At 40.9% G+C, this 60,402-nt stretch overlaps 2 protein-coding genes across 2 annotated transcripts; one reads left to right on the forward strand and one right to left on the reverse strand.

The window, feature by feature from the left end:
* The first annotated feature begins 14,319 nt into the window (after window positions 1–14,319).
* Window positions 14,320–20,020, forward strand: LOC131239426 (glucose-6-phosphate/phosphate translocator 2, chloroplastic-like). The gene is made up of 5 exons (XM_058237121.1): window positions 14,320–14,829; window positions 14,901–15,126; window positions 16,148–16,370; window positions 17,505–17,718; window positions 19,701–20,020. The coding sequence occupies exons 1-5, from the start codon at window positions 14,320–14,322 to the stop codon at window positions 19,710–19,712; spliced, it is 1,185 nt and encodes a 394-aa protein (XP_058093104.1). The 3' UTR covers window positions 19,713–20,020.
* A 7,594-nt stretch (window positions 20,021–27,614) lies between these two features.
* LOC131239436 (tryptophan synthase beta chain 1) lies at window positions 27,615–35,184 on the reverse strand. The gene is made up of 5 exons (XM_058237132.1): window positions 34,828–35,184; window positions 32,057–32,413; window positions 30,115–30,557; window positions 29,908–30,002; window positions 27,615–28,021 (listed from the first exon to the last, which is right to left on the reverse strand). The coding sequence occupies exons 1-5, from the start codon at window positions 35,140–35,142 to the stop codon at window positions 27,846–27,848; spliced, it is 1,386 nt and encodes a 461-aa protein (XP_058093115.1). The 5' UTR covers window positions 35,143–35,184; the 3' UTR covers window positions 27,615–27,845.
* Window positions 35,185–60,402: the final 25,218 nt, after the last annotated feature.

Below are 60,402 nucleotides of genomic sequence, written 5' to 3' on the forward strand. Positions count from 1 at the left end.
CAGGTACGTGAGAAGAAATACTTTAATACCTTGTAATATAATGATTATAATAAAAATAGTCACGCTATTTGTTCCAATTTCTGAATAAGTAATGATATTTGAAATTGTTCATCTCATTTTTAGTATATTCCATTCAGATATTGTCACATTATTTGATAATGTGTAGATGGCTAAAAAGGTATACGTTGTATTCAACGGTCGCCGCCCTGGATTATATTATGACTGGGAGGAGTGTCAGGTGCAGGTGGAGGAATTTTCAAGGGCACGTTTCCGTGGTTATATATCAGCTGTCGAGACATTTCTTGAATGGTCTGAATGGTCCGAAAAAATGGGGCTTCCGGCTGTCCCACGGAACGAGATTGTAGATGACCATGAGAGTGTTAGGTCGCAGCATAGAGAGCGCTACAGTGCCATCTGCAGGAGTCATCCTATTGGATGGACCTCGGCAATGACCTCTTGTGCCCCATATGACCTTGGCACAAACAAACATGGAGAAGGTGTCGCAGACGGGGAAGACGGTGTTGCGGTGTTGGTTAGATTCATCTTTAGAATCTTGGTATTGGTTATTGTGATTCAGCTCATATAAAAGCTGAAGTAGTGATATGTAGTTGTGTTTGTATGTACTTTATTGGGGTTGTTTTGGACAATGATCTGTTTACCTTTGTTGATGGACTGTGGATAGTATTTTGATATTCGTCTTGGAAAATGATTTTTTTGTTTCTGTAGATAAGGTTTGCAGTGTGTCTTTTCACCCCCAATGACTGTTTTGTTCCAATAGATAAACGGTGTGGATAATACAACTACATATAGTTGGGCCCACATATGAACGATGTGGATAAAACACCTTCAGAAAGTGGGGCCCACAGATGAACGGCGTAGATGAAAAAGGTACAGAAAGTGTGGTCCATAGATGAACGGCGTGGATGAAACACATGCAGAAAGTGGGGCCCATATATCAAGGCGTGGATGTAACATGTACAGAAGGCGGGGCTCACAACACATTAACCATGACTGCCGGTCTACTGTAAGGGAGAGAGCGACAAACCACTTCTCTATATGGGAATGCAATGGAAACCAAAAGAAATCAAATAACCTTTGCAGTGAAAATAGATATGAGGTGGTGGACACCATAACATACCAACTGGTGTGATAGTTGTAATACACTTTCACACCAAACACACGGCTTGTGATTTGGTGTATAGTCCACTCAAAAGTTTCTAGAAAACAAACGTGTGACAGTACTCAACCGAAGTACCAACAATCATTATAAATACAAGTAAAACAACAATCATTACTTCTTTACAACTAAATACCATGGTATTTGGAAAACCAAACACGCCCTAAATGAAGATTAGAGTCTATAAGACACCTTGTCCCTTGCACATATCTTCCTTACGTTCTATAATTAACCTCTTTATTTTGAAATTTTGTGGGAGATTGTTGGGTTTTTTCAAAATTAGAAGAAGAAAAATGTTCGGTTTTTCAATTTTATAAAGAAAATCTAAAATAAGGATTATGGCTTTTAGTATGATACCTTGTAGGTGACAAATCATTTGTAAATGATGATACCTTTTGGTGAATAAAGTATCATTTAATTTCAAATTAAAGGTGAATAGATGCCATTATTTGTAGAAGAAAGTTATTGATGAAAAGGCATGACCTTGAAAAGTCATGTATGCATGAAAGGGCATGTGCCTTCTCATTAGAGAGCCTCTTTAATGTCATTCGAGAGTCTATATAAACTCATCTTTAGGTAATTCTGAAACACAACAACAATTCCAACAATTTAATTTTCCTCTTCTTCTCTATTTGTCATTTTAGGTGTTTTTTGAAAAGTTGCAGTTTTTTAAGCGGTAAGCTGCAAACAATCTTTTCAACCAATAAACTATAAATAGTTTTTTCAGCAGGTAGACTATAATATCATAAAAGTTAGGGTATACACTGTAAATGTGTGTTCAGGGTGCAATTTATTGATTTTGCGAGCCAAAGCCCACATTTCTCCAGTTTTGAATAAGAGATTTACTGTATCTTGGAGGCGAATTTGTTGTAACCATCTTCAATGTAGAGCGGGTTGCGGACACTTTTATAGCCAAAATGGACTAGAGAAGAATCGACTAGAGGCGAAAGTGATTAGGACCATTAGAACCTCAAAACATTTATATCTCGCAAAACGTAATGAATTTTTCAACATATCATATATGTTACACCCCAAACTCGGAAACCAGACTCACAGAATTTCCGACCGCCGAATCTGGCGCCGACAGCCTCTGTAGTACTCCGTTCTCGGCTCCTGACACCCATATGCCAGATTCTGATCCTGGGATCCTACGAGGAGGATTTTCAGTCTGATTTTTTTTGGTAAAGGAGCATAACCAACTCATAAAATAACGTCACCACATATCCACTATAATAAATCATTGAGTACATGCGCAGAAAGGGAAATACAAGTATAACCAAAATCTCTAAGAAGATCTGCCACACGCTCCTACCTTAGCGTTGCTGCGACCTAACGTCACCTGCACACAATGGTTGTGCATAAGCTTACAATGAAGCTTAGAGGGTATGTGCGTATGTGCGCAATGCATGTGCCAAGTATGTAATATCAGAGTAAGCGGAAATACTGGCAAGTCTATGAATACTATCAGTCATACCAAGGCTATGCGATGCAATAAGTCCTACGTAGCTAAATGTCATATGTAAGATGCAAGGCATGCATGTCAATCCTCATCAAGTTCACATATCAATACAGTTCATCTTTGGAATATCATCGGGGTCTAATACACTCTTCACCAGATCACCAACCAAATTGGACGTACAACCATGCAAGTGGAAAAGACCTCACTACCCGCTTGGCTAGTAGTCTGCCAATATCTACCCGGCTCGTCAATAGTGGACCCATTTACGAGATGGTCAAACTCAGTCTAACCTTGCCCCCTACCCTCGGGTGGATAAAGCCACACCCCCTTCCAACCGACCATGACATAGTGCGAGACGCGGCCTACTGGTATTCGGCACCTGGGCGCTCATGTATCTACTTGGTCTAGACATTGGAGCAACATCTTGGTACCATAAGGTTTTAGGGGCTTTCACCCACGGACATCCAAAGTGTCCATATGCTAGAACCAAATATTTCTGATATCCAATCTGATCATCCACGATGTGCATGTGGAGGCCACAGCCCTGATATCACTAGGGCTCCAAGAGATCATGTCACATAAAATGCGAGATGCATGAGTCATACCACCCAGTCATGCATCAAACATGCATGTACCGTGTAATCATGTGAGGCAACTTCGTCTCACAGGGAGTCCCATAAACATCTCAACCCAATAGCATATGCTATATTCAATCACTCCTCATAACATTCATACAAATGATGTATATGGGCATGTTCATGATGTTATACTAAGCATGTTCTCAGTGTGTTCTACTAGACTAAGTACACTATCATGATTATCAGATATAGCAGGCGATGATCGACCTTAACTGGTATATCACTTACAAGAATAGGGGCTGAACGATATGCCCCATTAGACATATAGTAGTCTATATGGAATGGTCCATGTTAGACTATCATAACCTATTCAAAGTTTTAGCATATCACAAATCCTAAGGCGAGGTCCCCTGCAAGGACGGTGGATCTAACCCACGATTCGAGTTAAACTTCAACAATGGATATACCAAATCTGATACCATATTCTTCCATCTATGGCAAGAGGTGATGATGTACTAAACGGTGGAAAGCCTAAGCGTCATGCTTATATCAAGAATGGGCCTCTGGGAGAGTTTAATGGTTATACAGTAAGGTGAGTTGAGAGGGTGAAACTATGTACAATAAGTGGGCTTCTTCACCCTATATCATGCAACAAATTGGGTCTTCCTATGGGGCCCGATATGCATACAAGATGGGCTCCAAGGTTTGGATAGTTCATACAGGGTATGGTGGAAAGCACCATCATCAAAGGGGGCCCAACGGTTTGGGTTAGCCCAATGAGTATCGCTATCATCAGTGGCGGCCTAACAGTTTGGGTTAGCCCAATAAGGTAAGGGTGGAAGTGGGCTTGACAATGGGCCCTAGGGAAGTTTACAACAGTGGACATTTAACCACTATTGTCCTATGGTATGGTCCATTTGGGATTGGAATCAGAATCATAACGGGGCCCTCGACCCTCCAAATATCTAGAAAACGGATGGTCAAAGTGTGCACCTCACTCATACGTGGTGGGCCTGCTTAAGGCGGTGGGGCCGACGGCCTAAAAATGGATAAACGGTGTGTATATAACACATACATCATGGTGGGCCTCACACATCACAATGGGCCTCACTTATCAAATGGACTCATCACATGGGCTTCATACAACAAGTGGGCCTCATACCATCACAATGGGCCTCATACAATTACAATGAGCCTCATACAATCACAATGGGCCTCGTCACATCACAGTAAGTGGGCCCTGCACATACAGTAGGTGGGTCTTGCACATACAGTAGGTAAGCCTTGCACATGCAATAGGTGGGACCTACATACAACAGATGGGTCTCACTAGACGGGCAGTGTAGATGTAATACATACGTCACGGTTGGACCAGCTAGGCGTCCAACTAATGGACGATATCAAACACGGACACCCGATGGGTCCCACCATCCCAACTAGATAGTAAGGATAAAACATATACATCAGGTAGATCCCGTCATCCACGTGCTAGACGGTGAGGATATAACACATTAAGTGGGTCCCACCGTCCCAGCTTGCTGAACGGTGTGGACAAAACTCATACGTCAGGTGGACCCTACTGTCCCACGGGCTGGACGATAGGTACATCACATACATCAGGGTGTGGTCCACGTATGTGGCCCACTAGCTTGGATTAAGCTGATCTTTGTGTTTCCCTTCATGCAAGTCTGTCCGTAAGCGGGCGGACAGGGAGGCTGCTGGACAGTGAGTCCAGCAGTAGGGTGGGCTCGACTCGCTAGACGGACGACGTGGATGCATATACCTTATGGTGGGGGTCTACAGAAGGGTGGGCCACCACATTCCAATTAAGCTGGTATTTGAGTTTTTCCTTCGTCCAAGCCGGCCCGAAAACAGGCAGCAAGGTGGGTCCATTTGTGGACAGTAGGTTAGCCCGCTAAATGGACAGCGTAGATAAAATACTTACATCATCAAGGTGTGCCATCACTAGGGAGAGAGAGAGAGAGAGAGAGAGAGAGAGAGAGAGAGAGAGAGAGAGAGAGAGAGAGAATGTGTGTGTGAGGGAGGAGCTCCGCCACTATGAGCTCCCCTCCAAGCATTACAACACATACATCAAATGGGTCCCATCACATGTGGGCCTACAAATATAAAATCAAGGTGGGGATACCATCCACCACAAGATCAAGGGTCTAGATGACCACTACATGTTGATTATCAAATAAACATCATGGTGGGGTCCATGGAGAATGGCCCCATCATGGATTAAACATATGTATCTTGGCGAGCCATTGGTCACACCTTGGGTCCAAAATGAGATCCATACCATCAATTGGTAGGCCCCACTTGGTCCATCATCAAAATCATAATCTAGTCCTATAAACATTCACCTATGGTCTTCTTCTTTAGCTCCTTGGACTCCTTAGCTCCTAGGTTTTCTCTTTAATAGAGGATGATGAAGATTGAAGGGTTGGATGGTAAGATTTGGGGTAGAAAAGTGGGTCTTGATCTTGGGCTTTTTTTTTTCTCTCCTTAGGATTTTCTCTCTTAGTTGTTTGGGATTTGGGTAGAGAAATGAGATGGGATCGAGTGGAATGAGAGATGAGTGGTGTTGTATAAGAGGGATGAGATGAGAGGAATGAGCGTGTAAGAGGAGTGACATGAGATGTATGGGTTGTGTTGACTTTTGGGAGCATGAGGTGGCATGGGGTATGAGTTGCCTTACATTATTGGTAAGAGAGGGATGGGTTAAGTATGGGTTACTTGTCTTAGTGGGAAGAGAGGTATGGGTTGAAATGATGGTTGTACTTGATTGATTGAGGTGATAGGTTGGGTAGAGATTCCTCTCTTGAGATTATTAAAAATATACGCAGGCTCACTACTCCTAGCCTGAGTATCGCATTGTTGCGCAAGACGTAGCGTTGGAACTGCAGCGACGGTGCGGTCGCTAGGGTATAGGTTTCGAGTTGAATCGACTCAGATCTTCGGGATGCGACATATGGTCGCGCGCAATCGCTAACTATATGTTGCGGGTTGCCAAAATTCAACGGGAAAGATCGCGGGAGTTGGCGGAATGGTACAGTACTAGGATATGGGCCTTACAATATATGATTTTGGGGTAGGAGAAGCTACTTTAGCCAACCAACCTTGCTATGCCGGGTTACCCATGCTGTATATGTGAGATTCCATCAGATTGATAGTTAAAAGTCCTTTCTATTTTCATTTTTATTATTACTAGTAATTTTTAATTTGACCATAACTTTGGATTGTTTGAGTTTTAGGAGTTGTACCCAACATGAAAAGGGCTCGAGTCTAAAACTTCGTCTTAGGTTTTGAGTTCACTATTTTAAGGAATGTAATTTTGTTTTTGTTTTTTCATTTTTTTTTATCATCTATCAATTTATTGAATTATTAGATATTATTTCTGTTTTCATCCCTTGTAGATTCAAGGAATCTATGTGAGGAGTCTAGAGAAGCTCCGTGAATTCGAAATAATTACCCTTGAAGAAGACAGTGATTAGTGATTGACCTCATCACGTCCTTCGCCGCGTCACTCTTGCAAACTGGTTTAATTACCAATATAGTGTGAATATCACCTTAATGACAACAACATTAGAGCATGCTCTAAATTTATCTTTAAGTGAATGCTTTTCAATTTTCCACCTCAATTCTTATACGTCGAACATGAGAATTTTTCTATCCTGATTATTCCTTGATAGCAATGAACACGAGGAGCAACTCATTCATATTTTGTATTCCAAGTACATGAGCCAAGCCGGCACAACTCAAAACATGATATACTTGCGTATGGCTCTTTTCCAATTAAAAAGGAAAGGAAGAGTGCTTCAAGAGTTGCATGGCTTACACAGCTTGACATGACCACTTGAATGCCGTTTGTTTTTCCTTAAAGCCATTCTCATGTGGCTCAAATCGTATGAGTTTAAAAATCCAAGTAGCCAAATTAGCCATTTGTTAGCGTCGTCATCATCATCTTTGCATACTATGCAATGCCTACAGCGACATATGTGTTTTATCCATATCATTCATCTATTTTAACGAATCATTTTATGGCATGAGCAAAAAAGGAAATAGTTTCAAGGGTCAAGCAGGCCGCACTACTATTAAAACTTCCTAAGGCCCACCTAATGTTTATTTTGCCATCTATCCATTTCATAAGGACATACAAACTTGGAGGTTAAAAAAATCCTGAAGTCCGAGAAGTTTTGGAGAGTAAGCTAGTGTTCAATTCCCATTGTTTATTGTGGTGTGGTCCACTTTAACTTTATATTTATCTCATTTTTAGGTTCATATTCTTGAATAATCTGATTTTTTTTGAATGAACCGCGAAGATATAAACATATACACATATATAAACACATACAAGATGGTGGGCGCCTCAGAGCTCATGCCATTACCCTTACCATGCGGGGCCACGTTGATGAATATGCTGTATATCCAGGCTGTTAATCTGTTTTTTCAGCTCATTTTAGGGCGTGATGGAAAAATCTATGCATGCCCAAAACTCAGGTGGACCACACCATTGGAAACAGTGAGACTTGACCATTGAAAACTTTTTGTGATCCACGAAAGTTTTGGATCAAACGGATCCTTGTATTTTACCTTAATCCAAGTCTGGTTGACCTTATCAACGGGTTGGATGCCAAATAAACATGCCCATAGGCCTAAAAAGTTTTTAATGGCAGGCATTCAATCACCACTGCATGGTACACCTGAAATTCGGATCTTCTTAAGGGTAGTTTGGCACCAAGGATTCGGGGAGATTTAAGGGGATTTCAAATCCCCGAGTTATTTGGCAGCATAAAGTAACCAAGGGTTTCAAATCCCCTCAAAGAAAGGGTTTTAAATTGACAGAGAGCGTAGATTACACTTAAAATCATTTAAATAGTTGCATGTGTGTCACCATACTATTATGGGGCACTGGCCCCCTAATGATATCCAAAAACAATTAGATTATCAATTGCATCACTATAATTACTTTAATATGATGATTAGCACCGTCCAAACATTGTCCATGTAAATCAACGGCTAAAAATTATTGGTTAATCACTCGGACATGATCTTGTGCTTGTGGCTCATCCAAGAGTTGAAATTTCATCATTTTCGAGCAAAGCATAATTTTCGGAGGGCTTATTACAACCATTGTATCAAACATTACATACGTTACTAATTAATGATATAAAAGTTAATTTAGTAATTAAATTCAAACCCCAATAAATATACCATGCATGGCTACTTTTAGATTAAAGTTCATTCCCAATCATGAGTGCCAAGCACAATAGAGAGGATTTCAAATCCAAGGGGTTTCAAATCCAGGTACCATGCCCGGGGGTTCCAAATCGAGGCTCCCAAACATGCCCTTAATTTTTGAGAGGATGCCGTAAAATGGGTCAGAAAAGCGGATGAACGTTGTGGATATACAACACATCATGAAGGTGGGCCGCACGGTAAGGGTAACACCTAATCCGTTCCTCTCATCATCAAGGGCCATAACTTCTGCTAGAGCCCTTATGACTAGTTTTTATTTTTTTTATTTGGTTACCATTCAGAAGCACACTGTCCAAGATTCAAACGATTCCCAGAGCATTCCCTCACCCAGATACTAGGTCCGTCCGATCAACAAGTGGGCCAGGTCCATAAAAAGAATGCACAGTTGAATAAATCAACCAACGGCTCACACTCAACATACACACGAGTCCCCTCCAACGAGCAGACTTGATTGATTTTGGACCAGGATCTATATCTCCATATCAGGGCTAGGCTGTCAAACCTACGTCGATCCTGCATACGAAGCCAAGAAACCCTGGTGCATGAAAAGGACCTGTGGGGAATGGGACTCTGGGACCCACTGGATCGACGGTCTGAATCGTTCTGCTTGTTCATCATGGCTCTATGACGTTGCTTGTCCTCAAGACTCCTCTCATGTCTGCCTTACCGTCTTGGAACAGGGCACAAAATATAAAAAAACAAACGTTGGGTCCCAGATGGGTAGAGGAGAAAGCAACCGTGCCCATCAAGAAGTCAGCACGTGCCCTCCTTTCCACCTTCCTCGATCCCAGCTACATTGCCAACCCCAACTTGCATTTTTGCTGTTCCTTGGAATTATATGAAAATGCGGACCAACGTTGTACATTGTTCGGTGATAAAGTCATTGATTTGATGGGCCCACTTCAACGAATCGTGATATTTCATTTTTTAAGCCTGAGATTTAGACATCCAAGATGGACCCACAACTTGGACGGTCTACGTTAACACACGTGTTCGGTGGAGGGTGCACCGAGTTTTGTCACATCATGACATCAGTGAATGATACCGACCTTAAAACCCCTTTGATCTGTGAACTTTGGCGATGAATACTGACCGTCCAATTAGTGGGCCATCTCTTGTGGCAGCCATACATCTTTGGTGGGATTTTTTATGCCGAGTGCATTATGATGGGCCATAGTCAATATCCAGACCGTTGATTGTTATAAGAGTGATGTTTGTGTTATGATCATCTGCAGTGGATATTGGATGGTTTAGATTTAAGTTCATGAAGGCCACTTACGGATGAGCGTGCATGCACGCTCATGGATGACCGTGCTCTGTCAATGCACAAAGTAATTCTTCTGTACGAAGGGCAAGTGTACACGTGTTAAATACGATACATCTATCACGCGTGCTATTCAATTCCTTTTCGCAGCTGATGAAACGGTCCAAATCCTGAAAACATGGGACGCGTGGCACAACGCCCTGCGGCGCATCACACGTGCCAACATGGAAAGTGTATGGAAAATCTGATCCGTTGATAAGGTGGCCTCAACCTGGAGGCAATATAATTAAGAAAAATAAAAATAAAAAAATCAGACCTGTGTTTTCATCCAGAGGGCAAAACGTATAATCATTTTCAAGTTTTTATAAACCGTCAATTCTCTTGACATTGCCTCAGATGATGAGTTTAACGGATGATTTTCGCATATGGTCATCTTCACAGGATCATGTTATGCAATGGTTCAGATATTCTACACACTTAATAGAATAGACACGTGCTGCATGCAGAGGTGCGTGTGTACATTATCGATTCCTCTTGTGTCACTAAGGTTTGCTCCCCGACATTTTAGAGAAAATTACCACTGTACTTCCACCTTTTATCCCGTGTCTCTTATGAGTAATCCAAAACTTACCTTCCCAACTTAGACCTCGGGTACTTGGATATCTCTGTGACCGGGGCAGTATGGGGCCCATAGAGATGTATGTGATAAATCCACTCCGTCCATCTATTTTGAAATACCACAATAAGATACGATTTTAAAAATCAGGAAGATCAAAATCAAAAGTGGGCCACACCAGACGAAACAGTGAGGATTGAAACCGTTGGCGGCGACATAAGTTTTGTAAGGATGATATTTGTTCCCACGACTGTTAATAATTCTACCAACGGTTTGAATGGTCGGCTCCATAAAGGTTTCAACGGTGGACGTTGCTGTTCCCACCGTTTTGTTAGTGTATCCCACCTTGATGAATATGTTATATATCTGCGCTGTCCATTCTTTTTTTCAGGATCATTTTTGGACGTGTTACCAATAATTAAGAAGATCCCATCTTAGGTGGACCATACCACAGGAAACAGTGGAGATTGAATTCCCACCATGAAAAAAACACCTAGAGACCACCGTAAATTTTATTTTCCATCCAACCTGTCGATAAGGTCAAACCGACCTGGATGAACATAAAATACAAAAATCATCTTGATCCAAAACATTTATGTCCCACGGTAAACTTTCAACACAGTTTCCAGTGGCGTGGTCCACCTGAGATTTGAACCTGCTTAAGGTTTAGGATCAAATCTTAAAATGAGATGAAAAAACGGATGGACCGTGTGGATATTCAAAAAATATCAAGTGGGTCCCATACGGTCAGTGTAACACGTACTAAGGTGTTACCCGGGTAACACCTAATCCGCTCCCCAGGACAGTAGCCGTTAGACCTGGGCCATGCTTCAATGATCCAAACCGTATATACGATGGACTTCACCGTAGATAGGGATAGCCCAGAAGTAATTTTCATATTTGGAACGTCAGCATCGGGCCCATCATATGAAAGGTTTGGATCATTGAAACATGGCCCATATCCAATGGCTACGTCCACGGCAGTCAGTGGTGATCGAACACCTTGGATTAAGCTGATATTTGGATTTTCCCTCCATCCAGGTCCCTGTGACATAATCAAAAGGTTAGAGGCAAATAAAAATGACAGTGGCCTGATTAGGCTTTTAATGGTGGCCGTTCAATCACCCCGTTTCATGTGCTGTGGTCCACCTTAAATTTAAATCTGTCTTATTTTTGGATTATGCTCTAACATAATCTAAATTTTAAGTGGACAACACGGATATAACATAGACATCATGGTGGTCACTACGGAATCCGAGTCGTACAGTCATACTTTGAACGGTTCGGATCATCCATGCACATGATTCAACTCGTGGAATCGGGATTCACTTTTAGCCGTCGCGCGGACTACGAGACCGAGGAAGTAGGTGTGTCTTTCGGAATATTCGGATCCTTAGAACTTCTTTCTTTTGCGATGACCAAATTACCCCGGGGTAGTTGTCTTTGTAACAGATCAAACTGTGTCCAACGGTTTTGTGATCCAGACCGTTCATACGATGGATTCATCATGAATAAATCATGTAACAATCCCCAGATTGATAGATCTTAGCTTTTGTGATTGAATGTGAACCATCGGTGTTGATTCTTTCTTAACCATCGTGTTTGGCTAGCGATTGAAGGATCAGGATTTCCAATCTGAGGTATTTTTGGTACATTGGCCCGTACTATCATTCAGCTGTTTCGTTGAGCCATTCACCATTGGGAATACGAAGATGAAAGTTTCTATACGAGTATGGCCCACCTGATGAGTGCCAGACGTGATTTATCTATGAATGGTGCAGATTCAGCACGCGTGACATGTCGGCACCCGTGAGAGCAAGTACGTTAGTTGTTTTGTCTTTTTCTCAAATGACTCTTGATTCATTCACGCGTGGCACCTGATAGAAGCGTAGATTGATATGATATTTGCCCTGTCGTAGCCCTCGGTATTTCTTTTATGGAATTTGATGGCAGGGTGGACGGCTATGATCCAAACTTGCCTGGTCACGTGGGGCTCTCTTTTGTGAGCCCTTGTTTCCTTGAATTCAAAAGGAGGAAAAGAGATACACGTGATTCCGCGCGTGGCTTGAACACGTGCACTTATTCGATGTTCGGCGAATCTCAGTGCAATATTCTCTTGCAGCGTACATGACATCTCTTTTATTGATCAGAACCGTCCATCTGGTGCCCTTGAATTATGAACGGTTGATCAATGGGCATAGGTTCAAATTATGTGGACCCAACAGTGGTTTAAAAATGATCGTAGGTCTCAAGTACGATTGGGACCCACTCTCTCTAACCCTAGGCGCATCAGGAGCCGTCCAATTGCTATTATGGACCCTACTCTGGATGACCCATGCACAAAAACATACCAGATGAAAACAAAAAGGTGAAAATAGAGACGGCTAACATAAAAATAAAGCAACGGTTCACATTCAAAGAAAATAAAAAAGGCTAATGGGTGCATGGGACACGCAGTGGAGCCCGTAGTACCAAGCATCAAATGGGTACCATCCCCGCCAGGGGCTCAGAGGGCCACCATGATGTATGGGTTTATCCACACCGTCTATCCGTTTTTCCATGTCATTTTACGATAATAAGTAAAAAACAACGCAGATACAAGGCTCCAGTGGACCACACCACAGGAAGCAGCGATGATAATGATGCACACGGTTGAAAGATTTTTAGGGCCCATTGTGATGTTTACATGCCATCCAACCTGTTCATAAGGTCCCAAAGATCTAGATAACGGGAAAACAAAAACATAAGTTTGATCCAAAACTTCTTCGGCTCCCAATAAGGTTTTAACGGTGGCCGTTCAATTCCCACTGTGTGGTCCACTTAAACCTTGTATATAACTCATTTTTCGTTTTATAACATAAAATGATATGGAAAAATGGATGGACGGTGTAGATGAACGCATACATCACGATGGACCCTCAGAGCCCTATCATGTGCCGAGCTCTGGACAGGCGGGGGTAGCACCCAATCCGTGTCCGTGCCTTGATCAAGCTGATGATACGATGATCCTTCCCACATCCAACGGGTCATGCCTTGAAATTTTGGCATCAGTTGAAACTGGACCGTTGTTGTATTTTACTAACTTTCTCCACTGATCGCAGTGTCAGACATTCTCAACGGAATAAATTTCATGTGATTTATATATGTCCACGTGGTCCCACCAGATCCACGGTGTGGATCACCGAAACCTTGGCCCCACCTATACAAACTCACGGCTCCAGGAAACTAGTGTTCTCGCCCCTCCCCAGGATCATCTACTTCTTCTCATCCCACGTAATTCAACGAAATTATCAGGGGCATGATCGACATTTACCAATAACATATGCCACCCCTCGTTCCCTATATAAAACTCCGTCACCTAACCTGCAGTTTGCAGTGCAAAAGGAGATCGTCTCTCCTTCTCTCACGGCCTCTGGAAAGAAAACGGGATCGAATCTCTAGGTTTTTCCGCGGTTCTGAAAATCTCCTGCTTTCCGATCCGTTCCAATCGCGTCTCCTCTTCCGAAACTTTCCAGCTTGCTTGGTTTCTCGACGTTTCCGTCGAAAATCCCGTACAAAACAGCCGATTCTGAGGCTTTCTCGGGGTTTCAGTCCAATAGGCGGAGCTAAACGCAGTTTCTTTCCTTTCTTCGATCTGTTCGTCGAATAATCAGCGGATTCTGAGGCTTCTCGAGGTTTTTGTTGAAGAGACGAAGCGGATCGGAGAAAACAGCAGATTCTGAGGTCAGATCCTCTGTTTTCCACGTTCCTTTTATCAGATCGTCGAAAACTCATCGCAGTGTTTTTCTGCGTTTCCGAGCTGTTTAGTGATATTTTTAGATCGGTTGATAACAAATCCCGTGATTTGATCTGAGAGACCAGTCCGATTTCGTAAAATTTTCTCTCGAAAACCTCGAAAGATTTCTAAGTTTTCCTTTTCCTTTGCCCCAATCACCTTATAGAAAGTCTGTAGGTTGAATCTTCATGGAGACCATGATCTGCTCAGTAAAGCAATCAGCCATGGCTCCTGTCATGTCTGATCTCCTACGGCACAAATCACCTACTCCGAAGCTGCAACTCCCGTCCCTCCCTTCCATTTCTGCCAAGAAATGCCCATCCTTTCTGCACATGAGAAAGCCCCTGTATCTCTCATCTGTTGAATTCACTTCGTTCAAATGGGGGAGGCCTCAAAAGCTGAAATTTGAATGTGAGGCATACGAAGCGGACCGGTCAGAGAGCATCCCAATCCCTGACGAAGAGGCACGATCTGCTGCAGCGCAGAAGCTGAAAATCGGCATCTACTTTGCGACGTGGTGGGCGTTGAATGTTGTATTCAACATCTACAACAAGAAGGTGCTTAATGCCTTTCCGTACCCATGGCTCACGTCTACGCTGTCGCTTGCAACGGGATCCTTGATGATGTTGATCTCGTGGGCGACAAGGATTGCCGAAGCACCAAAGACTGATCTCGAGTTCTGGAAAGCCCTTGCACCGGTAAGAGGATTCAGGGTGCAATTCTAGGGTTCTGGCTTTCATTGTCCTGTATTTATTCTTCTTTTCTGTAGGTGGCGGTGGCCCATACGATAGGCCATGTGGCAGCGACGGTGAGCATGTCGAAGGTGGCGGTGTCATTCACGCATATAATCAAGAGTGGTGAACCGGCTTTTAGCGTTCTGGTGTCAAGGTTTCTGATGGGTGAGACGTTTCCAGTACCAGTTTATCTATCGCTTCTGCCGATTATCGGAGGTTGTGCGCTGGCTGCTGTTACGGAGCTAAATTTCAACATGACTGGTAAGAGAAGGAAAAGTTTATTCAGAGAACAGTATTTCTTTCGTAGGCAAAGTTTATTCAGAGAACAGTATTTTTTTTTCCTTTCTTTTTTACTTAGAGAATTGTTAAAAATTGTTGGGTCTTTTGATTTGTTCAGAAGATTATTAATGACGTGGCCCTTGACCTTTGGGAGTTATGAGGGGTCAAGTGAAATTGGGAATTTGGGGGGTAGGATGCCAAAGGGTTGTGGGGATTGACCTGCAAGGTTTAAAAAGAGAAGGGAAAGGGAAAGTGATGAAGTAAATTTTGATTCTGTGTTGGGGGTAGATGCCAAAGGGTTTTAGGGATTGACCTGCAAGGTTTAAAAAGAGAAGGGAAAGGGCTAGCGATGAAGTAAAATTTGATTCTATGTTACTGCTGTTTGAAAATCAACAATTTATTTGTTGAATGGGTAAAACAACCCTTGAATGGGCACCTTTTGTTTTTTATGGGCTTTTCTTCCCCCTAAATTCCGACTGCGCTGCTACATCATGGGAGCGATATGGGTGTTATGAGTGGGGACCAGTTTGGTACCCTGCTCACTACAATTAATCCCCTGCCCAACGTATGTACATGTGATTCATGTACGCTGTTTGGGATTGCTTGTCCAGTGTGCCTGAACGTGGGACCATGGTGTAAATTTTGCACTATATGGGTAACCCCACTGTCCATAATAGATGGTTGAAACAAAATTCCATTGATCGAGTATAGCTAGATTCTTTCAAATTTTGTTGATTTCTGTGGCACATCAATGGTGGACCCAACCAGATGAGAGGTTCTGATATGAAGATTGTGATGGCCAACCTGTTCATGTAGTGGGCAAGGTTACATCTTTCTTCCCATCTGTTGATTTGGGTTGGTGCAGGCACATTTGTAATTCCCCAGATGTTTAGGGCGTTCCTCTCATTCTTCTTGTTTTTATGCTTTTGGGGCTTTACCTTTGTTTTTGGAAATAATTAGGAGAACTTTCTGACGAGAAGTATGGTTTTTGTCACATTGCTAGGGTTTATGGGGGCGATGATATCAAATCTTGCGTTTGTATTCCGGAACATATTCTCAAAGAGAGGGATGAAAGGGAAGGCAGTTGGTGGAATGAACTACTACGCTTGTCTGTCCATGCTGTCTCTTGTGATTCTCACCCCTTTCGCCCTGGCAGTAGAGGGCCCCCAGATGTGGGCAGCTGGCTGGGAAAAAGCTCTCTCTCAGATTGGACCCAACTTCATCTGGTATTTACACAATTGTCCATCCTTTTCATTTATTTCCCTTTTACTTAATGTTTGTTTCTTATTTTCTGGATCATGCTTTTTATTTTTTGGTACGGTAAATGGGTAATGGAGAAAGTGATCTAATGTGAAAACATGCTGAAATACACCGTGAATATTTCCAATGCTGTTCAAGCAAAAGGTGAGGAACCATTGTGCCTGCACCTGATAGTCATCTGGTGCAATATGAAATGGTTGTGAAAATCTTGCATGCTGTAATCCAGTTCGGGCTTTTTCACTGGGTCATTTATCCCATGTCAAACTTTGTTTTTGCATTTATCATCTACGTATGGTCAATATTATGTATGCTAGACAAGTAAGCTAATTCGGCAAGATTGAGATAAATGGCTTCTCTTTCTTGAATAAGGATTCAAAAGTTTTTTTTTTTATTTTTTTAAATCTTGATGTTTTGATTGTTATACTTGGGGTATCTTTCAAAATTTTGGTATTATGAGAATACTTGATTGATTGATGACATGAAAACCACCTAATAGTCTTCTCTTGATTATCCAATGGACATGTCTAGCAATCTGGATTGTCTATCTACTGAGCCTAATCATAGATTGGCCACATTCCAAATTGGACAATCTCAACCATCCACTCATTAGAATGGTTATGTGTTGAATGTAGACCACTCATCCACCATCCTCTGCTCAAAGACAATCTATTAGACGGGAAAGGGCCTTTTTCTTTATGGAATGATAGGGGATCGAAATGTTTATTGGTTGAGTTCTCATCATTGGATCCATCATCCATAAGCAATCGCAGATCTACCATCAATTAGCCAGTAGATGGGAAGGTTCAGCTCTCTACCCATTTAGAGACATTACCAGAGGAGACCAACAATAGAGCAATTGAAGAGATTGCTCCGTTTCTTTCCTCTTCCCGTGCTTTTTTTTTTTCCTTACCTGACTATTAAACCACGTTTTTTTTTTTTTTTGGCCTCTTAGTTGACCGAATATGATTGGCTAAAGAAGCCAATTCCAATCAGGCATTTGAATTGTAGCAGTGGACTCGTTTTTTTTGTTGTGTCATTTATTTTGTTCTTTTCTCTGGCTTATTAAGATACTTATTGTGTGGCTTGGGATCACTGTGTAGGTGGGTAGCAGCCCAGAGCGTGTTCTATCATCTATACAATCAGGTCTCGTACATGTCCTTGAATGAAATTTCTCCCTTGACATTTAGCATTGGAAACACAATGAAGCGGATATCTGTGATCGTCTCTTCCATCATCATCTTCCACACACCTGTCCAACCCGTCAATGCCCTTGGAGCTGCCATCGCCATCCTTGGAACCTTCCTCTATTCCCAGGTAATCTTCTTTCCATTTCTTTTCTAATCTTTTAGTTGAATATGACTGCAATTTTTGTATTTCTGTTATCTGGGAATAACTAAAGTGCCCTTAAGTTTGCACAAGGACCGAAAGGAAACATATAAATTTAGTGCAGTGCATCAATTCCATTATCATGGGCGCTGCACTGATATTGGACAGTTTTTACAATGGTCCATCTAGACTGTTCATTGGGTGGGTCCCACCGTTGGACCACTGTCCCCAAATTCCATGATTTGAAGAATCCTCCACACCATAATCTGGACCACTTCCCATCCAATGCTGACAGTGCCCAATAAAATCTTTGTGACTAGTATTTGTAGGTCACTGGTCCAAGGATCTGGCAACTCATCAGGTGTACCACATATCTATGAGCAACATGGACGGCTAGAACAATGATCACTGCTCCATGGTCAAGTGGCATGTCGGCCAGCCTGATTTTTGGCCTATGGGATTTTTGTGGTGCAGCCCGCCTGATGAATGGCTTGGATCTCACACAAATGTGCCACACTGGGGCAATTTACCAGAAACGCACAATTAACAAAAGGTTAAATAATCCAAATAAGATCGTATCTTTTACTTTTGGAACACTCGATAGTTAAACTCGACCAACAGTCCTAAGGTAGAAAACAAAACACAATCTGAAAACATCATCGATTAATCAACCAAACTCCCTCTCTCTCCCTCTCTCTCTCTTCTATATATACATAACCAGAGAAATAATAGGATGCTAGACCCAAGGTTTTGCTCGCTGTACTTGCATTCTCAATTCTGACAAGTGTCAACCATTAGTCGATTAATCCTCACCAGTGGATGGATTATGCTGTCTCCTTGATTGCACAATTCTTGTCATTCGATTTGTGGTATCCAAATGACGGTTCAGAAGATAAATACAGCAATGGTCCACAGTCAACTGTAAAGGTGGAGGATTAGTGACTAGGATCATCAATCTGGGGGAGTCTTCCACATGATCCATAAACTGTGGGAGACAACGGACAGTGGTCTAGATCCTATAATTCCTCTTTATGCTATGCAGCACTTACAATCAAGCTACCTCCACCTGTCTTTGGCTCGTTATTTGAGCTGGTAGAGACAGTATAATATATATGAGTGATCCAGGGTTCAATCCCTGGTTGTCTTTCCTCATAAGCCTCACTAAGTGTACCCAAAAATAAATAAATAAAAACTACTTCTACCCAGTGCCTCACACAGTACATGTTCCAACCCAGCATGTAGGAAGTGAGTTTCCACTAAGGCGGTTCTAAAAAATCTGACCAGTCAATTCCTCAAGTGAACAACCACTTGGAGGAAAAGAGTAGATGGTTTACTAAAGCTTGCCAATTGTCCACATGCAGTACACATGTTTGCCGTGCTGGATGAGCGACCTGGTATAACCTTTGTATATGTTCATCTTCAGATTGGCCCATCTGATGCCCTGCTCAGATTTCCGACAAACTACCCTGTTCCCTGTTCGGCATATTTTTAGCATGAGGTGAGGACCATATATGGGTCCAAGCAAATCTTTGCCCTAGATTTTCTTTATTCTAGTTATACATCCCATCCTTTAAAAGCAACCCATTACATACCCATCATTGCAACATTATTCCCAACCTCAAATGCCGTCCCTTCGTGTCATTGCAAATCTTACATGATGAGTGGTCCATTACATGTCGTCTGGAGTAACCACATGGGTGTCGGGAGCAGGGACCACCACCTGCATGGCTCTGTTGGATAACTTCAAGATTTCTTATATTGTGATTTGTTCTGAGTGCTTCCCGGACCCACTATTTACACTGAAATGTACATTTCAGTACCAAAACTAGCAAGTTTGCAGCCTACACACTTCAATTTCCTATTTAGGAATGACAAAATCCAGTTATTAGACTTTAGTCAATACCATTTCATTTGATTGGAATAGTGCATATTTGGTGAAGGCTGATTTTTATTTTTGAATTGCTATACAGGCGAAGCAGTAGAAGCTCTTAAAGACGTGGTTCATTCTCGTGGAGTGATTGAAGTAGGGCATTACTAGCTTCTGCATGGGTGCATGTTCGATGAGCATCAGGCTTTATGAGTTTCAAGAATATTTCTAGCTGTAAATGTAGTTGGAATATCACGGGAGGAGAATAAATTTTTTTACCAGCTTAGCTTAGATGATGATAATGAGAACTCTTTTTGGGCGGGAAGAAAGAATAATGTAATGTATTGAAATAATAAAGTGGTGATGGTTTTGGGACCCGCCTGATGGTAGGCCAAGAGATAATTAAAATCTTTGATTTTTGCATTTTTTTGCTTGAGAAGGCTGAAAGTTGTATTGTGTGTGTTAAGATAGATTGAAGGGGTGATTTGCATCTGGGTTGTCGGTATGAGAGATACAGGCCAGTAGCCTGCATCTTGTGCCTTTTCAGTCTATCCTAGCACGGATGGTGTTCCATCATTTTTATGGGGTGGAGGGAAGCGTAATTCAACCATTGCTTTTGCTTTTGTTCTTGTGGACCACTGGAAATCGCACCGACTGAATGATACTTGTTTGGACAGTGGTATTAAGTTGTATTAAATGGGATTGTGTTAGTAATCCCATTTTGAAATTTGGAATGGCATGTTTCGAAGGAGTGTGAGATGGGATTAAAATTAACTTTGTAGGCTTTGGAAAATGAGCCTTGTTTTGGAAAGTGTGAGATGAGATTACTAACCTGATGGATTTTTGTTTCATCCAAGGTTCAATCCAAATGCAATTTGAAAGTAAATCCTGAGATTTATTGTTTAATGCATACATTCTAAACATAGTAGGATAAACTCAATCCAGGGACAATACTTTACACATGCATTTATTGTAACTTTTACAATTCCATCCACCTTAATCCCACCTAATGCAACTGACCAAACAAGCCCTAAATGTCTTTAGTTCTATTTTTCTATTTAACCATCCATTTGATCATTGCCAATGGGGGCTAAAATATTGACAGTCCGGAATGGTGTAACAAGGAAGTGTCTGGTCCAATTGGCTGCAACATTAGAAACGTCTGTTTGGTCTGTGAAAGGACGGATAGGAAAGATGTGGTTCTTCCGAGGGCAGGTGCTGTAATATTGTAAGGGTAGTTAGATGATAGTATGGAAATTAACGAGGACCTATACGCATGCCTACAGCCACCGTACACGTGGCATGATCTATCTCATTCCAACCTGTGAATTTTACGCCATTACGCTGGACGGATGATTAGAGACGTCCAATTGGTGTCCGTGAAATGATAAGTCGGAGTTTGGGAACCGTGTCATATTCAAGGTAGGACCTATAATTTGGACGGTTTGGATTGATGTCACATCTATGCTTTGAGTATGGTATGCGTGCGCATGGCGGGCGGGCACCCTACAATGCGAGAGGTATCTCTTTGATTTGTGAAAGGACGGACCAATTTAACAAGAGGCAAAAATGAAGCATGTCCCATGCCATACGCACAGCTATCTGCATACGTCAGGGCGTCATAAGAACGGGACGCCGTTTTGGCTAGTGACCCCCCAACACATCCATCAATTGTGCCAGAGTAGTTTAGGGAACAAGTTAAAAAATGAGACAGATCCCAATCTCAGGTGGACCACACCACAAAAAAACAGTGTTGACAAACAAACCTGGATGGATGCGGGGAAAACACAAACAGCTGGTTGGGATCACCGGCCAAACCGCTTCCAGAAGAAACGTCCGTTTGGTTCGTGAATGGACGGGTACCGTCGCCCGTCGACTCGGATTGCGTAGTGAAGAACACACCACCAGAGTCGGTATTGTGTATACGTGGCAAAACTGTGGGCCCCATCATCATGATGTATTTATTTTATCCACGCCATCCATTCGCTTTCCCAAATCATTTTAAGGGCATGAGCCCAAAAACGAGTTGGGTCCCGACTCATTCATGGCTGAGTGGTAGACTCTGTGAGTTTCGACACCCATATAATGGGTTCATGCATCATGAGGCGTGCTCAAGTGAATCCCATCTTAGGAATAAGTGGGAATAGCAGCGCCCACCGTTGAAACATTAATTGAGCCACCGTTATGTTAACGTGCTATCTAACCTGTGTCCGTGTAAGCTCACACGGACATGTAAGAAGGTAGGGCGTGTTTGGACGGAGGGATTAGGTTGGAGTTGACGGGAGTAGGGTGGATTGCACCGCTTTGAATGTCACCAATACATTTGTCAGTGGATTAGAAGCAATCCCACTGGATTGGTAGTATTGCCGCGTTTGGACAGGCACACAGGATAGAGAGAGATAATGAACTGTGCGTGGGATGGCAAAGAAGCCAGATATGACACGACGGGATTTCGCAATCCAGCGGATTCGCTCCCGAATCCAAAGATCAGCTCAATCCGTCGTCTAAACCGCGCCACCCAAACAGGACAACAGGAGGACGGGATGGGATTTCAAAACCCTATCCAGTCTACTCCAGACTACTCCAACCTAATCCCTCTGTCCAAACACGCCCTAAAACACATATATCAGCTTTATCCAAAACTCTTAATGTGCTTCTCTGCTGAGAAAAGCTAAGATTCGATCCCTAGGGAAGTGGACCACCACCCTCAATGGTGATGCGTCAATGTGTTGGGCACTGTGGGGCCCAACATGATATATATGTTTGTTTTATATCCATGCCGTTCATCCATTTTACCCTCTCATTTTAGGACATTAATAAAAAAACGAAGCATATCTGAAGCAAGCTCAAGTGGACTATACCACAGGAAAAACTGGTGATTGAATGCCCACCATTAAAAATTGAGTGGAGATACCTCCTTTCGACACTTGAGGGCTTGGTATCATCCCTAGCGGGGGTGGCTAACATTGAGTGTGTGTTCTCACATGGGTGTGTACTAACAAGCTAACCAAAAAAAAGAAAGAAAGAAAAAAAGCTCAAGTGGACTGTACCACGGGAAAAACTGGTGATTGAATGCCCACCAGTAAAAACTTTTTGGAAGCTACAAATGTTTTGGATCAGGCTGATATAAGTGTTTTCCCTTCATCCAGGTCTGAGTTACTTTATCAACTGGTTGGATGACAAATAAACGTTACGGTGGGCTTGAGAAAGGTTTCAACTGTACGTCACTATCCCCACTAAACCTGTGGTGTGGCCCATTTGAGCTTCAGATCTACTTTACTTTTGGGTTCAGCCCATAAAATGAGCTGGAAAAACGGCTGGACAGTGTGGATATAAAATATATACATTACATTGGGCCCCACAACGCCCAACACCTTCACACACCACTGTTGGGGGTGGCGCTGGCAACACCACCTAATCCACGTCCGCTGGCAAGAGGCTAGGAATGAGAGGTCCCACTCCCATCCCAAGGGGCTTGTTTGGATTTGAGGATAGCGGGAAAGGAAACATTATATCTCAGAAGCCTTATTTCAGTAAATTGGTTATCTATATTTGTCTTTAAAGAAGACAATTTTTTAGAAAACTTAGAATGTTGTCCAATTTATTATGTGGTCAAATAAAAAGGAAAAATCCTGATGGTTACTGGGTTGTGCCAGATTAGCATGTGACACATGAAATGCTTGAAAATAGATGATGGCACACGTGTGGGTGATTGAGTTTAATGAAATCATGCATGGCACATGATCGGATGTTTTAAGTTGCATGATGGCACATGTAAAACATGCGGGCACTTGAAAGTGATGGTGACACGTGTAACTAGGCACATCGGCACACCGCATGTTGTTACATGTAGCTCAACATGTAGGACATATAGACAATGGCACATGTAAGTGCTTTGGACGTGGGCCACAAATGAAAGATGGATGGTGACACACATGTATAATACAACATAAGATTAAAAAAATTGAGAAGCTGGCATGTGTGGCACATGCAAGGTGCTTTGTACATTTGATGCCCAAGTGAAGATGAACGGTGACACACATGCAACACAACAATAGGAGACACACGAGAAGAGATGGACAATAAAAAGTTGGCACATGTGGCATATTTGATATGCTTATTACATGTGGGGTGTACATGTGTGACCCAAAATAAGATGGATGGTGGTGTTTACACCTATTTTCGACACACCGACGTGAACCAATGAGAAGTCACCATGTGTTGTCTCTATAGGTTTAGTATTGGTGGAATCGTACTCGCGCTTAAAGATATCTTTTATTGATCTTCCTTCAGTCATATAAATTTCATCATTAATGTGATGGCACAGAACCATATGTATATATTTAGGAGTGAAACATTGCTTACCACGTGGCCATGATCAACATACTATATTAATAAGGCAACGTACCTAGCATGTCTATAAAAGACCTATTGAGAGAGAATCTTACCATGGATTTGGCTATTATGCACTTGCAAAGCTGTCTCTCATTGTACTGAAATGAGAAATCTTTCCAAAAATGTTCATAAGTTTTATAGTAAACACAAAGGTTCTGAATATCCGAAGATCATATCGATATTTGGGCAAATTGGTCATAACATGGACCTAAATCAGCAGAGGGTAGACACTGGCAAATCGGATCCCTAGCCATAAAGCAATCGAAATTAAATGAATGGGAGAGCTCAATCTAGTGGATTCAATCCCACCAATTCTACGATCAGAATGGACCAAGATCATGGAAAAGTAGACAACGCCGATTATGTCATTCAGATGCGACATTGACCTGATTGATTTGATGTTCGAGATGAATGGTACAGATAGATCTGATCGATCCCAAATTTAAATATAGTAGGGTCACGAAGGTATCCAATATGAGAGCATCTATGTAAAAGTGGAGATATGAAAATCTACAGTTTCAAATCTATAGAAATCTCCCTATTCGAAATCCATGCCATAGATATGAAGGATTTTAGATTAACGAGAAAACCTAGAATGGGTTTTGCCACCTTTGGAGGTTATAAAAGTAGTAGTCGATGAAGAGCTCGAGGCTATGCCAAACACAATCCATCTTTTATATTTATTTTAGTATATCTTATTATTAGCATAGATCAATGTTGTCCAACACCATCACTCCAATACTATAGGATTAGATTAAACATTCACAACCTTAAGTTACTAGATCCTGATTAACCAAGTCCTTAGGTAATCTTTCTGTTCACATCCTACCGACCATTCACCTCAATCATTTATTTTTATAGATAGATCATGTATTTATCTCTTGATTTTGTTTATTTCTCTAATTTATTTTGATACTTTGTTAATTGTAATAAGCTTCATTCAAACATTAATAAAATTGACATTATTTTAACATTTAACTTTCCTTTTATTTATTTGTCTCTCTTTATTTCTTTGAGAAATATATTGACTATAATTATTGGTAAAAGAATAAGTTCTTAGACATAAGGCAAAAAGAATTCATTAGGAATGACTTACCCCTTTCCTTTTGCGAATTGACTGATCGCTGATCGCAACCGGTGGCTGGCTCAACAATTGGATTTTTGAATCTAGTCTTAGTTATTTTAGTGCGGAGATCACCAGCGTTCAATCAAACATTGAGTTGAGTATGGCTCTAGTACGCTTGCTTCATAAACAAACATGAAATATGATTGTAGGCCCTTTATCACACACATGGCCTTGTGATTGATTGAATTGTGCAAACAAGTGGCAGCTATAGCGCATTAACACGTGTGACAAAATAGAAGAGGAGATGGAACATTTGGATGCATGACACGTGAGGTGATTGGAAATAGAGAATGACATGTGTCTAACTCTTGAAAACTTCATTTTTATTCAATTGTGGTAAAACGCATTTGTTAGGAGAGGTAAAAATAAATTTATTAATTTTCCAACAAAAACAGAAAGTGAGAAATAATGTTTCTAACCAATTCTCACAAAGTCTTTACAAACAATAGAAAATTAATATAATGGGAAATGGCATTTCCTTTCTTTCCCTTTCCATAAATCCAAATAGTACAGTTTTTGCATGGCAGCTTAGGCTTACTCCAAGGCCCATTAGGGAAGGCTCATTGGACCAGGCCCATGCTCCGGCACAAGCATCCGCTCCATTCAAAAAATGTATTGGGAGAGCAGAAAAGGGAAAGAAAGAGAACTGTATCTACACATTGCATTCGAAAATAACAAAGGATCAAGGGTCTGGTAATTTTCTAGGCACTGTCATATATTTGCAACTTATAACCTATATATATGATGGCCCACCAGATCAACGTTTAGAGAATCCTAAATGAGTGACGCATGTACGATGGAGATGCCCCCAGCAAACCAGCACATCGGACGTTGGGCTGTTGGGCCCAGAGGTGAAACTCATTAGAACGGACCTATTCAGATTTTATTTTTGTGGGTAGTTGAGAGGAAATGTCATATACCCACCATCAACAGCATCCGAGGAAATGCTAGATCAGTTTGGCTTGAAATCAAGAGCCAGGCGTTGGAAGGTTGGGCCCCTAAGTTGCATATTAAAATAAAGGAATACATGTACAGAAAATATAGATTTTAGAGGATGGTCAACACATCATCCATGTGTAGTGGCCCACCTAATGAGCAGGCTGGCAAGTGCTCTTAGTAAATGATTCGATCATGAGAGTCACATATGATTAACATCTCACATCTCGCATACGTGTGCCACATTGGCCATTGTCCTCGGTTCCAAAGGGGCCACGTGGCAGATAAGCACCAGATCAGAACCATTCATCCGGTGGGGCCTGAATCAGGGCTGTGTAGACCGAACCGTTCATTACAACGGCCTTAGAAATGGGTGGTGGTCATTAATCATTGAAATCAAGCAATTAGCATTATCCAATCGGAACTGATTTTTGGGCCATGACATTGCCAGCCAGGCGAGCAGCTGCTCACATTTCAATTAGGGATTGCATTTGACAGCCCTCCATTTCTAATAGGTCGCACCACGGCTTGCAAAAGGCCCGTGGTTCAGCAAATCCAAACCGTTAGATTTGGAGGGTTTCATGTTAAAGGCTCCTTGCAGTAAAACTATCCCAGATTAAAAAGATCTTAGTTTTTTTTTTTAATTAAATAAAAAAAAAAGGAAAAAAAGAAAAAGAAAAAAGAAAAAACGGGTTTAATTGCAGATACCTCCCTTAATTACAGTCTTCTATCTGTTTGGGTACCTCCCCTCATTTTGGAGAGGTTAGGCCTCTGTACAAAATGACAAAAATACCCTCTTTGAGTTCATTTTGCCTGCATGTTAGGATGCGCCCACCTATATGTATGAGGGGCATCCAACCAGACCAGCAAGGTCCATCACAAAAATTAGACATGCAAACAATCAAGCTAATCCAACCATCAAGTGGGCCACACCATTGAAAACAATGAACCACCACCGAAAAATCTCCAAATTCACATGGAGATGCACCTGATGGTTGGATCAGCCTGCTTTTCACACCAAATGGGTTGGATGACATACACACACTACAGTGGACCCACACATCTACAACTCCGTGCAAGCAGAGTAGGGGCAAATTGGTCAGTTGCTTAAAGATAATGTAGCTAATAGATGGTGTTGTTTCCTAGTTCTGGCTCCATATCTCGGGGGTAGACACGCTGAGATCATGGAATCGAGTGCCCATGTGGTGTGGGGTGTGTGTAAAAAAAAGAAGTGTTGTTTCCTTGTATGAGGAAGACAGCAGCAAATCTTTGAATCGAAGGGGAGGTTTCTGTAATAATTGAAAACAGCGGGGAGGCATGTGTAATGTCATTTAAGGGCAGTTAGGTACAATTAACCAAAAACCAAATGCATGAACTTCTCTAGTTTGAATCAGAACCAACGCCTTTCTTTCTAGGATTTTCCAATCGGGGATATTTGTGGTGCATGGGCCATCCATAGCGAAGCACATAATATCAATGGTTTGGATGTCTGAACCATGGAAACCACTCGAACATTGTGACCCGAGTTGCAACGACAAGAGACATGATCTGCCGCCAGTGTATCCAACAGAGGGATTAATTGAAAATAACCCTACTTCGCTAACAATTTTATTCCAATAAGAACATACACTTGATGATAACATAATGTGCATCATACAAACAACAGATCAAAAACGGCTTTCTGGCCTTTCCCCTATCAAAAGTTTTCGAAAAATGGAAAGAACATTTCTGTCTATAGATAGATTTAAGATACTAAAGCTGAAACAAATGGGAAAGAATGCATACCCCACATCAGACCTCTAAATATTTTATTGCTGTGTGGACGTCCTTATCTCCTCTGCCGCTGCAATTGAGGACGACCTTTGTGCCATCGGGCAGTGTAGGGCAGAGCTTTTCCAAGTAGGCCAAGGCATGGGATGTCTCTAGGGCTGGGATGATACCCTCCATTCGAGACAGTCGCTTGAAAGCTGCAATTGCAAATATCATGTATCACTCAATTGAGAAGTGAAATGGAATAAGATCACATAAGAATCAAACGAGTCCACTTCTAATGCAAATAACTGCATGATCAATGTCAGTGGGTCCTAGGAAGAAAACAACTACCACGTGTATTGAAGAAATGTGCCCAGTGTGTGGCCCACTTCACAAGTGGAGTGGTCTCCCCACCAGATGAATGGTCTGGCTAACATGCGTTCCAGGTTGGCATGTGTGGCGCAAATCAGCTCTTCAATCTGCCCTCATATAAGATGCCTCAGCAGTTGCTTGATCTAGGATTCTGGATAATACATTATGAACATTCCTAGTTTACTGCTGACCTGAGATGAATGAGGTGCTCACAAAATGCAAGCAAAAGCTGCTAAGAGGATGCTCATGAGCTTAATAGAATTGAGAAATAATAATAATGCAGGGGCATTTCACACCAGGCTCGAGTGGGGTAGCCCTTGGGATGCGGGGACACACTCAGAGTGGGCGGCCCATGTGATTTGGGGCCCACGAGCCCACGAGGGAGGGTTCGACCGAGGTCCTAACCATGAGATGTGGGGCCTGGGCTATGAGATAAAGGGATTAATTCACCATACTCTAAACAATTCGAGCTTTTAGAACAAGTGGTTAATTGTCCTGTATCAAATTGGTATCAGAGTGGAAAATCTCGTGTTCAAGACTCCTCACCGAGGGTGATTAATGCAGAGGCATTTCACACTAAGCTTAAGTGGGGTAGCCCGTGGGATGCAGGGACACACTCGGGGTGGGCGACCCATGTGATTTGGGGCCCACAAGCCCACGAGGGAGGGTTCGACCGAGGTCTTAACCCATGAGATGTAGGGCCTAGGCTATGAGATAAAGGGATTAACTCGCCATACTCCAACAGAGCACAACGGACACGTCCTCGCCAAAAGGACAGGCTAGTCCACCTTTGGGTGGGCCACTAAGGTGCAATTGTTCTAATGTCAATTACGCACATTATAAAATTTCTGCAAACCAACATAAACGACTCAAGGAATTCAGTATAGGGGACTCAATGATGGTCCGCATCAAGCCAGAGCGGTACCCTCAGCTATGTGGTAGATCTTTCACCTTCCATAGGAATTAGTTCCACAATGATACATTATCCGGCCTTTCACCTAAGCATCCTGATTCCCCAGACCTTTCCCTTGATCCAAACTTGTGCGTGGTACAAATGTTCTGCACAAGGGGCATGTTGGCAAGATAGATGGGCCTAGGTGACAAGGGGGTGAACAATTTTCAAAGAATAAATGTTTTACTGGGAAATACCACCAACTCTACACATGCATGACACAAAAGTAGCGGCCAATCTCAAGTGCCAATCAAAGAAGGCGGCAACGAAATTGAAGAGTTCCTGAAGGACCTCAACTATCTTCAATCTCAAGTGTCAATCGAAGAAGAAGGGGACAAAACGGTGTGGACAAAAGATAAGTCGGGATACTTCCCGGTTTGGTCATTCTATGAAAACCTTAGGTAAAATGATAGAGATGGTTTGTGACGGCACATGGCGTATGTTAACATTTTTCAATTTGTAGCATGCAGAAGGACAGTTAAAAAGAGAAATACAAATACAACTACAGTCCACATTCAACTAGAAAAAGGTCCTAATATTGGTAGCCAGGATCTTTCAATCAGGGAGATTTTTTGGCAAGCTCCATCCAAGGTGGGACTCAATGGACTATTGGTGTGTGTTACCAATCCATGGACACCACTTGATAAAATTGAAAACCCATGTATACTGTATGAAGATGTGGCCAAAGCATCAAATAATTCCCTTATTTCGTGTGATCACATGTTTTAAGAACAGAAAAAAAGAAATAAATAAATGAAAAGATTAAATTTCCATTACCTTCCAATGCCTCCTGATCAGTGATGCTATAGTATTCAGCACGTCCAATATCTTTTAGAAAGCTGTGCTCTGGCCCAACCCCAGGGTAGTCCAAACTGTGTGATACACGAAATAAGTAAAACAAGACATGTAAATGCTGAGCAGATACAGAAAGAAAGCCACAAAGACAGACCAAAAACAAGAAGGTCTATAATTCACATTTCTTACCCAGCACTAATCGAGTGAGGCTCAATTATTTGTCCATCATCATCTTGTAATAAATAGCTCATGGCACCATGTAGAACCCCTACCTCCCCTTTTGTCAATGTTGCAGCATGCTTCCCACTATCTAATCCAAACCCTGCAGCCTCCACGCCAATCAACCTTACATCTGTATCCTCGACAAACTCGTGAAAGAGTCCCATTGCATTTGAACCCCCACCAACACAAGCGACCAGCACATCTGGCTTTCCGCCCCATTTATCCATTGCCTGCCGCCTTGTTTCTTTACCAATCACAGCATGAAACTCTCTCACCATCATTGGATATGGATGTGGCCCAGCAACAGACCCCAAAATGTAATGGGTCGACTCCACATTAGTTACCCAGTCCCGTATGGCCTCTGATGTGGCATCCTTCAGCGTGGCAGTACCAGAATGGACTGCTCTTACCTGCACAGAAATGTGTCAATTGCTGCTTGAAAGAAACAACTAGAACAATTCATCCAGGCCAACCATCCACTGTACAAACCAGAGATCCAAGAGTGAACCCCGCATGCTGGCCAGCCATTAGATCAATGAACAGGGGGCAACTGATTGGTCAATGAGACACAGTAAACAAATCAGATGGCTCATCACTGGTCCAATTGGTCTGTAAGGTCCGCAAGACCAATCAAATGGCCCATTTTGGTCATCCAAATGACTGTGGGGCACACAGGTCCAATCAGCTGCTTCTAATCTCCAACCATGATGCCTGTCTTTCCTTTTAGTCATACAGTTAAGAATTCATTTCTATTTTTTCTATCAGTAGTTTCTGTTTTTTTTTTAAAAAAAAAACCTGACTATAAAGCAAAAGTAATGTTTTAGGGTGTGTTTGATGGCATCAAATATCATGAAATTTCATGATATTTTGTACCAAATTAGACTGATTAATCATGAAATTTTCATGATATTTGGTGGAACCAAACACCCCTTCAATTAAATTAGGAAAACGGTGTGTGCAAGGCCAATATATATAATACCATACATATTGAACTGGACATGGCTATTTTTTTACTGAATAAAGTTGTCTTTAAGAATCTTTTAGTTCCTAGTTCTAGAAGAGTGATTCTTCTTCTCATTCTATTAGTTTACCACTAGGCAGCTGTTACGTCCTCTTAAAACTCCCTATTCAATAAAATCAGTGGATATTTTCTGTATCTTTGACTTTGAATTGGAATCCCTAGTTTGATATCAGGTTCACTTTTCACTTCTTACTGTGTCATAATCATCAAGCAAAGAAACAACAATGGCTTAGTTTTGGCAGGTGGTATCAGCGGTCTACTTGACACTGATCTTTTGTTTCTAGCTTCCAAGTTTTTCTTTCTTTCCCATTTTATCTTTCTTTCCTGCCTTCGCTGCTATCTCAGCAGTCCCCTTGTAGTTTTTTCTCCTCTTTTTAATATATTCTCGATGCCTTTAAAAAATAATAATAATAATCATCAAGCAAAGAAACAACAATGGTATATATATATATATATAGTTATAGTTATAGTTATAGTTATATATATAGTCATTGGACAACATTCGCTGATTTGCTATACAACGAGTTAAAATGTCTCTCTGATTCACAATTTGCGCAATTTAGCACATTTATGCCTTGTCAGCACAAGGCAATAATTTTGTACAGCTGAAAATTTTGTACCAATACCGATTTGTGCATGAATCGGCATGGTGTGATTGGTTAGGAGCTCTCACATTCCATATGTTAATAACATACCAACAGGCAACTACAATCTGTGTGCTGCAAAAAACGTTTCTCAAAAGGTTAGGAGAGAGCCCACCCCCGAAGGGTAGCATACACCACAGACAAGAATGACGCCCACATAATTAAGGAATGACTTTGTTTGTGCTGCATGAATAGCTCTATGGTGAAGATCAGAGCTGCTACAAACAAGAAAAGAATAACAAACCTCTGCCCCAAGAAGCCGCATCCTAAAAACATTGAGGGACTGTCTCTCCATATCCTGAGCACCCATGTAGATAATGCACTGCAAACCAAATCTTGCACATACAGTAGCTGTCGCAACTCCGTGCTGCCCAGCTCCAGTCTCAGCTATAATGCGACTTTTCCCCAAACGCTTGGCAAGCAAAGCTTGCGCAACGGCATTGTTGATCTTGTGGGCCCCTGTGTGGTTGAGATCTTCCCTTTTCAGGTATATGTGTGGACCCTCGCCGTTAGAACGTTTGTAGTGATCTGAAAGTCGCTCTGCAAAGTAAAGCGGGGTCTCTCGGCCAACGTAATCTTTCAAAATTCCATCCAGCTCTTTCTGCATCAAAAAAGACAAGTAGAAAGCAACAAACAAAAGGGTGATGGTGGAATGTGACCAAGGCAAGGAATAGAAACCAAAAGAAAAAGAATACAGTTATAATATCTAAAAGCAGACATATATAAGAGAGTCAGTAAAGCAGTGCTTCCGAAATTAAAAATAGCAAAAAATGAGATGGGAACAACAATAATTTTTATCAAAAGTTTAGAAGCCAAAAACGCCTAGAATTTTTGGGAATAATGTGTAGCCAACCAATGTTGCAAAAGTCAAAATGAATAGCCCTGAATTCAGTGGCAAAAATCATGTCCAGATATGCATCTGATCTGAAACCTTGGCACAAGGACAAACATTAACCCATAATTGATTAAATTTAATAAACATTAAAAAAGGACACTGCTAACTACAGCAAATCATGAATAAACTCCAGTAATCCACCAACTAATGTGTAAAGCAATCGACGTACTAAGAACCTAAACAGATTAAACCCAACAAGCTAAAATATAGACGCCTAGTTATCTGAATAACAAAAAGTACCGAACCCTGAAACAAATAGGCAGCTAATAGAAAATTCAACAATGATAATAGGTGCCCAAAATCACAAGTCACAGAAATCATTGGACAATCTGATCTCACATCTCAGCTAGTCTAGATCCTGTTTTTCCCTAGAATCTACACCACAAGTCAGCATTTCCCATACAGCAGAACCAGAAAAGCAATAAAAGAAAACCTCCAACCACTGTATCCGCAAAAAGAAAACAGCCATCCAACCAACCACTATCAAACTGATAAGGAATTAAAGATAACACACAAAAAAAAAAAGTTATAACTCATGTCATTAAGTGAATAACAAGTCACAAAAAAAGATATGTATCCTTGATCAAAAAATCACACAAGTGGTAGATGGGGATGAGATCCGGATATTACCTATGGTTGACCCATCCATCATGGATACAAGTTGAAAGCACTAAAAGGGTCAGGGGAAGATTCAAAAGATTGCAGGTGGAGGATAGGAGGTAGTAAGAAAAAGACTTGATGACCTTTGGTCTAACTGAAGTTACAGCCCTTGATATTGTGGAATGGCAGAACAGGATTCATGTAGACAAGCCCGATTAACTATGTGTGTCTAATTAGAAAGGATGTTGGTGCCAGCTACAAACATTAAAAGAAGTGAAAAGAAGCGAGACAATCTATGTCGTCCTGTGTGCAGTCAAATCTGAATCGTTTCCTTTTTCTTTTTTTTACACACACACCCACACCCACACACACTCACCCAACCACCCATCCGCCTACCCACGCCACATGGGCACTCAATCCCTGATCTCAGTGTGGAAACAGAGTTTGTCTACCACTGAGATATGGAGCCACGCCCACCCCACACACACTCACCCAACCACCCACCCACACGACATGGGCACTCAATCCCTGATCTCAGTGTAGAAACAGAGTCTGTCTACCACTGAACCATGGAGCCAGACCCAATCATTCCCTTTACTAACAAGCATGACATCTTAAAAAGGTCATGAACCACTCCATTTAAGAGGACCAAAGAAAAGAAAATTTGATCATTTTGATGAACAATCTTAACACATAAGTGAACAAAATAAACAAATAAACACTTGTCAAATTCTTAGAAGCAAAAGACCATGATTCTGTTGATAATTGTAAGATTGTAACACCAAAACAGATAGAAATGATAGGGGAATAAACACCATCCATTCATCAGAGTAAACCCCAAAAATAAATAAATAAATATCAATGTGTTGATCAATAACATCGGGCAAAGAAAAACAGACATAGCTCAAATTCCTCAAAAACCAGAACTGTCATGCATTACTACAATACTCTACAAAACAAAAGGCCAATTTTTACTCAGCCTGGCAACTGTACCATGACTGAGGCCATTCATCCAAAGGGCCCCATCATGAATGGCTCATGCCCAACAATCTCCCCTATCTGAAAATCTCACCCACATAATCAATAGACTCGTTTCCCATCAAATGCAGACCAATGGAAAAAGGCCACCAACTGAACATTTAAGACTATCTGATGACAGATAATTCTACGGATTCTGCATCCAAGATGGGCCCCACCAGATGAACGGTCTAGATCATAAAAGTTGGCCCTATACATCCTATGGCCAGGCGAAAAACACAGCCATTTTCCTCCACCCAGCAATAGATAATACCTCAAAAAAAGGGATGATATTTCCACCCCTAATATTGACATTTGCAACCCTACACAGGGACTACCTCCATCACAATAACTTCTTCATTCCACAAATCCTTTTAACAACCAAAATTACAATTTTAAGGGGCAAACACAACAATTCCAGGGGCCTGAAATTTCAATTTCAATGAAAATCATCAAATAAAATACTTCAATAAGAATAAAATAAAATCACGAAAAATCCATACCTGAAAATCCTCATCCGTGGCAAGCGCTCGAAACGCCGTTTCAAGCTCGGAGAGAGCGTACATTAGCGTCTCCGGCACGTACTTTCCCCCAAATTTTCCATACCGGCCGAATGAATCCGGCCTCAGCAAGATCCTATCTTCCATCTGGACGGCCGGATCTCGTGTTAGAGTACAGGAGATGGATGGAAGGGATTTTCGGACCAGTGAGGGAGCTGGATGGAATTTCTGGAATCTGAGAGGTAGTTGAAGGGAGGGTTTCGAAGAAGAGAGAGAGGGAGAGAGAGTAGGGTTTGCAGCAGATAGAGCCATTTTCATGTGGGGGGTTTTGCGGCTCCGTTCTCCAAGTGGGGTTTTAGCAGGCGCTGGGGATGCATATATAACTCAGTAGTCCCGAACCGCACGTTTTGGCATACCCGACGGCCCGACATGTCACGTGTGGGTCACTGTCAGGGCCGTACCCCGGGATTGGAAGCACCGTGCGTTCGCACCCTGTGATATATTTATAAGGGTTTGAATTTAATTACTAAATTAATTTTAATATCCCTAATTAGTGAGATATATAATTTTTGACACTGTAGTTGTGTTAAGCCCGCTGAAATATATGCTTTGTCTGAAAATGATGAAATTTCAAATCTCAGGTGGACAGCAAGCACAAGATCATGTTTGAGTGACTATCTAATGATTTTTAATCGTTGATTAATATAAATAATATTTGAACGATGCTAATTTATATGAATAATATTTGAATGGTGCTGATCATCATTAGTAAGTCATGTGCCCAATAAAATAATAATGTATAGTACACATATGTTACACCTGCAAATATTGAAATGATTTTAATTGTAATCCAACCTATTGCCTTGGATGGCAAACCCCTCTTTCAAAGAGGGATTAAAAACTCCTTGGATTTGAAACCACCTGTTAATTTTATGTTGCCCAAACACCAAGCGGATTTTAAACCCCCTCCAGTCCCCTCTCATCCAAACGATGTTTACCATTCTTAGGGGAAATGATCCAACAAAGCGGCGTACCATAATATATATAACGCCACCTTTTCTTTCCGCCAACGTAGAATATATTCAGAGTATCCTATCTATAGAGAAGGTGGGCCATGCCATGAAAATCATCAGGTTTCAAAATCAGGTCGATTCACTTTGGGTGGGCCACACTATTATTTCAATCTATACCATCGGTTTGATTTGGAATCCCTGAAACGAAGTGCGGAGAAAAGATTCTTCCGTAAAAATCTCATTTCGCTTTGATAATTTCCCTGAAAACGCCACTCTCCAATTTTAGGAAATTTTTAGGTAAGATTTGAGAGCTACAATTTCCCGCGAAGGAAAGAAAATAACAAAACGTGGAAACATGCGAGGGGAAGCGGATTGCACGTGCCGCGACGCGGCGCCAGCCATGTGAGGCCCACGTGTGACGTCTCCGTCGGTTTTTATAGCTCATTTTAGGGCATGAGCCCAAAAATGATGTAGATACAACCCTCTAGTGGTTCACGCTGCAGAAAACAGTAGGGATTGAACGCCTGCCGTTGAATACTTATTGGGGCTACACAAGTTTTAGATTAAGCTTATATTTTTGTTTTCCATTCATCCATGTCTGCGTGAACTTATGAACAGGTTGGATGGAAAATAAAACATTGCAGTGGGCCCTTTGAATTTTTCAACGCTGAGCATTCAATCCCCACTGTTTTCCCTGATGTGGTTCGTTGAGCGTTAGATCTGAATCATTTTTGGACTCATGCACTAAAATGAGCTTAAAAAACGGATGGACGGCGTGGATAAAATAAATATATCAAAGTGGACCCCACGGAGCTTGGGGCACATCGTTCCGTATGCAATCCTTCCCATCGGAGGTTCCTTGTCAATCGATTTGATGGTTACACAAGCATATGGATCCCTGCACATGCACGCGTCTACACGTACTAATATTAATATTGAGTAGTTGTATCGTATCTTAACCCTTCATCTGATAGATGTCACCATAGATGGACCATTCCAAGGATTAGATGATTCTAGCCGTCAATGTTTGGCACTTTTTTTTTCCATTGAATGTATACCGTTCCTTTATTTCTCTTTTCAAGCTTATGATAAGTCACTGATTTAGAGGTTTTGATTGTCCTGCCCATGAGATTTCTTTGGACAGTCCATTCACGTGGACCAAAAAACCATCTCTTTTGATTAGCAAAGATGGCCCACTTTTCAAAAATGAAATCCTATGGTCACGGTTCATATAGGTTTTTTTAGCACTGTGTTATATCACGCTTATTTTAGTTACAGGACTCTGGTCTCCACAGCCATGCTGCTCATGTTCATGCTCACGCTCACGCTCATGCCTACACAATTACGAGCATAAAATGCTTCGCATTGGAACATAAAATTTACATTTAAAAAAAAAAAAAAGAAAACCCTAAATTCTCTTCCTTTTCTCCAAATAAACTAAATATAAGAAGGTTTATAAAGACTTCAAAACTTTCATTTTTAAGTGATATGGGATTAAGAGAAAAACCTACTTTTTACAAAAAAATTAAAATTATTTTGAAAGGAAATGAAAATTCATTTCAAATTGAAAGATACCTCGTTTCAACACCAAGGTATTGGTATCGATTCCTTAAGTAGGGGGTGGCTAATAGTGATGTGTGAACTGATAGTGGGGTGTACTAACAAGCTAACAAATAAAATAAAACAAAAAATTCATTTCACATTTTATTTTTCGAAATTAAAATTAATTATTTGATTTAATCAAAAAATTCTCAACACCCATGAAATTTCTTTGAATGATCCATTTACATGGGCCAAACAAACCATCTCTTTTGATTAATGGGCGCAGCTTCGGTGGATCCCGAGATCGACGGAAGTGGGTGGATCACCATGATGTATTTTCCTTAAATCGATGACGTCCATCTGTTTTTCCATCTTATTTTAGGGCATGATTCCAAAGATTGAACAAATACAAATTTGATGTAGACCACACTACAGGAATTAGTGATTATTAAATGAATATCCACCAATAAAAACTCATTCAGGGCTACCAAAATATTTATTTGCCATCAAACGTGTTGATAAGGTTAAAAAATGGATTAAGTGACCACACAAATATCAAGCTAATCAAAAACTTTTTGTGGCTCACACGAAGCTTATTACGGTCAAGCACCACTTTTTTACGTAGTATGGTCCACATGAGATTTGGATCTACTTCAATTTTGAGATCATGCCTTAAAATGATATGAAAAAAGGGATGGGTACAAAATAAATCTAATGAAAATATATCAAGGTGGGCCCCACACTTAGGGATCTACCCCCCTCTGGATCCACTGTAGTTGCTATGGTCTTGGATTGGGTACTAACCCTTACACCTCCAAGCTGATAAGTGTTGGAAAAGCTCCATGGTTCATATCATGATATGTGCATTCATCCATTTTTTTTTTCAACTCATTTTAAAGCACAAGCCCAAAGATAAAACGCATCTAAATCCCAAGTGGACTATACCATAAAAAATAGTAGTAATTGAGCCCACTATAAAAACTTCATAGGTTGTTCTCATATCAATATTTGATACACGAGCTTATTTGTTTGATTCAGCTCATTAAAAAACAAGCGGGGTCAAATGGTAATACTTTTAATATTAATGATGAGAAAGAAGATGAGGTCAAGAGTCTGGGCGCGAGTGCACCTACATATGTTTCTAAGATTTTGGTTGGCTTCATGTCTCATATTCTAAAACAGATAAGAAATTAATAATAATAATAACAACTATGTGAGTATATTCCACATACATAAAAGTACCCCCAAACTTAAGTCAACAACATACCATGTTGGGTGACCAAGAGATTTTATTAGCCCGCATAGGTCGGCAACAGGATAACTGCGATCCATACAACTGAGACCCATATAATAGAACAACCAAGACCCATATAACAGGACAACTGCAACCACGACCCATATAACAAGATAATTACAACCCATATAACAGGGCAACTACGATCCATACAACTGAGACCCATATAACAGGACAACTAAGACCCTATATAACATGACAACTACGATCCATACAACTGCGGTCCATTTGGGTCGTGGTTTGCATGAGTCGTGGTTGCCATGTTATATGAGTCGTGGTTGTCATGTTGTATGGATCATGGTTTTCAACGTATTTAATTTATTTTCCACCAAATCATTGGTATCATAGCTCAAGGCTCACAATGGGGTGATCCGATCCATCCACCTTGTCGGCCAGCTCAGCGTGGGCTCAAAAAGTCCTAACTTGGGAATGTCCACTTCTAACAAACATCACAGTGAGCTTGAAAACTTTCAACAATCACCATTATTTTCTATTTCGTGGGCCATAGAAGCACTGGATCAGGTTAATATTTGGGCCCTAGCCTTAAAATGACACGACAAAAAGGATGGGCGGAATGAATTATACACATATATCAGTGTGGGCCCATTTGGGTCGTGGTTTGCATGGGTCGTAGTTGTCATGTTACATGGGTTGTGGTTGTCATGTTGTATGGATAGTGGTTTTAAACGCGTTCACATTCTTTTCTACCAAACTATTGGTACCATAGCTCAAGGCCTACAATGGAGTAATCCATTCTGTTTACCTTGTTAGCCTGCTCCGCGTGAGCCCAAAAAAGTTCTAACTTGGGCAGTGTCCACTTCTAACAAACATCACAGTGAGCCTGAAAAGTTTCAACAGTGGGTTCCATTGTCTCCATTATTTTCTATTATATGGCCCACACGAGCTTTAGATCAGGCTGATATCTCGGCTCGAGCCATTAAAATTACATGGAAAAAAGGATGGGCGGCATGAATTATACACCCACATCAATGTGGGCCCCATGAGCCTGGTCCTTGCCCAGGCATCAAAAAGGGCTACACATCACTTTCTTGGCATTAAATATGACGTAACTTCTTTCTACTTAAACAGCAACAAGGCATTTTAGTCCAAAAAGCATGTAAGAAGGCCCTTTTTGTAATATATGGAATGATATACCTTTCTAGGTAATTTACTCAAACTTCTAGGTGAGTACGGTCAATTTCCCTGTCTAAAAACGGATGTACAGTGTGGATTTCTCCGGAACATCATGGTGGGCCCCACCTAACAACTTACCGGGAAAACCTTTTTGCATCAAATCCGCGTCCTCCGCCGTATCCGGGCTCACAACTGGCACGGGTTCTTAAATGCGCCGGGGAAATTTTGCTGGCTCCTTCGTGAATGTGCGCAGATCGAGACTAGAGAGTCTATTCGCAGCACACTTGACTGTGTAGAATGCTTGTGTGAGATCTGATCCATTCAATCGTGCAGGTCCCCATGTTAAAAAATTTTATCAAAATTTCAAGATCGATCACTCAGAGGTGGGCTAAATTTGGTTGAGTGTAAACCGACGGTCCTATTTTTTCTAACTATAGGCTTTTACGATTAGAACAGGTTAATATCAGGATAGATTGTGTCACTGTTGGAAGTACCTGATGAACGGACTGGATCATTTTTAACGAGTTGACACGTGTGATGCGAATGTCCTCGTTTATAACTTCTCGCAGTGTCGCCCATGCGCGTGTACTTTTGAGTGGTAGGTGAGCGGGCTACGTGCGCGAAATACACTGCAGTATGTGTTCGCTTTGCCTCTATCACGACTGTTCATACCCACCATGTGTCGCCGACCATTCGGGCCCACTTGCTGAGTGGTCACATGATCGAAACCGTCCATATTGTGAACTATATTCAGCGCGTTGATAGGGAGTTTTTCCTGAAAGTTGGATTATGACAATCATTCACTCTGCAGATGAATTAAGAACAATAAAAATACCAGTATCTCGCATTCAGCCCAAAAATCAAAGGTAAGATCATCACTAAAGCGTACTTACGAGCCAATATCGACGGTTCACATTATCGAACGGTCTCATCAGGTGGCCCTACTGGGTCGTGACGCATGCTCAGTTATGATTCGCGGCAGAGGTTAAACCAACCATATCAACGAAGTACCATCCATGCCCATCCTCACCGTAGACGCACGGAACTTCTATATTCATGAAGGACCGTTAATCTAATGGGCCACCATGTCGATTTGCTGTAGGGCATTTTATAGTGACTGGACAATCTGAGCTTTTATAGAGAAGATGAGTTTGTTTTGTAAGAACCGTCCATCTTTCTAAGGCCCTGGAATGGTGCGTCTCAATCCCTATGTTTTATTCAATAGGGTCCATCTGAATCCTAAAATCTAGAGTCTTTGATCATATGTTACGGTCCGCATAGCCGCTCGTAAATCCACGCGCGCGAGTCAAGGCACTAATCATTTTTTGAGATCCTCTCCCTTCTCATGCGCGGATTCTGCCGGAGCCACGCTACGCTGACGAAATCCATCTGCAATAGAGTTGCGCGCAACCATTCCCAGAGGACGCCGATTACTGACTAAGTAACTCCGTGGGGCCACCTTGATCTATGTGTCTTATCCACGCCGTCCATCCATTTTATCAATTGATTTTAGGTATTCAGACCAAAATTAAAGCGTATCCAAGCTTTAAATGGACCACACCACAAGAAATAGTGAGAATTGAATGACTTCTGTTGAAAATTTCTTGTGGGCTAATTTATGTTTTCTATTCGTCCATGTCTGTGTGTGGGACCTAGGAAAGTTCCAATGGTGGACGTCATCCCCACTGTTTCCTATGGTGTAGTTCACTTGAGCTTTGGATATACTTCAATTTTGTACTCATAACCTAAAATGGGCTGATAAAATGGATGAACGGCATGGATAAGATACATGTATCAAGGAGGGCTGGACCATAAGCTATTGCGTCAGCCCTGCTGTATTTACGTCCGCAAGTTCAGTAAGTCAGGTATGTGTTATATCCAAACCGTCCATTCATTTGGCAATTTCATCTTAAGGATTAAGACTAAAAATAAGACTAATCTGAATATCAAGTTAACCATACAACAAAAAGCAGCGGGAGATTGAACATCTACCATTGAAATCCTTTTTGGGGTCATAGAAGTTTTGGGCCAATATGAAATTTGTTTTTCCTCTTCATTAAGGGTTTTTTTTACCTTATGAATAGATTGTATGGTAAATAAATGTTATGGTGGGCCCTATGAATTGTTTAATGGTGAAAATCATTGTCTACACTACTATTTGTGGTGTGGGCCATATGATCTTTGGATATGATTCATTTTTTTTGGTTTAATGTTATAAAATAATATCTAAAAATAGATAAGCAATGTAGATATAATAAATACATCACGATGGGGCCATGTAACTTTGATTTCCTTTGAACCGTTCGAGGTGAGTCGGTGTTGGTCTTCGCACGACACGTACCCACAGCAGTAGCTGGGAACTTAAGTAGGGCCCACTGTGATGTTTGTGAGAAATTCACTCTACTCATCTGTTTTTTGAGATAATTTTAGGACATATGACCAAAAATAATCCAAATCTAATACTCAAGTGGGCTGAAAATGTGAGGATTAAATGTCTACGGTCAAAATATTCATGGGGCCACGGAAGTTTTGAATCCGTATAATATTTATCTTTTCACCGTATAATATTTATGTTTTCAGTTCATCCCAATAGGAATGACGTTATGAATGGATGGCATGTAAACATCACTGTCAAACCCAGGAAGGTTTCAACGGTGGAAATTTCCTTACCCACCTTTTCCTTTAGTGTGGCCCACTTGAGACTTGGATCCTGTTTGATTTTGGTCTCAAATACTAAAATGATCTCACAAAAATGATGGTAGAGTAGATTTCTCACAAACATCACTGTGGGCCCACTTAAGTTATTAATTAGGCAGGTAATTCCTGCGAAAGGCTTTCGAAGGAAATCTCCGTCCCCAAGTAAAATATGCCACGTCACGAAAAAACATCAGGCATGAAAGGACACCAACTAGATGCTGACAGGTTAAGTAGTGAGACTTGCTGACGAAGTGACGTTACCAAGATATGTGAGATCCACTGTGATGTATGTGTTGTATCCATACCATCCATTCATTTGGTGAGATCATTTTTAAGCATGAGACAAAAAAAAAAGAGTTAGATCTAAATCTGAAGTGGACCCCACCACTGAAAACAATGGGGAGAGTAACACCCACAGTTGAAACCTTCCTACGGTCCACAATGATTTTTATATGTGATCCAACCTCTTCGTAAGTTAAGACAGACATGAAAGGTTGGAAAACACAAATTTCAGCGATCCAAACCTCTTCCTTGCCCTTAGAAATTTTTAATGGTGGGCGTTACTGTCTCCAGTGTTTTTTGTGGTGGGGTCCACTCAGCCTTGAATCTTACTCATTCTTTGGTTCCTATCCTAAATTGATATCTGAAAATGGAGGTACGGTGTGGATAAAACACATATACCATGATGGGTCCCACGTAACTTCGTGATGTCACTTCAGCGGCGAGTCTCCCTACTCAGCCTATCTAATCCGCGTCCGGCATTGAAGTCCTACCTTATAAAGTTTGCTAGGCCACGTAAGTGTTTGTAGGGGTGTACAACGAGTTGAACCAGAGTTGAGCCGGCCTCAGCTTGACCCGGCTCGACCACTAGCTGACCTCGGCTTGAAATTGGCTTGGCACGATCCTTGAGCCAGACTAGCCAGCTCAACTCGACTTTGTCAACAGCTTGGGCCAAATCGAGCCAAGATCGAGTCGAGTTCGCCTGTGCGACATTTCCACAAAAACCTGGACTACACCTTCAAAATCCAAATCCCACTGTTTGTAAAGCAGTAGTAATAGTTTTACAGGTATTTTATCGAACCGAGCAACATAAAAACCAAGAAAAAATGGATATTTGTTTCGTGTACATACCTTCCTTGTTGCTAGTCACACTTCCTTGTGTCATTTCATCGAACACTTGGTGAGCAACTTCAATATCAAAGTAACCGATTCACCAAATTGGTTCGATTCAAGCTGGGTTTGATCTAAGTCATGTCGAGCTAGGGCCAGCATGAACTCGGCTCAACTCACTTACAAGCTCAAAAAATCAGCTCAACTCGGCTCAAACTCAACTTCGAATCGAGCTTTTTCGGGTCGAGTCGAGCAAGCTAATTACCAAGCTAGCTCGGTTCATGTACACCTCTATATGTTTGGGTCAAGATGGTAATTTTGTTTTTCTTTCATCTTAGTGTCTTGTGAACAAGTTCAATGGCTTATAAATAAAAGTAAATTGACTGGGACATGGATTGCGTCCTACCCTGCCGATCTCCAACTAGGAACAAGCAGAACTTTTGAGTAGCCACTATGATATATGCGTTTTATCCATACCATCCATTCATTTTATTTTATTTTTCATATCATTTTAGGATATAATCCCAAAAATGAGGCAAACGCAAGGCTTAAGTGGACTACACAATAGAAATTAAACTATTAATGTTGATAACTTCTTGGGGATCACAGAAGTTTTGGATGAAGCTGATATTTATTTTTTCTCTTCATCCAGGTCTAGGTTTATGTAACTTTATGAATACGTTGGATAGAAAATAAGCATCATGATAAGCCTTACAAAAGTTTCAATGATGAGAATCATTATCAACGCTGCTTCTTGTGGTGTGGTCTACTTGAGCCTTGGATCTAACTCATCTATGGGCTTATACCCTAAAATGATATCAAAAGCATGAATAAGACGCATACATCGTGGTGGCTAGTCTAAGGTCATGCCTGTTCTCAACTAGAGACTGGCAGGGGCAGGACGCAATCTGCTTATGATTGACTGCCACTCTGGGCACCGAGATCCACCTATGCCTGAGGCTACATGAGGCCATGGATTTGTTTGGGTCAAGATGGTCAGGGTGTTTTCCCTTAAGAAGGGGCTGAATGGCTTATAACTGAAAGCAGATTGCCTGTGACCCTGGGCTTAGAGATATTCTTGAGCTCAGGGCCACGGGCTGTGTGGCTGCAGATGTGCTTTGGTTCAAGATGGTAATGGTGTTTTTCTTTTATCTTGGTATTACTTGTTTTATGAATGAGTTGAATGGCTCATAAAGAGTGCAGAGGCACAGGAAAATTCGGTGTGGTTGCTTTGCTTTTCATTAATTCATGTCATCGCACATGACATTAGAAGAGAGAGCACACGAATTTTCTCTCCCAATTAGATTGCATACTATTTACATACTATACAACCGAACTTTCAAGGCGTGGAACTTCTCGGAGCCTCTAATGATTTATGTTTTAGATTCACGGCATCCATCAATTTTAATAAACCATTTTAGAGCCTGAGCACAAAAATGAGGCACAACCGAAGCTCAGGGACCACACCACAAAAAGCAGCTTTTGGGTTGAATGATTACTATCAAAACCTTCCTAGGGACTACTGTGAGATTTATTTGTCTATCTGACCAGGGACCTAGGTGAAGTGAAAACACAAGTTTTGTCTAGATCAAAGTCTTCCGTAGCATTAAGAAGTTTTCAGCAGTAGGCGTCCAATTCCTATTATTTCTGTAGTGTGGCTCAGTTGAGCCTTAGATCTCCCTAGTTTTTTCTCATTCCCTAAAATGGTATGGAAAATGGATGGACGGTGTGGATCTGACATATACATCGTGATGCGACCACATAAGTTTCGCATGTCGACGCTTCTGGATTTCTTGTCTTGACCTAGAATGTGCCACCATACGTCAAGCAACGAAAATTCTTGACTCGTGAATTTACATGGGCCTATAATGATGTATTTCCTAGATCATCCATTTTTACATATCATTCTAAGATACAAAGCCCAAAACCAAGAAAGATCCAAAGCTAAAATAGACTACGATGGGATAAAATTCTAAAAATAAGAGAGGTCCAAAACTCATGTGTGCCACAATACCACACAAAACAGTGGGGATTAAATGTCTAGGGTAATAGAAGTATTGAATCAGGATGATATTTTTGCCTACCTTTTATTTGAGTAGTAATAGCCCTGTAAATGGTTTTGGTTTGGATGGCATACAAAGATTATGGTCAATTATGTAAAGGTTTCAATGGTGGACGTTTTTAATTCTCACTGTTTCATCATTGTGGCCCACTTGATTTTTGGATATGGCTTATTTTTAAACTCCAGTTTTATTTTGTTCTTTAAAAGAAGACGGACGAAGAAGATTCATCGCATACATCTCTATGCACCCCACCTAGCCTCGCAAACAATCCACTTCCATTGTAAATACTAATGTGGGCCTTGTGTTTCCATCCCTATGATTCCGGTGGTGTGCCTCACTCGACCGTTGGAGCTACCTCATTTTTCGAATCACATCTGAGAAGGAAGCAGATTGTGTAGTGTGCCACACACCAACCACCATGGCGGTGTGTTAACATCATCAAGTCCTGTGGACCCCACTGTGATGTTTATATTATATTGAAATTGTTCATCCATTTGGCAAGATTATTTTAGGTCATGAGCCCAAAATAAGGCAGGTCCATAACTCAAGCGGACCACACCACATAAAGCAATGAGGACAATGACACGAACGACCGAGGCATGTATGATTAGCTAAATCAAAACTTAGATAATCATGGTCCTACAACTTAAGGTTGCAGAAATTTACTTCTACTCCTAAGGTATTGTAACATGAGCCGTTATGCAGTAGCTAAGTAAAACTAGGTTAGGCAATATTATGCTGAATAAGATAAATGAAATGTAAATTAAAAGATTGGTTGATGTGTTTGGCGTAGGGTCTCAAGCTCTTATTCGACTGCTCATTTTATAGATTCTCGAGGCAGTGAAACCCTTGCTAGGGTTTATTTGTTGATCATGGATCATTCGCTCTTACGTCGCGGGCTTTCCGAATAAGAAAATCTCCTCAACAGATACAAAACCTCAAAACCAGGATGGTCTCCGAAAAGTCTGAAGCCACTGTATCTCATATTTCCACTAGAGATGTACACGGGTCGAGTTCGAGTCGAGCTAGGCCAAGCTTGACTCGGCTCAACCCCACCATGACCCAAGCTCGAGCTCAGCTCGACTCGGTCTTCGAGCTCACCCCTTGAGCTCAACTCGGCTTGCTGGTTCGAGTCGAGTCAAGCCAGGATCGAGTCGAGTCGAGCGAGCTATTCGAGTCGAGTTAATATTATTTTAAAAATTATTATAAAATAATTAAAATGATAAAAAATTAAGATTGTTAGAATGGAGACAAGTGCAATGGCAGAGCATAACGAGTTAATATGAGCTAACAAATAAAAATATGATAATGTTATAAGAAAACCATAAACTCACCCAAAATTTATTTATTAATATGGTCCATAAGAGGAACGCCTTCCCTACCGTCGGATAAGAGAGTAATCACCTTCATTTGAACCCAATCCATTGATTTTGTTAACAGGAAATATGTTCGCAAATCCAGAAATGTTATCTTCTCTAGTGTAATTGTTTACTCCTTCCGAATAGAAAGGTAGTGAAACTTCACCATCATGTTCCTGTATAGATTTAGCTAACTTTTTCAATCATTCTTTATGAGCCGGTTTATAAGGAGTTTCCAACATTTTATAAAATAATGAGCACGTGGAGAGAAACTTTGATGTTTTGTGGCTCTTCTTTGTGTTCATGCTCGGCCCTGCCTCGACGTTATGTTGTCTTGGAGGACATCGATATCGAGATGTCTCCGCCTCTTCCCTACTTATCTTCATGGCAAGTTTCAGTTGCTCTTCTTCTATAGCTTTTAATATGGCATTTTTCTCTTCTTTTTTCTTACTAATTTGTTGCACTCTCTCTATTTCTGAATCTTCAAATATTATAATAGGCTTGTTATGATATTTTCTGTGGCTAGTTGAATTTAGTGTGGATAGGTGAGAGTTTTCTTATTTGAGTCTAAAGAGCCTGGAAAAGAATTCGTATTTCCTATGAGGCATTAGGACATAGTTTTGCGTCTTTTCCCTGATCAGATAAGTGTATTCTTAACCAATTTGTTTTGTTGATGAATTTGTCTCTACACAAACGACATTTAATCTTCATTCTTCTAGATGTTAGGGAGTAAACTTGGGTACCGTAATCCCAAATGTCGGCGGATGGGTCATCAGACGACATTTCTATACAAAGATTTTTGTTAATAAAGAATAACATTTTTAGGAGAATATAATTTTCAAGAAATAAATTGTAGCTGTACGTTCAAAATTTCAATGTCACTGACAATGTCAAGTACTATACTCCAAAAAATAATAGAAATTAAAGTCTTACAGAATAAGTAATAAGATCAAGATATCCAAAATATTTAAAACAGCGTTTAAACTTTAAACATGTGAAGGTGCAATGTCAGTCTCGTCTAGACTCTCGATCTCGTCCTCTTCATCAAATGAACTGTCACTCCTAACTGGACGTGACCAATCTTGCGTACAAGTGAGCACTTCAATTGTTTTAGGTGCAAGAGAGCTTTTATACTTGTTCACCACCCTGCTACCAGAGCTAAATGCAGAATCTAATGCCACTGTTGTTATCGGAATTGATAAAATATCTCAAGTGATCAATGACAGTGCAGGGTATTTTCCTTTGCGAGCTCTAGTCTTCCACCAGTATAAAATGTCAAAGTCTTGGTTGGAGACCTTCATGACTGGCTCCTTGAGATATACTCATAATTCTGACTCATTTGTTTGTTGACTCGCTTTATCTTGTTCTAAGGCTGAGAAGTACTCATTGAGAAAATTATCAGCACCTATAGTCAAACTGGAGCCGCGTTCATTTATAAGTTGTGTGTCTTGACTTCTAGAAGAATTACCCACATAAGAAGAATATAATTCTTCAATTGCCATACGAACATTAGATGTTTCAATGGCAGCCTTGTCAAATAGATAAATCTTCTTATAAACGTAACTAACTAGTTCCATTTTGCAGTGAGGATCAAGTACAATAGCTAAAGCCTTCAATAGGTGACATTTGCTCTAATACTTTTCAAATCTCACTTGTATGCTTAGTGTCATGTTCTGAATATAATCTGGACATGTTGTCAAACTTCTCTGAAGAGCATTCTTAATCTTCCAACTCTTTTGAAGAAACAGATTTGCCGTTGGATATTTATTTTCAGAAAATAGCTTCATGCAGTCATAGTAAACTCAAAGAAAATTACGAACATCTTCGGCTATTCTCCAATCATCTTCACTAGGTAACCAAGCATATATTTTATCACAAACTGTAGATTACGGGAATGTATTTTTCAACTCCACTGCCGTATCCAATATTTCATATGTTGAATTCCAACGGGTGCACATAGAGGTGGGCATCGAGTTGACTCGGACCGAGTTAGGTCCAATCAACTCGATCTGGTATTGTCAAAACCTTGATCCGAACCCGATCCGACTAAGAATCTTGATTGAATTGACCCGAATCGAGTCCGACTCAATCAAAGATACTGAGTCGGATTGAGTTGGTCTTTGTTCGAATCAGATTAAAACTTGTGTAGATACATGTCGTGCAAAGATACTGCCCACACTCCAAGCTGTAAAAACGGGTCAAAGGAGATCAAAGTTACATGGCCCCACAGTGATGTATTTATTATATCCATACCGTTCATCCATTTTTCGAGATCATTTTAGAGCATTAGGGAAAAAAATGAATCATATCCAAAGCTCAAATGGACCACACCAAGGATAATGATTTTCACCATTAAAAAATCCATAGGGCCCACCATAACGTTTATTTTCCATCCAATCTATTAATAAGGTCACAACTGCATGGATGAAGAGGAAAAACAAATTTCATATTGATCCGAAACTTTTGTGACCCCTAAAAGAGTTTGAGTTTCAATGGTAGACGTTCAACCCCCCACTGCTTTTTTGCAGTGTGGTCCACTTGATATTTAGATCTGTCTTATTTTTTGGCTCAAGCCTTAAGACAAGCCCACCAAATGAATGGACAGTTTGGATATAACACATATCTCATGATGTGACCCATAAGCTTGCTGAAGTCCATACACACGAGCTGGTGCATGGTACACCTACCCATCAGGTGCATGGTACACCTACCCATCACTCCATTAGTCAATACAGTGTCCGTGTGACAAGAAGCGGACTACACACTGAGTAACTCAGTATCTTAAGTGTACTGAGTAAACTCTGTGCGGCCCACCTTCATTCATGCATTTTATCCAACCCGTTCATCCATTTTTCCGGATAATTTTAGGGCTTTAGCCCAAAAGTGAATCCTATAAAAAGATCATATGGACCACACCAACGTAAACAGTGTGAATTGAACTTCTACCGTTGAAAAGTTCCTGGGAACCACAAAAGTTTTAATCAAGCCGATATTTGTTTTTTTTTCCCCTTCATCCATTTTTGTTTGATATTATGAACAGGTTGGATGAAAATTAAACATCACTACGTGACTTAGAAAGGTTTCAACAGTGGAAATCAATACTTCCACTGTTTCATGTGGTATGGTTCAGTTGAGGTGTGGATATACTTCAATTTTGGTCTCAACGCCTGAAATGATCTTTAAAAGCGGATGGACGGTGTGGATAAACCACATGCATTCAAGGTGAGCCCAACAGAGTTTACTCAGTATGATAAGAGCTATTGCACTGAGTAACTCAGTAAGCAATCCGATTTTCAGTTTTGAGTGTGATAGTTTCACTGTCAGGGACTCGATGCTCGAAGCGCCGGCTGAGAGGAGACGTTGGCTACTCCCCTGCCACCATGGTGGTCGGTGATTTATGGACCCCACCATGATGTATTTATTTCATCCATGTTGTTCATCTATCTTTCTATATCATTTTATGGTATTAAACAAAAAATGAGGTATATTCCAATCTTAAGTGGATAACATTACAGGAAACAGTGTTGAATAAACATTGTGCGGATCGGATCGGTCCGGACTGGCCACTAATCCGAACTTGACTCGATGTACAATCGGATCTGAGTGGGCCTACTCGATCCGACCCAATCATGGCCTTCAGTTCGGATCGGATCGAGTCGGATTCTGCCCAGCTCTAGGTGCACACGTCTAACTTCAATGTTTCTTGAGTTTCAACATTTAAACATTGGAGTATGTCCATTCCATATGCTAAGTCTTGATGGCGACCCCCGTATATACTTCACGCTTTCTCTTATGTTCTCAATTGTGGCATCAGTTATTTTTAGAAATGTGAGCGCAACATCTCACTTGAAAATTTTTTTCCCAAAATAAAGATTCCTAGTTGTCTTGAATTGGCTTCACAAAAAATAAATCACAGCATCAATTATAGATGCAATATTTAGCGTCATTGAAGGTATCTTACTTTCAATGCCCAACTCCCGAAGACAATTGTATACACAATTTGAAATAACCAAACTGGTATAAGGGGGAGGAAGGTGACGAAAGTATAATATAGTCTTATGTAGATTCCAATCTGCATCCACATAGTGTGCAGTTAGTGACATGTACCCCTTCCTTTGGTTCAATGTCGTCCACAAGTCTGAAGTAAGACTTATACGTGAGACTGATGACAGAATAGCTTTCATCTTTATCTTCTCACTAATATACATCCTCATGCATTCTCTTTTCACCGTGACTCGTGAACACTTCTCAAATATTGGATTCAAGTATGTGCTATATTCGCTAAAAACTTTGCTCTCTATAAATCTGAATAGTTTCTCCTCAACAGTAACAATTATTGCAAACCACCCTTTTTGTTTGTCTTTTTCAAATTTATGAGTGATGAGAGCAACTTGCATGTCGGAGTCGCAACCTCCAAATGAGACAAATGAAAGCAATTGTTGGCCTTAACGTAGGATTTTTGGACTCTTAACACAATTAATTGTATGTCTACGATAATGTGAAGTTGATCCCCCAGAATGCTTTGCGAATGTTAACTTGTAATACTTACTTCTAATCTTCATAACACGGTTAGAACCTTCTTTCACCTCAACCTCTTCAAAATCGTCTCAAACTGCTAATTTTTTTCCTTTATTCGACGCATTTGAATTTAAGTTTTTCTCATCTCGTTCAACATCAACAACTAGAGGGGATGTGGCAGATGCACCAACACCAGGGATAGTAGGGACATTCTCACTAGCCATTTTTAAATATGAAAGTAAGAAAACAAGTGTAAGATATGTGAAGTTCGAAGGTGTGATTGTAATATGTGCTTTGTAAGCAGGCATTTTCTAATGTCTCATAACTTTTAATTTTACTTTTTATCACATTCAATAATATATCATATATTCTACTAATACAATTTACATGGATTCAAAAATTCGACAACATCTCCCCATAACTCTCCAAATATATGTAAAAATTCTCTACTATTTAAGTGTCATCACCAGTATCTGTTATTCATAGATGGGAGGCAGTCGACCAGTTGAGAACCATATATTTAGAGAATAAATTGGGTTGATACAACGAATCTCGAACTCCATGTAAATTGTGTAAGTAACATTAAGGTATATAATATATTACTAAATTGTCCAACATGGACAATTTAAGAATTCATATATATATATATATATATATATATATATAATATCCAACCAATAATTGTTTGGAATATAATTTATTATATATGAATTCCTAAACGATTATGTAGATTATTGTCAAGTGTGTCAAGTGTCAAGTGAAGTCACTCCAAAACTAATTAATTTCTGTTTAATTGAAGTATACAACTATAAATCATATATTAAATATATGATTTTTAGTTGAATACTTGAATTAAGTTTAAATCAATTTCAAGTCAAGTAATCAAATACAAGTATACGTAAGTTTAGAATTTCTCAAATAATATTAAATTACTATTTAAGTAATCAAAATAAAAAAATTAATAAATCATATCCAATCCGAGTACGTTACTTTAATAAAACACAAACCCGACCTAACCCGACTCTGAGTTGCTGACCCAACCCGACGCGCTAAACCAAACCCAACCCTACCCGACGTTGTCACTGACCCAACCCGACCCTGACCTAACCTGACGTTGACCCAACCTTGACCAAACCCAATGTTGTCACTGACCCAACCCAAACCCGACCCAACCCTGACCCAACCCAACCCAACCCGACGCTGACCCAAACCCACACGACCCAAACACACACCCTAAACTAGCTCGATTTGCATTTTGAAAAAAAAAATACCTACAGTTGAAGCTTGAAGGAGACAGACTGATAAAGAAAGAGAGGGGGGGTGGTGCCGTCAGATTTATGCTTGGAGGTGGGGTGGGGTGGAGTCCCAACTCAGAAGCTCAGCTCAACTCGTTGGTGGAGTGTAAGTGCTGTCAGATTTATACTCGGAAGTCGGATGGCCGCTCGCTCACTCAGTCGATTCGAGTAGCAAAAGGAGGTGGAGCCCCTGACCCAACTCGTCCGCTCTCAGCTCGGGTGGTGGTGCAGGTGTTGCCGAATTTTAGCTCAGAAGTCAGACGGCCGCTTGCTCAGTCACTCGCTCAGTTGGTTCGGGTAGCAAAAGGAAAAGGAGGGGAAAGTGAAAGGTTTTAACTTTTAAAAGGGTTTTAAGTTTTTTTTTTTTAAAAAAAAAACTTATATATATTATAAATAATATATATATAATATTAATATTAATATTTTTCGAGCGAGTTGAGTTCGAGCTTTGTTTCGAGTCGAGCCTGACCAAGCTCGAACTTAACTCGTTTTTATTCAAGCTAGAGTTACTTGCGCTCGGTCTGATCTGAACCTTTATGCAAGTTGAGCCGGAACGAGCTCAAACGAGTCGAGTTGAGCGAGTTTATCGAGCTAGCTCGACTTGTGTACGGCTCTAATTCCCACTCATATATGTAGATCATACTCCCCTAAAGGATCCTCATTGGTCAAGGGAGCATCTGGTCTTTAAATCCACCATGGTCATTCAATTTAGTGGTCTGGCCTATATCACTCAACTCCTGATCGTAGGGGTGAGATCTGACACTTGATACTGGTCTATTATTATTGGAGATAGGTCAGATCTGTCACATCAAGATCTTCCATTCTTTTGATATCAATGGAACCACAACCATCAGATTGGATCACCCACTAGGGCATCTGGGCCATCTCTCAGTCTCTTCCCATCTCCTTGATGAGTGGCCCAAATTTGTCTGATATTAATCCGTTATGGTCAGATCATATCCTTCTTCAAGCCTCCTTCACGTTTTCCTTACCCTGATTGGGGCGTGACTCCGAACCTAACCAAGTTTATATGTCTGTTTCTCATTACATGGGTTGGGTTCGCTTGGACATCGGTTTGATCTTCAGAATCTTCTTGAGTACTACAACATCTCCGAACGTCTACGAAGAGATCTCCCATTTTGGAAGGGTTGTGAGAGAGAGCCTCACCGAGAATATCATAGTCAGATTCGTAATAGATTTATTTTTAAGGTGGGTCTCTTATAGGCGTGCTGGGCATTTTGCCACATCAATGAATACGATAAACATGGCCATGTGCATACGCTGATTTGCTTTCCCAAAGATGGGGCATAATGGTTCTTACCTTCGCATTTATAACGGAATGTGTATTGCTGAAGGAAGTGCAAATGACATTACTCTCGAATGAGAGTTGGTTTCACACCAGTTGCGATCACATGGTGTAGACACATGATCACATTTTATTGGCCCTCGTCAAGGTGCCAACAATGGGTGTAAGTAAAATGTGAGATTGGGTTCCTCAACCAACTTAAATTTACGATCGTGACTTTGAAATGGTAGGTTCCACCCAATGCATGGCAAGTCTGCAATTTTTTAGCAAAGTGAGAATCTCTGTTTCTAAGAGACAGGAATTCCCTATGCCCCTGAAATTGAATCCGGATTCTCTGCTTGGCACAAAAATGGAATTCCTGTTTGTTGAAATCTAACTGGGCCACATCATCACACACTACATTTTATGTAATAATGATGGCAATGTGTACCAATCAAGATGTAGGAAAACATGAATTTTCTGTTTGTTTCAAGCTGAGGATCCAAATTCCTTGGAATTTCATTACTCCATGTTATCAATGCTGACTTTAGTACAGTAGGCGCAAAAAATACAAATGTTATAGCAATATGCTTAATACACGTGAAATTTATATTTCACCCCCTAACATTAAAGGATGTGGGATTAGGTACTACTCCCACCATGACCTAGCTAGAGACGGACAGTCCTAGTAGAGGCTTTGTAGGGCCACCATGATGTATTTGCTTAATCCACATTGTCCATCCATTTCGACAAACCATTTTAGGACATGAGTTGAAAATGGAGGCAATTTGAAGGCTTGAATGGACAATTCCACACGAATCAGTGCGATAATGATGTCAACCGGTGAAACCTTCCTAAGGTCAACCATGGCGTTTACCTATTCACAAGGTCACATATGTAGACGAAAGGAAAACATAAATATCAGCTTAATCCAAAACTTTTAAGGACGGTGGTATGGTCCGCTCAAGCCTTCAATTTGCCTTCATTTCAAGCTCTTTCCCTAAAATCATTTGTCAAAATAGATGGACATCATGGATCAAACAAATACATCGGGGGCATGAGGGAAGATAAAGTAAGGAGAAAAAAGAGTTGCTAAATGTAAATTCTATATTACCTAAGCATTTTTTGGTAACATTTCCTTTTTTTTTTCTTTATAAGCAGCTGTGTTAATGTCACAGCAGATGATGTGGCCCAATGAAATTCATGTCCCTTAGAAACAGATGATCGTGACGTGCAAATCGAGCAGCCCATATGTAGCGCCTACCATTCCTGACTTTAGTCTTAAAACTCATCCATGTTGTCCAGTTTTATCAATGTGATTTGTGGCCATTAAAGGGACGGTGGAAAACAAAAATAGATGAGGGTCAAACATGTAGTGGTTCTTTCAGCTTTACCATATCAAACATGACACTGCCTACTGATTTTGTTCTCTTGCCTATCTACGTCTATTTGTGGAGTCTCAACAAAATGCAGGCCCGTTACATATCAAATGCAATACATGTCTCCCGCTGTAGAACATGTAGTTGTAAGCAGGCCAAGCTAGCCCATTGGGCTCGTAGGCTTCTCTCTCCTCACACGAACTTAGAGTTTTTTAGGTGGTATTATTTTCTATGATGGCCCCACCTCATAGCCGGGTAGAGCTTACTTTTTGAGTGTCTGATTTTCATAGGGGACAAAGATGCTCGCCATGTGAGATATCGTACAAATACCATAGTGGGCCCCACACACCAAATAGTCGGATCTATAGCTAGTTTTGCATGAGAATTTCTCTCCAGGTGAGTCGATAGGAGACCATCGCTGCGAGCAAAGAGGATGGACCTTAGGGGTGCACATTGAACCAGTAGAACCGTGGAACCGGACCGGAACCGACCAAACGGTCCGGTTCTAGAGTGCACCGGTTCCGGTTCCAAAAATCAAAGAACCGGTTACATCGGTTCGGTTCTCGGTTTGGGAGTATGTAGAACCGAACCGAACCATGAACCGATCCGTAAAACCAAACCATGGATCCAATCCGTAGAACTGAACATGGAACCGAACTAATAACCTTTGATTGTTTCCATATTTGACTCATGATTTATGGTTTATAATGCACCATTTAATTATTTTCATGAACGTATTTTTGCACACCTTATACAATATCTAAACCATTCATCAAATGGACCACAACATAGATGGACATGAGCTAGAAAATAAAATTAAACATGCAATTGGGCTGGATTATAAAAAGCCCATAACCATGGAACCGAACCGGTTTTAACGGTTCGGTTCTAGGGTGCCAACGGTCTGGTTTCGGTTCCGAATATCCTAAAACAGTTAGGAACAGTTCGGTTCTAGTTTCACCCCAGAACTGGACCAAATCGACCTATGTGCACCCCTAATGGACCCCACCATGATGCGTTCTAAAATCCACTGTCGACCATCAGTGTAGTATGGACCATACTAAGAGAAGCAGTTGGGAGAGGGACACTGACACTTGATTTTATGAAGCCCACTGTGACATGTATGTGAAATCCATTGTAAACATTTTATGTGCAATACCACACAACGCCCATGGCAAAAAATCAGGCTGACATATGATTCATGTGGGCTACACCAAAGGAAACAATTAGGAGAGAGATGTCTGCCCTTGGCCTTTGTAGGGCTCACCAGAATGATTATATGAAACCTAATTCAAACATTAGATTTTACACCAAAGTTTATACCTTATGCCCAAAAATCAAGACAACTCGTAATTCATGTGGGCCACATTTAGGGAAATGGTTTGGATGGTGAGTAGAGCTGGGCAGGACTCGAGTCGATCCGACGGATCCGACTCATCCGACTCGGTTGGATTTGATTTGACCCGAACCGAATGCCAAAGTCGGGTTCGGATCGAGTAGACTCAAACGAATCTGAATCCCGATCGAGTCGAGTTTGGGTTACATAGTAACCCGATCCAACTCTAATCGAAACTCGATCTGGTCGGATTCGTGGTGGGGCCCACGTTCTATGCTTTTATGTGGTCCAACAGACTACTAACCTGATTGTTTTCTCATTTACGAGGTAAATAAGCTGTAAATTAATAATTATTACTTACCTTTGTATTTACATTCTACAGCCACCCATTGATGTTGATGGGAAGCTTGTTTGAAAAGCTTCTGCATTTGAAAGGGGTAAAGAAAGCTTTTTCTCATTAAAATCTATGAGGCCCACTGTTATGTATGTGTTTGATCCATGCCATCCATCCATTTTTCCCACTCATTTTATGGCATGAGCCCAAAAATGAGGTAGATCCAAAACTCAAGTGGACCACTCCATATGAGACAGGAGAAATTGAATGCTTATCGTTCATTTCTAATTTGGGGCCATAGAAGTTTTGGATTAAGTTGATATTTGTGTTTTCTCTTCATCCATGTCTGTGTGATGTCATGAACGGGTTGGATGACAGGTACACATCCTTGTGGGCCCTTGGCTCATTTTTACTTCCAATGGTAGGCATTCACATTTCTCTTTGTTTCCTACGATGTGGTCCACTTGAACGTTGTATCTGCCTCATTTTTTTGGTTCATGCCCTAAAATGGGCACGTAGAACAAATGGATGGCATGGATTAAACACATGCATAATAATGGGACCCACATTATACTGTCATAATTTCAGTCCCTTTATCCATTATTTTTGCCACGGTTTTCGAGGTCAAATTACATCGTAAATCACTTTTTCCAAACAAGTGTAAAAAAGTAATAATGAATTATTTATCCTTCATTTACAATGGAATTGAGAATGAAGTGTTTGGCAAGCACAAGCTTCTGTTTATGTAATTAAAATATGATATTTTTCAATCTCAAATAACAAAAAAGGAAAAAAAATCAAAAATTTTCTATCTTTTGATGATCTGGTGACCCGATCCGAACCGTATCCAACTCGATCCGACTCGATATCTCCGACCGAGTCGAACTTGGTTTGGATCAGCACAACCAAGATCCAATTTGGATCGAGTCATGCCTGCTAGACTCGGTCCCGAGTCGGATCGAGTTCGGGTCAGGGTTTTCACAATACCAGATCGAGTCTCGATGCCCACCCCTAATGGTGAGCATTACCATGTACATCATTTTTAATATTGTAGTCAACCGGATTGCCTGAATCATGGATGGAGCTAATTTATAAGCCCTAGGCCTAACATGAGGTGACACACTCGATGGTTAGGGTGGATTTTAGAAACATGTTGTCGTGGGGCCCACTCAACCCCACTCCTTTGCTCCCATCTGCATGATACCATCTCTCCATATGCATGTAAATTTTATATGTGTGCGTGCATGCGCATGTTTGTCTATGTGTGTGTAATATAATATAATATAGTATAACACATTATGTTTCTCACTCAACCTGTATCTAGTACATCTCTCCCCATCTCGCGTTCTCTATACTCCAACACACCACTGTGACTATCTCCCACAATCGCATGTGTGATTTAAATACCCTCTTAGAGACTTCTCCTCAAACAGTTGTAGTAACGCGTCCACACTCCCTCTTCAACCGGTTCTTCTCTAAGTTATATGTTTCTCCATCTCTCTACAACCCATTAAAAGCCATATTAGTAGAAACTTAGAAACAGTACACTCAACACGCATTAACTCGGATTAAATCGAATGAACTATGGAATCCAATATCACTAACATATTGAAAGATCAGAGTGGCCAAACAATTATAATCGTTGATTTGTGGACACTTATTCCTTGAAATGAGACAATTGCCTTTATATATATATAAAATAATAATAATAATAATCATCTAAATAAATATTCACTGATCTGATAGATAATCAAATAAACGTAATACATACGAATTCATATTATGTATGAGACATATTAACTCATACTAAACTAAGCAATCGGACCCAGATCCAGACTAGGACCTGTGACCCAAACCTAAACTCATACTTGGACCAGACACTGACCTTGAAGTTGGTTTGTGACCCCTCCATTCCCCCGTTATACAAATTTCGACCTTGGTGGTGTGTTTGGCAAAGTTCTATGCCCCCCACTATAATGTATGTGTTATATCCACATTGTCGATTCATTTTTGTGAGATCATTTTAGGACATGAGCCAAAAAATGGGGTAGATCCAAAGCTCAAAAAGATCGCTCCACATAATGCATTGGGAATTGAACGCCGGCCATTGAAATTTTATTGGGGCCATAAAAGTTTAAGATCAAGCTGATTACCGTGTTTTCCCTTCATCCAAGTTTGTGTGACTTTATGAACATGTTAGATGGCAAATAAACATCATGGTGCGCCCTAGGAAGGTTTCAACGGTGGGCATCATTGTCCCTGCTACTTTTTGTGGTGCGGTCCACTTTGAGACTTGGATCTGCCTCATTTTATCTCACAAAATGGATGGACGGCGTGCATATAACTCACGCATCATGGTGGGGCCCATGGGATGTGGCATGGTGTGGATGTAACACATACATCATGGTGAGGCCATGGGACTTTGCCACATAAACACACTGCCGAGGTCGGTGGTGTGTGACGCACCACGCAATCCTTTTCTACTATGAACTCATCATCATGGAATCTGAGTGTGATTTACTGGGCCCACAAGTGACAATGTGTAGGGTTTGGGTCAAAGTGGGGAAGCCCGAGCTTAATCTGTTTACTAAACCACCTAAGAACTCGTGCTTAAGTGTACCCTCTGACCCATTGCCTCGTGACCAACCTAACCAACTTAAAATCATTAAGCTCAAATTTAACCTTACCCGACTAACCTTGCCCTCCATTCGGGGCTGAAGGCATGCTTAATTGCTTACCATTGTTTAATTATTGATACATGCAAGCATACTTCATGTCCATGTATTTATACTTGTTGTATATTGTAACGCTCGTGAATTTAATTTAATTTTTTTTAAATTCGAGAGAGATTTTGTATCTTATTTCTCTTTTATCCAAACATAATCCATAATCCCTTATTTAATGTTAATCTATTATCTTATCTCTATTCCTAATCCCTCTCTCTTCTATCTATTTAACTCTCTCTCTCTCTATCTCTCAACCTCCCAACGAGTATTTTCTTTTAAGAAAAGTGTTGTAAGAGGAGTTTTGCTCTAACTCAAACATCAACCAAAATACACCCTACTCTTTTCCCGTATCTCTCAACCTCCTAACGAGTCTTTTCTTTTAAGAAAGGTGTTGTAAGAGGAGTTTTACTCCAACTCAAATATTAACAAAAATACACCCTATGTACAAGTGTGTGAGAGAGAGAGAGAGAGGGTTGGTGGGAAAACGATTTCAG

This window comes from Magnolia sinica, chromosome 1 (assembly GCF_029962835.1).
Source record: "Magnolia sinica isolate HGM2019 chromosome 1, MsV1, whole genome shotgun sequence".
Taxonomy (NCBI): Eukaryota; Viridiplantae; Streptophyta; class Magnoliopsida; order Magnoliales; family Magnoliaceae; genus Magnolia; species Magnolia sinica.

Bases quoted from the DNA above. Each gene is read 5' to 3' on its own strand.
- LOC131239436 (XM_058237132.1), bottom strand. From the start codon at position 35,142: ATGAAAATGGCTCTATCTGCTGCAAACCCTACTCTCTCTCCCTCTCTC. The intron at 30,558-32,056 runs GTTTGTTATTCT...ATTTCTGTGCAG, and splicing joins TGCGGCTTCTTGGGGCAGAG to GTAAGAGCAGTCCATTCTGG. The intron at 28,022-29,907 runs GTAATGGAAATT...TTGCAATTGCAG, and splicing joins TGATCAGGAGGCATTGGAAG to CTTTCAAGCGACTGTCTCGA.
- LOC131239426 (XM_058237121.1), top strand. From the start codon at position 14,320: ATGGAGACCATGATCTGCTCAGTAAAGCAATCAGCCATGGCTCCTGTC. The intron at 15,127-16,147 runs GTAAGAGAAGGA...TCACATTGCTAG, and splicing joins GCTAAATTTCAACATGACTG to GGTTTATGGGGGCGATGATA. The intron at 16,371-17,504 runs GTATTTACACAA...ATCACTGTGTAG, and splicing joins ATTGGACCCAACTTCATCTG to GTGGGTAGCAGCCCAGAGCG.